The sequence below is a fragment of the Thamnophis sirtalis genome, unplaced genomic scaffold (assembly GCF_051295495.1).
Source record: "Thamnophis sirtalis isolate CommonGarterSnake01/CBP01778 unplaced genomic scaffold, rThaSir2_p1.2 scaffold_1, whole genome shotgun sequence".
In the NCBI taxonomy this organism is placed as follows: Eukaryota; Metazoa; Chordata; class Lepidosauria; order Squamata; family Natricidae; genus Thamnophis; species Thamnophis sirtalis.
This window is the reverse complement of record NW_028261381.1, coordinates 424,201-496,289: the sequence shown is the minus strand read 5'-3', so window position 1 is coordinate 496,289 and position 72,089 is coordinate 424,201. Positions and strand designations below refer to the sequence as shown.

The 72,089-nt window shown below is 42.8% G+C and overlaps 2 protein-coding genes and 1 pseudogene across 2 annotated transcripts in view; 1 reads left to right on the top strand and 2 right to left on the bottom strand.

Annotated features, from left to right (window-relative positions):
* ABCA12 (ATP binding cassette subfamily A member 12) overlaps window positions 1-11,184 on the bottom strand; it is a 121,897-nt gene extending 110,713 nt beyond the window's left edge. Inside the window, exons 1-2 of the mRNA XM_087706250.1 lie at window positions 10,796-11,184; window positions 9,129-9,222 (exon numbers count right to left, since the gene is read on the bottom strand). Coding sequence (XP_087562376.1) covers window positions 9,129-9,222; window positions 10,796-10,864 — 163 coding nt within the window. The 5' untranslated portion in view covers window positions 10,865-11,184. The remainder of the gene's footprint in view (window positions 1-9,128; window positions 9,223-10,795) is intronic.
* A 22,657-nt stretch (window positions 11,185-33,841) lies between these two features.
* LOC148049308 (trafficking protein particle complex subunit 4 pseudogene) lies at window positions 33,842-34,360 on the bottom strand (annotated as a pseudogene).
* An 8,653-nt stretch (window positions 34,361-43,013) lies between these two features.
* On the top strand, window positions 43,014-71,808 carry ATIC (5-aminoimidazole-4-carboxamide ribonucleotide formyltransferase/IMP cyclohydrolase). Its single transcript, XM_087706242.1, has 16 exons — window positions 43,014-43,157; window positions 44,984-45,110; window positions 47,170-47,246; window positions 50,890-50,956; window positions 52,356-52,444; window positions 54,091-54,242; window positions 54,344-54,500; window positions 56,124-56,249; window positions 56,503-56,610; window positions 56,996-57,081; window positions 58,417-58,506; window positions 60,854-60,982; window positions 61,873-61,965; window positions 64,784-64,966; window positions 68,303-68,458; window positions 71,533-71,808. The coding sequence occupies exons 1-16, from the start codon at window positions 43,118-43,120 to the stop codon at window positions 71,650-71,652; spliced, it is 1,800 nt and encodes a 599-aa protein (XP_087562368.1). The 5' UTR covers window positions 43,014-43,117; the 3' UTR covers window positions 71,653-71,808.
* The last annotated feature ends 281 nt before the right edge of the window (window positions 71,809-72,089 follow it).

The window sequence follows — 72,089 nt, the reverse complement described above, 5'->3', positions numbered from 1 at the left end:
GCTATCATGTCACTCCTTCAGAGGATCGGCAAAGGACGAGGCAGGAGCCAAGACTGCAGAATGAACAACTTCCTTTATTGACAGGTTAGAACTATAGACAAGCGATTCAGCACCTTTCCCTGCTTGACAGCTATTGATACGGAGCTGCCAAGCAGGGAAAACCAGTAAGCGCGCCCCTAGCCCGCGCTTAGCCAAGCCGCGCCTTAGCCAATCAGGGCACGGCTTGGCTTGTTGCTGGCCGCTAGGTCGTAAGTCGAGGACATTCTGAGTCCTCAACAAAAACAGGAATGGTTGCAGGAATTGGGTATGTCTAATTTAGTGAAAAGAAGGATGAGGATTGACATGATAGCAGTGTTCCAATATTTGAGGGGTTGCCACAAATAAGAGGGGGGGGGCATCGTCAACCTAGTTTTCAAAGCACTAGAAGGCAAGACAAGAAACAATCAATGGAAACTAACCAAGAGGAGAAACAACCTAGAACGAAGGAGAAATTTCCTGATAGTGAGAACAATTAACCAGTAGGATGGCCTATCTTCAGAGGTTCTGGGTGCTCCCTCACTGGAGGCTTTTTAAAAAAGAGACTGGGCAGCCACTTGTCTGGAATGGAATAGCAATAGCAATAGCAGTTAGACTTATATACCGCTTCATAGGGCTTTCAGCCCTCTCTAAGCGGTTTACAGAGTCAGCATATATTGCCCCCAACAACAATCCGGGTCCTCATTTTACCCACCTCGGAAGGATGGAAGGCTGAGTCAACCCTGAGCCGGTGAGATTTGAACCGCTGAACTGCAGAACTGCAGTCAGCTGAAGTAGCCTGCAGTGCTGCATTTAACCACTGCGCCACCTTGGCTCTCCTGCTTGAGTATGGGTTGGATTAGAAGACCCCCAAGGTCCCTTCCAACTCTATTATTTTGTTATTCTCTTATTTCTCATCCATGGGGTGTGATTAGTGGTGGGTTTCAAAAAATTTTGGAACCTCTTCTGTAGGTGTGGCCTGCTTTCCGGGTCCACTGGTGGAACCTCTTCTAACCTGTTTGGTAGATTTGACGCACCGGTTCTACCGAATAGGTGCGAACTGGTAGGAACCCACCTCTTGGTGTGATGCTAGTTTGCCTCCTCGTGGTGCACCCTGGATACACGGTAGTGTGAACCAAACAACTAACAGCAAGTGGCAGCCAGGCTGCATTGAAGAGTTGGCAGTTAATGACAGCTGGCAGCCAGGCATCTTTGCAGGACTCCTGGCCCTCTAAATAAATGGCAATGAATGGCATGGCAACTTTGACGTCAACACACAGTGGAAAGCCAGGTGGACCTCTGGATGCCCAGATACAGGCAGTTACGTAGATGACCCTACACAAAAGGTGACAGGTTTTGACCTTCCTTGCCATTAAAGTTTGTTTATAGTTATCTTCCTTTGCCACCTTGAGCTCTGCAGGGATAGGCCCAGCAAAAGAGGACCTGGACCTGTTCTCATGGAGGCAACCTTTAGGCCTTTAAGCCTAGATCTAGAAATGCATCTAAATCATAGTTACAAAGCCAGCTGGATGACTCATGGCAATAACTCTCTCTTGAATATTGGGAAAAGGGACTAGCAATCCACTCCAAAATACATTGCCAAGAAAACTGTGGGAACCTGTAATCTCTGTAATCCTCAGGAGTCTCGCTTGACTTGATGGACTAGAACAGCAGCAATAAATGGCAACAACTGCAGCTTCTTATTAGGGGCCACTTGCGAGTTCACACTAATGGCTGGGTCTACACAAAGTCCTGATCTCCCAAGCTTCGATTTTGGTTAGAAGCACTGCTCTCCATTATGGCCACAAAGGTCCTTACCATAATTTCCCAAGTATTCTTTTAATTTCTGTGATTTGTATTACTGGGTGAACAGCAAATGGCCTAACAAAATGGGCATTAATCAGGGAAGTCCAGCTCCACTGGTTCAGCACAGGATGTTGCATAAAGGTCAAGTGTGGAATAAAAGTCAAAGACTGGAACCAGATTCCAACTTCACTGGGCTCCAACAGAGGGAATTATGTCTCATTATAGCTATCAATATAAAAACAATCTGGTAGAGCACCTCTTAACTGGAAAAGGACTGAGGCTACCTTCAAGCTGCTAAAAGAGATCATTGCAGAATAACAGAATAACTGAGTTGGGAGGGACCTTGGAGGTCTTCTAGTCTAATCCCCTGCTCAAGCAGGGGAACATTGTCAGGGTTCCAAATAGCATCCAAAAGTAAATCAGAGTCCGAGGCAAAGGATTGCTCAAAGTTCCAATTGATGAAGAGAGCCATGTTGGCACATCTGGGAAAACCCGAATCTGAAAGCTTCCCAGTTTTCCCCACCCAGTTGAAAGTTCAAGATCTTCTCCCCCCCCCCACCCACAAGCCCATCCCATAGTCCAATCTCCCACTGCCATGCTGGCATCTTCCACCCATCCGATTCTGGTCAGGTGCAGAGGTGCAGAGACAAAGGATGACCTTGGCTTTCTAGAAAGAATGTTGTTATGGCTACATAGCATCTAACTCCATATCATCCCCGCTCCCATCTTCCCACCATAGAAAAGGCATAGCAGAGTAATAGAAAGTGTGGCAGGCCAAAGGTCCAAAAGAAAAGATGGCTGCAGGCCTGAGACCTCTTCCGTTTCAGGCAAATGGTTGACTAACTATTTGGAAACTGCCCTAAAATGCAAAGAAACGTCTCTCTGAAATGAAGTAATTCTTGTTATTTCTGCTGAGGCAACAGAAAGTAATACATTTTTCTTCACCCTGCACAGATTGCAAGAGCATTACAGCTGAAAAAGCAGCTGCGTATGAAATCTAGATTGCCAAAATTCTGGACCAGAAAGAAGTATGGAGATTGCCCACAGGGACTCCTTAGCAGTTGATGTTTGTGAGTAGATGGCAGAAACTGTCATCTGTCATTTTTCAGCTGTTTGTGATCAGCTATGAATTGTGGGTTCCAGTGTGCTCTGAGCCATAAAGGCAGCCTCCTCATGAACTCCATCTTTTTAAATACTTTGTACTGTCCATTTAAGATTGAAAAACTTTAAGAAATGCAAATTACACATTTCTGGGTGAATCCATTTTAAAAGATCCATTTAAAAAGAAAGGAAACATCTTTTCTGCTTTGTGTGAACTTTACTTTTTATTGTTGTTAGTAAATTTCTGCAATATGCAGCAAGGAATAACCTTAGAGTTGTTTTCAAAGAGTTTAAATGTTAAGGCTTTGTGAATCTGATTGAAAGAAAATCTCTAAAACTAATTGGAAAGATCCTCTCATGGAAAAATCTGTTTGCAAAACAAGATGTTTGAAGATTGATTACTAAAACACATAATGGCTACTTTAAAGGAAATGTTTGATCTTCAGATGTGCGAATGCTTAAGCTTTTTAACTCTTTATCGGAGCTAAAAGTTGCTACTGAAGGCAACATTACTCCTAAGACAACCAAAATGGACTTTAAGTTGGACGTAAATATTACAACTCACAATAAAGAGCTGGAAATGCTGGTTTTACAAGCGGAGTTGAACAATCATTTAAAAACACAGGTCTACCAAAAAAAAAATTTCGAGAGCTGTTTTGGTTATTCCATGTAATCTTTATGTTTTTTGGTGTGCTGAATCCAAAAATGACCTCCATTTTGTCATAGGACATCACGTTTCCTGACAATTTAGGTAACTATGCTAAATAAGGCAATACCTCAAAATAAATAGAAATAGACTTATAAAATTAAAGTTTTATTACAATATTTTCATGAAAATCCTTTTCTGAACTGAAATGAGCTCACCCACACACACTAAACTCGATTCTTCTTCCTTGTGAGGCTCCTCTTGGTGCATTTAGCAATAGCAATAGCAGTTAGACTTATATACCGCTTCATAGGGCTTTCAGCCCTCTCTAAGCGGTTTACAGAGTCAGCATATCGCCCCCAACAACAATCCGGGTCCTCATTTTACCCACCTCGGAAGGATGGAAGGCTGAGTCAACCTTGAGCCGGTGAGATTTGAACAGCCGAACTGCAGAACTAGCAGTCAGCTAAAGTGGCCTGCAGTACTGCACTCTAACCACTGTGCCACCTCGGCTCTTACACATTTACGCTTGTGAGTAGCATCTGGAATGTCTCTCTGAAGCATCCAACAGTAGTCTGCCATCATTGTAATGCTCCATTTTCCCTGGCATCTCCTTTCCGTCTCTTTAATGTCTTGGTGGAATTGTTCACTTTGTTCCTCACTCACAGTTCCCAAATTTTCAGGAAAGTAGTCAAGGTGGGACTGGAGGAAATGCACTTTCAAACTCATCAGGCAACCTAAAGCTTGAAATGCTTTCAGCATTCTTCCAATGATATTTTTGTAGTGAGGATCTTTGTTATTGCCTAAAAATTTCTGTACGACTTCTTTAAATGCAATCCACCCTTCTTTTTGAGGATCCCTCATGGTATTGATAAACTCTTGATCAACTATAAACCTTCTAATGTCTGGTCCGACGAACACACCTTCCTTCAATTTTGCCTCCGATAGGCATGGAAACTTGGTGACCAAGTATTTGAAGCATTCTCCATCTCTTGGAAGTGATTTTACGAATTGCTTCATCAATCCCAATTTTATGTGGAGAGGTGGTAGAAGAACTTTATGGGAAGGTACCAAAGTTTCTCGGAGGACATTTTTTTCACCGACTGTTAGCACCCTCGGCTGCCAACTCTTCTTGGTCCAGTGATTTTGTCGGTCTCGACTGTCCCATAGACACAGAAAACAAGGGTATTTGGTATACCCAGCTTGTTGCCCGAGCAGCATGCACAAGACCTTTGAGTCCCCACACACTTGCCAACCATGGTCTTCATATTTAAGTTTACGAAGAACCGATTCCAAGTTCTCATAGGTTTCCTTCAAGTGTACAGAATGACCTACAGGTATGGAAGCTTAAAAAACCGTTATGGAGTAAAACTGCTTTGAGACTTCTTTTTGAAGAATCTATAAAAAGACGCCATTGCTCTGAATCATATTGGATTTTAAATTGACCCATCAGACCTTCAACATCGATGCAATAAACCAACTTGTCTTCCTGGGCGAAGTAAGGAACGAACTCCTTTTCATGATGTCTTAACCATGAAGATGACACTCCTGGCAACAATAAATTCCTGCTTTTCAGCCTTGATCCGAGTAACTCAGCAGCATCTTTGGGAAGATTCAAGTCTCTTACCAAATCATTCATCTCCTCCTGAGAAAACAATTTTGGTCTTATATCATCTTCAAAGTCAGAACTTGATTCGTCATCTGGTTCAGGTATGACTTCACCTTCATCAGAGCTAGGTATCTCTTCCAAGGTAGCAGGGGGCTTGGGTACTGGTATATCTGTGCCATGGGGGATGGGACGAATTGCTGAGTGAAGATTGGGGTATGAAATGGAATGCTTCCATTTGGAATTAAACCATTTCACATTGCATGAACAAAAGTAACAGTCAGCACTATGGTTCTTTTGTTCTTGCCATACCATAGGAATCCCATAACGGAAATATTTTTTCTTACGCTTGAACCAGTTTCAGAGGTCCTCAACACACCATTTGCACATTTTATGAAGCACTCAAACTTTATCTTGATCTCCAATTTTTAGCCCAAAGTATGCAAAGTATACTTTTTTCACAAAGTCTGTAATATTCTGCTGTTGCTTCAACACTGTATATTCACTACAGATGAAACAGAAACTGTCTGGTGAATTAATACACTTTCGCAGAGCCATAACATAACGGTTGAAGAATGACGAGCTAACATGAATTGCAATGAAAAAGTGTGAACAGCCTAGAACCAATAACCTGATGATGATTCGTGCACAAGTGTGGCATGCAGGAGAGAGCAGCTCTGTGTCTGTACACAAGACATCACAGTGCTGGCCACGTTCCCTGCACTGACCGGAGATGCTGCTATCTGCCCTGTGTCTCCCTCCCACTGGATTCTTCAGGAAAGATTCACCCCTTCTACCATTAGAAGCACAGACTTAAAACTTGCTTAGCTTATGTATATATTGCTGACCATCAAATTTACAGTGCTATATTTTTTTTACTTAACTCGGTCAAAGCCTTTAAGGTTTTTTTTGGCATTTTATATCTTAAATGCACTTATGTGAATTAATTAATAGTAATTTGGACTTTAAATTTGGTTAAAAACCCATAATATAAAAAAATACCAAAAATTAAAAATAATTGATAAATTTGAAGACAATTTTGCATGTTGTGGCAAATCATGATGTCTAGGAGTTTTTTCAATATTTTATTTGTTTTCAGCACACCAAAATACATGGAAATTAGATGAAAATAATCAAAAAGCTTTTTTGTGTGAAATCAAAAATGACATGCAAATAATGAACCCGAACAGCAATGTTAACCTTTTTAAAAAAATGAAATAGAAGATATTTACTGGAGTTACTTCACAGAAATTATAAATGAATTTGGATAAGATGATAAGAATGTCTTGAAAGAGGCAAAGAAACTAGGAAAAAGCAATCGAGTTTGAGTTTATCCTTTGGATTTAAGAATGGCTGTGAGAAAGAAGGGGGAAACTACAAAACTGGTTCATTTGAGAATGGCCTTATGTCGGATGGCATTCATTTATAAGCTCCTGTGGGAGGTAGAGAACCAAAGTAAAGACAAGACATCTACCTGGTAGAATTTGGTGCACCAGAGGGTGGCCATCCATTCATATAAATAATGTAATTGAATGGAACAGATAGTACTTAATTTACTCAAGTAATTCAAATGGTGACCATTACAAAGCCGATCTTTCAAAAAGTGGAAAGTGCATGTGGTTATAGGCTCCAAAAGGTCTTAGACATGAGGCTCCATGTTGGAATTGGAGGAGTGGTATATCTGGATCAGTGCTTTCAATCTTTCAAAAAATGCCTCAGCAACAGGTCAGAAAAATAGGAATTGCTATTTTTATTCTTATCCTAACTTTTTTTCCATGTACAACTCAAGGAATATATAAACATAGATGCAAATATATCAATACACCTATTTTCTCCACAACAAGAATCCTATGAGGTGGGATGATCTGAGGGAGGGGAACTGGTCCAAAGTCACCCAGTGGTTTTTTTATAACTAAGGCAGGACTAGAACCAGTGGTGGGATTCAGCCAGTTTGCACCACTTCGCCAGAACTAGTTGTTAACTTTCTGAGCAGTTTGGTGAACTGGTTGTTGGAAGAAATCATTAGGGCAGAGAACCGGTTGTTATATTATTTGAATCCCACCACTGACTAGAACCCATCTTTTCCTGGTTTTATGTCTTTATACAAGTGGCTGCAATGATTTTGGCAAGAGTACTGGGGTGAATCTGGACCTTGATTGCTTTTTTCACAGATAAGGCCCCTATGAATTTATTATTCTTCCCGGACTGGGAGGTAGGGTTATTGGCAAGCACCGGAGAGAAGGTTTCTGCCACATGAAATAAACCAAATGGCCTTTGGAGCAGAGGTGGGTTTCAAATCCCGGTGCTACTGGTTCACTCATGCTTGTGCATGCGCGATGCTTCTGCGCATGCACAGAAGTCTCCGGGTGGGTGGGTGGAGCCTCCCGCCACTACCACTACCGGTCGGCTGATCTGGGCTGAACCAGGAGCAACCCACCTGCGCTTTGGAGTAAGAAAGCTTGTTTTCTGCAATGGGCCTAGAAGCAGGTGATCTTCATTTATTGGGATCTGCTTTCTGAGAAAAAAGATCAGGCTTAACAAGAAAGTAGCAAAAAAAACCTCAACAACTCGAAGAACACATTGTGTCACTAAAGGAAAATTGAAGAGATAATAGGATGCATGTCCAGGATATTCAGTGATGGAAAACAGTGAAAATTAAAGTTCTGGAGGCTGTAATGTTCCCATGCAGGACACCGGAAGTGCACCGCCCAGAACCCACCACTGGAGGGAGTGCTGAGAAGTTTATCATCTGCTTGGTTGGCTAATGCGACCTGTGATACAAAGGGGGTGGGGGGTGGGGGGGTGGACAGTATCTATTCTTTAAATATAGCAAAAATGTGGGAATTATTCAGTGTTGGTTTCAAATTTGACTGTGCCGACATGATGTACACAATAAACAGGAGTTTTGAGGAAGCCAAGGCCTTGGAGTCTTCAGTTAGGAGCATTGCGTGGAACCAGGACAACTGCATTCTGAGTGTCTCCCTTTCACCCAGGTTGCAAGCCCTTGCTGCCTCCTGTGTGCATGCCCAAGGGGCAGGGCCCAGGCAGTGGGGCAGCCCTCCACTGGCTCCAGGGTGGTCCTGCAGATCAGATCAACCAAGTTGCCTCTCCTTCCTTCCTTCCTCTTTCCCTCCCTCCTTCTCATTCCCATCTCCTTCTTGCCTTCCTTCCTCCCTCTTTCCTCTCTCCTTCCTTCCTTCCTTCTCATTCCCATCACCTTCCTTCCTCCGTGCTCAGGAAGGGACGAGGGGGGGGGGGACAGAGGCTGGCAGTGCTGCAGGGGTGGGTGGAAGAGAAGCCTCACTGGCTGCGATGCCTCTTGGGCCGTGGAGGAACTGGGGGCAGGTGCAGCACTGGTCTGCAACCACGGTAGCCGTCAAAGCTTTGTTCACAGTCCAAGTTAACATTGGTATTCCTGAACTGTGGGCTTTTCTTTGTGTGTGGCAAAGAACCATTTCCGGTGGGGAAAACAGGACAAAGCAGAGCGGAGGAAAATATTTTCCTTTGCTACGTTTCCAGTTGGGATGAGACGGTGGCCGGGTCCTTACAGGAGAGCCCTTTCAAGGGTTATGTATTAATAGAAAAGCAGCCAACTTACCTCTGTTCCTAAACACTAACGCTGTTGCACACAAGAAAGAGAGGAGCTCTGATCAACTATCACAACCACCATTTGAACAGTTTTGCTGTACTGTTGTGGCTGTGGCTGCCCACACTAAATGCAGGCGTGAGATAAACTGCCATAATGGAATTTCATATTACAACTAATCTCTTGCCATCATTACTTTGAAAATTTAAAGATGGATAATGATAAAGAAAAATGTGCATCACCTGAGGACTTCCTTTCCATGGCCTCATATTTTTGGCATTTACAAAACTAGAACAAATATTTCTTAAAATATGTAAGGAATAAAAAGAATAGGTTCATCATTATAATGCCTATCAACAATTACTTACAGTTTGTTTGGGGTTCTGGAGGAAATTGGATTCGAATGACAACCATAAGAATGAATGAAAATACAGGCAAAAAAATTAATGTGAAAGACCAAAGCTGTGAAAAAAAGAACAAACCATATTCAAGTTTGATATATTTGGAAAATTTTAACAATAGCAATCATACAAAAAGAACATCTACTTAACAAGAAGTATAAAGTAATAAAGGTAGGAAAAATTAACAAAAAGCCAGTTTTCATTTTAGCATAAAGAACAAACTTTGTTATGGAAGGTCCCAATGTTTGCTAATTAGGAAAAATTGGTCCTGAAAACCCTGCCAGAAAAGGCAGACTCATCGCATAACTTATTATGGGGCAATGATTTTACGACATAGTTAGAGAAGCAAGGGTGGACAGTGGCTTCCTTGTTTCCTTCCTTGGAAAAGGTAATGATCAGGTGATTGTTTGGAATGCAGGGGGGGGGGGGGGAAACCCTTCAAAACTTCATATATGGAAAATACCAAGAATCAGCCTTGATGGAATATAGAACAAAAATATTCTAGTTAAAAATGATAAATAAACGGCTCTTACATGAAGAATTGGCACCACAAAAGAGAGAGAATTCAACACAGAGAAGGTTAAAAAATAAATGACTGTAATCCATCAGGATCTTTGCTACAGTACATAAAATATAATGTATACAACTAAAGGCTGCTACCTTTAATAAGTTACTTGTTGCATAAATGCTTCCTTGTGCAGATTCTAATTTAATCTAAACCAGCCTTTCCCAATTTAGTGCCGGGACTAAAACTTCTAGAATTTCCAGCCAGTATAACATGTTTTAATAGTCATATTGACATATTTTCTTTGTTTTCTTTTTCCTTGTTTTATCGTTCTATTATTTTCACTTTGTTTAAAGTTCCTTTCTATTTCTTAATTTTTTTAATGACTGAGAACTGCCTACAATAGCCCATGGCAAGGCAGGCAGCAAATAAATGTAATAATAATAATATAATCCACATCTACCTATGCCAGGTCCTTGAAAGGATTCAATAGGTAGAAAAATGTCAAATCCAGCGTGAATATTTGGGTGACTATGCAATGAACCATCATGGATATAGATGAGCATCCTCTAATTAGTGAAATAGCAAAATACTCTTTGCTGTAAGTTGCCAACATTTGAGGTGTGTAATTAAAGATATAAGCAGCTCAGTAGAAATATTATATTGAAATAATAAGAGTACAAGGACACGTTTATTTACTATTCCATCAAAACAAAAATGGAAAAAAATTAGCAATGGAGAAAAAATTCTAACCCAAATGTTTCTTGCTGAGCTGACTTTCTGCTTGGTTAACATAACGTTTTAAAATACTCCCTCACTTCACCTGTGGCTGCCAGCCAATGTAGCACATTTGAACAAGATTTTTTTTTTAATATTTCCACAAATACAGCAGCAGTTTGGGTTGATCAAGTAAGAACTCATAAGATACATATATCTATAAAATATACAGTTATGACTCCTATTCATTGGTCAGACATGGAATAGCACCACATTTGCAATCAAATTTCACTAAAGAAAATATTTTTCACCCTCATCGTTTTCAAAAAGTGTATTTTCCTTAAATAATATTCTCCCCAGATTCCCTGGGACTTAACGTCCTCTTGTTTTTTTTTTAAATTTCTGTACTCACCGGTTGCCTTTTGACACTCAGCCAGTTCTTCCATAGCAACACCCACAGGTGTCGGAAGAGGGTAGCCATCCTCCCAGGAGCTTTGGCAAAAGAAGAAAGTTCTCGTCTCCTCTCTGATCCAGGATTAGGTTGCCAAAAACGTGATAAAGCTTTGTATTGCTTTGCCTATGCGCTTTGGCTATACCATCCAGATGGCCGGTTCAGCCCTTCGTCTCTGCTCTGTGCACATCATTGACTGTCCTATTGCACATGCAAGAGGTTGAGTCACCCAATGAGAACCAGAGAGTGCTTAATTATAATACTATCCTCCTCTCTCAGCTTTCTTCAGTCCTGGTGTGATAAGGCTGGTGTCATTCCAAGAAGATGCTTCTGCTGAAATTAAAGAAGCGCACCTTCTCTCCCACCAGGCACTCCCTACCACCTACATATGTAGCCTACAGAAGAATTGACAAAGAAGCTAGCAGCCAAGTGGCTTACCAAGCCAGTAGGACCTGTTTTATTTCTTTTTCCTGATTTAATTCACACAAATTGGCTGGGAGTAACAGAAAGTAGGTACATTGCAGGCATTCGTTGTACTCCATTTAAATAAAATTAATGTTAATGTTTGTCTAAAGCAAAAGACAGGACATTATTTTCCATGAGAGCATTAAAAAAAATTCTAGACCGTACATGAGCTCATGATAAATGGTTTAGATTGATGCATAATGCGCAAATTAACATTATGTCACACGTCGGGTCTTTTCTCGCTGTAAGTTTAAATATATTCCACCCTTGAGCTGGCATAAAATTATATCAGCCTGGAATTTACTCTGCCAATGGCTAATTTCTGTCCTGCCTCCCTTGTCTCTCTTTCAAGTCATTGAAAATACATCCCTTTATTCCAAATTGAAAGCCTGAGCAAGGTTGTATTACTACTATCCTTCTCTTCTTTCCTATTACCTATTCCTATATCACTTTGTTGGTTGTATCTGATGATTTAAGATTTATCACTTTGTTGCTTGTATACTGAGAGCTTAGGCACTGGAGACAAATTCCTTGTGTGTCCGATCACACTTGGCCAATAAGGAATATTCTGGAATCTGCCTTTGGATATTGTCAGAAAATATTGCACTAAGGAGAGACTTAATCCAGTTTCTTTCATTAGCTGGGGATGAGGTAAAGGCAGAAACAATATAGGGTTTTCTTCTGTTGTTAGATGTGACTAAGGAAAAGTGTTTGTCCATAACTTTATGCTGCTGTTAGATGTAATTGAGGAAAGGCCTAGAATTAGGTCTTAAATCAAATGAATTGTGATCCTGTTAGAAATCATAAATAAAGTTCTGGGGAGATAATTACCTCCCAATATAATAGAAAATTGAACATAACAAAAAATGAAACCTACCTTCAAAACTATACACATCAGCACACAATATTGTTATGAATTAGGAGAGTTACATGAGCGCCGTCCTTGTGAGAAAAAGCTAGTGGGAAACTACTCCAGTTTGGCAGAATCAAGATGGCCTATGAGTTATGGGGAAGTGAGGAATGGAAATATGTGCAAAAAAAGGTATAACACAAATGTGGGGCCAGCTGTCAGCTCGTAACGTTATGCGGACGGGCGGTCTGGGAAACAGAACTGATTTCCAGCTGTCCTGAAGCCAAAGTTGCCCTGGAGGGGATCCTTGCGAGGAAGGCAGCTGATTGACAGAGTTCGGGTGGCAGTACGGACCGGGAGGGGGGGGGCTGGGACTTTCAAGGAGAATGGACGGGGAAGAAGGCAGCCTCCAAGGGCCGAACCGCAGAGCAGACACTTGGACCAAGATAGCGGTGGGAAAAGCGGGACGTTGGTGAACCGGATTTGGTGGAAAAGATGCTTCTAAAGAGCGAGAAGAATGGGAGGAAAGTGAATTGATGTCCCTGGTTGGCTTTAGAGAAGAAACGACTCCTAACAGAAGCCGGGTGGAAAAGGGCAGAGAAATGGCAAAGAACATCATGGAGCTTTATTAAAACCTTAAGACCTAAGGCAGGAGAAGAGAGGCAGCAGAGGCTAAGCAGAAAGGGTGGGCTTGGAGCTGGAGGAGAGTTTTGTGGATTGCTAGTGAAACTGGAAAAGGTCGGAGAAACGTACAGGGGGAAATGTCTCTCCTCCTCCTCCTCCTCCTCCTCCTCCTCCTCCTCCTCCTCCTCCTCCTCTTCTTCTTCTTGGGACAAAGCATTTCCTGTGCTAGAATCCAGACAAGGCTTTAGGGCTCCAGAGAGACCCCTACTGGCCAAGGAAGGTATATACATGTAAGTTGGGCATTTTGAAGAAAGGAAGCCCTTTTAAGTGACATCATTTGTGCCTGTGGAATTGCAGATCTAGGAACTTTGGTGAAGTGAGAATTTTACAGAGCTCTGGTGGCGGACAAATAGTAATAATGAGACACATTGGTGGTATGAATACATTGAGCCGTATGTTGAACATTTGACCAAAACAGAAGGCAACGTTAGAAAATTATTGAACTGAACTTTAATAATTGCCTGTAAGTTACTGGAATCCAGAAGTTATCATCAATGCCACTGCCACTATCAGAGGTATCTGTCAGGCATGCCTCCTTCAATATCCAAGAAAGGAAAACCTCAACTCCATTTAAATAGAGATAGAGTATTTTTACTAGATATGAATTGAAAGCAGCAAAAAGGAAAGCAAGATCTGAGCCAGAAAGGCGGGAACATGTGCATAGCAAACGTTTCCCCAGCATCCTCCCCCCAATCCCCCAACCCAGCGTCCAATCTGCAGCTCCCTATCCTGTGTCATGTGGGGTGCATCTTCAAACAGCCTCATCAAGTTGGTATGTGAGACGGTTGGCCTTGACCAAGTCCAAACATCAGCCACCAGCAGGCGCAGAAGATGGTGAGAACAGGGCTCCTCCAGTACAATATCATTCCCTTCCCCAATACCATCCCACTCCCCGGTTCCTATGGCAGCCGGTAGCAAGCAAGCGTAGCAGAGGCTGACGGTATCTTTGAGATACCACTGTGACTTTTGTAACTATTGTAAACTTCATAGGATTGTATTTATTTGTAGTTACTAAGTTGAGCGGTATTATTCTCATGTATATTGACAACAGTATATATATGGTGCTAGGTAAATAAGTTAAATAATGTCAGGTTAGGTCTAAACAAACAGAACAATTTTTATATCTAATGACTAATATTAACAATTTAAGTAGTGAGTAGTGGATGGCTCTATTGGTAGGAAAAAGTGGGGGGAGGGTTGGTTGGAGTCCAAATTTGCAGAAAATTTTCTAAAGATGACAAGTACTATGAATTTAAATAAAGTAGGGATAAGGAGGAAGCAAATAGCCCAGATGTCATCAGCTTCTTCCAGCCCATCAATGCAGAGATCGATGAAGGAGAGAACACCCAAAACTTCTGGAGGCAAACCGTTCCTCTGATTAATTGTTCTTCACTGTCACAGAATTTCTCCTTAATTTTGGATTTGTTTAAGATTGTTTTATGTTTAAGATTGTCATAAAACAATCTTAAACAAAGAGGAAGACATTTATAAATGTGGTAAAGGTAAAATATTGTGACTAATATGGAACAATCAGAAGACTCCTTCTTTACGTGATCAAATGGCAATGGACTTATTATCCAGCAGGATAAATAGCTGACCTGCAACTTGACTGCCCATTTCTCTTTCTTCCTTGTCAAAATGACACTCTCACTTATTGTGTTTTGAGAGTTGTTCTTTTTCTGACTCAGTAAATCAGGAAGAGGAAGCTTGCATATATAAGTAGCAACTAAATATTAGTAATGGGACAAGAAATAGCAGACCAAAGAGAAAAAGTGTTTACATGGCATGACATGATATATGCTACTTTAATCCTACAACAGATGAGCTGGCCTTTCCCTAACTTGGGCATCTCCACCCGAGTGAACAAAGTCCCAGAATTCTCAGAAATGGCCCTCCTGGGGGATTCTGGGAATTGAAATCCACATATTGAAAAAGAGCCCAGCTTGGGTAATGTTGTATTAAGAAACACCAAAGTTAGATTAGCAGAATATTTGAGTCACTTATAGCACTAAGATTGTGGTTAAAAGAAAGTTGAATTGTGGTTAAGACAGTTTACATTAATTACAATTTAGAACTGTGTGTAAAATGTAAGCATTTCCTCGTGGCTTCCGATGCCTATCTGTAGTGGCAAATGAAGCTGGCTCCCCCCCCCCCCCTGCCATTGGCCCATCCAGTTGGCAAAAAGCTATGGGGCTTTTCAGTTTCCTTGCATTAATCCTCAACTTCCTTACCAGGGTTGGGCTGATCAAACAGCGGGTGCACCCCGAGTCCACTAAAGCAGAGATTTTCACCCCCCTCTCCCAGTTGGGGATAAACAGTCTTAGGGGAAGGATAAGCCGTTTAATTGGTTTGCTTACCAGTGGTTCATCCTCTGGATCGCTTCCAGATGAGTATGGTTCCTCCTGCTGCGAAGCCGGGGTTTCCTCCTCAAAGAGGGGAGGGGGTGGAGATTCCACGGTCTCCCTACTCCTCAGGGCCGTCTCCTTTCCACGCAGGCCAGGTTTCATAAGCTTTCCCCGTCCAATGGGCGGTCCGGCTTCTTAGCCAGTGCCTGAGAATGGCATTCTGCAGCTCGGTGCCCCTTTTTTCCACGCTTGAAACAGGCTAAGGATTTAGTGTGATTTTTCATCATTTTGTACTATGCCTAGTTACAGGAAAACCAAGGATATCAATGGCTTCTGGCCTCAATCACTGTCTCCTTTTGCATATGAGTCTGGTGGGGGAAAAAAGTCAGTTAATCAGCAGTGCAAGAATCAAAGAATTGAAGGATTGGAAGAATCCTGTAGATCATCTAGGGGTCAGGGGTCCTCTCTGGAGCCACACGTGGCTTTTTCATCCCTCTGCTCCCTGTCGCCGGTCAGTGCCACAATTGACAGGGCTTTCAGTTAGGACAGGTAGAGGAAAAGGGATGCCACACTAGGAGGAGATTTTATGATGGGGGGACTGGGCTTCCGGTCAGCTCCAGAATTGAATGGTGGGCTTCTGTTTAGAACCTTTGTGGCTCTTTCAGTGTTTAAGGTAGCTGACCCCTGGTCTAGTTTAACCCTTCCCCCCCCCCACCGGCTATAACAACATCTGACCATCCAGCCTCTGTTTAACATCTCCTGATCCCACCCTTTCGTGAAACATGTCTTGCTACGGTTAATTAGAAGCGGTAAGAATGGCTGGGATGCTGGCTGCAACAGGATAAGATGGGAATGAGATGGTACAATTCTGATATATACAAGAGGGATTTCATCACTTGGAAATGCAAGGGAGGATCACAGTTTGAATGCATTCCTGAATATGAAAAGTTATGCATAATTAGAAAATGGGAACAATAGTTTGTAGATTGGGCAAGAACAATTATCTCTGATGCCCTTATTTACTTATTAGAGGGATTTGTTTTGCAAGAGTGAATATTAAAACAATAGCCCTAATCACTCTGTCTAAATTTTTGTCTTCTTTCCCAAAAAACTAATGACTTTAGTGTTGACTAAATTATTGTATTTAAATTATATGGGTTCTTCTTTTTAAGCAACAGGAATTTGGGGGGAAACTACACAGGGTTCTCACAACTCTTCACCGTAGACTCTTGAATGCTATTCTGTGACTTCTCTGGCATTCATTGTGTTTTAGTGGCTACAGTGCGAATTTGTTATTGCCATAATCGAAGTTCTTCTGAACCTGCCCCCGTCTAGAAGGCCTCTTGAGAGTTCCCCAACGCGCTTCTATTTCAGCTGCTGAGAATGGGATCTTCAGAGCCACGTGAGACTTTGCTACCGATAATCCTGACGTTTGGTGGCAGCTCTGTGGCATTTTTTTACTTTGCAGGATAACTTTATATCATCAGATAGTTCAGGCATTGATGTAGTGTATAAAAACCTGATACTTATCAGCTCAGCGGTGGACTTTGAGGGATGTGGTGGCTCATGGCTAAGAGACTGAGCTTGTCAGAAAGGTTGGCAGTTTGGCGGTTCGAATCCCTAGTGCCGCGTAATGGAGTGACTCCCGTTACTTGTCCCAGCTTCTTCCAACCTAGCAATTCAACAGCATGTAAAAATGCAAACGCATGTAGTAAATTAGGGACCACCTTTGGTGGGAAGCATTTAGTCATGCTGGCCACAGGTCTTTGGACAGCGCTGGCTCTTTGGCTTTGAAACAGAGATGAGCACCACCCCCTAGAGTCGGGAACGACTAGCACATCCGTGTGAGGGGAATCTTTACCTTTTAGTGGACTTTCTTTGATCCCAAGAAAGCTTGATTAGTAATGAGGGTGCTTCATTCATGCCAAGAATCTAGTTAGCATTTGCTTGACCCACAGGAGCATCCATAGACTCCTTTGATTTAATGCTTTGCTGTTTCTTCTGCTGGAAGGAGAAGGAGGAGAATATGACATTCCTCTGTACAAGTGAATAATGTGTTGCTGTTGGGGAGGGAAAGAAAATCATTTTATTATGCCACATCTTCATGATTACCATCAGTCAGGCAGCCTTACCATTGCTTGCCTATAATATTACAGCACAGAACAAAATAAATAATATAAGAAAATATTTTTCTATAAGTGTTGATCCTGTTCATCCCCATTTCCCTTGTCTCATTAATATAACTTCAATAATCTTCTTTGTAGACTAGGGAATTTTGCAACTACGCGGCAGTTAGGCGGTTGGTATGATTTGCTGCTAGCTGGATTCCAGGCGTGTTGAGATTTGTCTTCAGAAGAGTCTGGATGACAGCTTCTTTTTTTTTTGCTCTTTTAGATTTGATTTCAAAAGAGGTTTTTCTGCATTTTCATTCATCAGTGAACACACTCTGCATGGAAAATTAATTTTAGGGTGTTTACTAAGCGATGCCAAAAATAGCTTCTATGTTGGGGAATGGTGATTTATAAATTTTCCTAATATTGATTAAAAGGGCAATAGAAGTCATCTATAGTATGTTCATGCCAGGGGTGGGTTCCTGCCAGTTCTAATCTACAGCGCCGTTTAGAACCGGTTCCAGTTCCCTTCCCCCGCCCGTTCACACATCATCAAGATGAAGAGTGAGAGGAGGAATTCTGGGAGTTAAAGTCCACAAGTCTTAAAGCTGTCAAGTTTGAAAACCCCTGGGGTTTTTTCTAAAGGGTTAGGGGTGCAAGGGTCTTGTAACTTGACAGCTTTAAGACTTGCTTCAAATGCCAGAGTTTCTGAGCCAACATATTCTATGTTCTATATTCCATTCCAATAATAATAATTTTTCAAGCGCATTTATATAAAAATAAATACAAAAATCAAATATCAACAATTTTGTTCATTCAACAACAAAAAAAGAAAGTCAATGGGCAGTCCAAAATGACCGTTGGCTTACCTGAATGGTCATTCTGTAGGTGCTGCGGGAGTCTCCAAGCATGGGTTAACTTCAGCTGCCCAAGGACTGAGTTCAAAGTTTGGGTAGCCAAACCTCTTGCTCCCCTCAGAGGCTCAGTTTAAAAAACAAAGAATAAGTCCCAAAAGGAGGAAATCCATGAAGGTTTCATGTCCTCAAAGTTGGTAACACAGGCACCCATGGGTGACCCCAGGGTGGGGTTGGACACTCCCACAGCACCTAGAGAACAACCATTCAGGTAAGCCAACGGTCATTCTCCTAGGTGCTGCTGGGAGTGTCAAAGCATGGGACATACCCAAGCTATGTCGTCCCAGGGTGGGAAGAAGAGTCCAGACCCACGGGAGTCACAATGACCTGTTGTAAGACTCTTCTTGCGAAGGAAGCCTCCGCAGATGCAAAGGCATCCAGTCTGTAGTTTCTCACGAAAGAAGATGGTGACGACCACGTCGCAGCCCTCCATATCTCCTCAATGGGCGCTTGCGTGGCCCACGTGGCCAAGGTCGTGGCATTTCTAGTTGAGTGTGCTGTAATGCGAGGAAGTCTAGCCTGCTAATCATAGGCTAGTTTGATACATGCCCGTATCCAGAGTCCTATGGCAGAAGATGAGACTTTCCAACCTGTGAAAAGAGGCAGTTCTTTTCTTGTATATGCGCACAGCATGGCGAACATCAAGCTTATGCCACACGTGCTCCCTTGGATGCCTGGGTCGCAGACAAAAATCAGGGAGAATCACCTCTTGTGTCCTGTGGAAGAAACTGTTGACTTTCGGCACAAATGCCGAGTCCAGTCTGAGAACGACACTGTCCAGATGCAAAGGTCCTCTCTGACTGCGGATAGCTTGGAAATCCTCCGGGCCGAGGTGACCACTATGAGAAAGGCGGTTTTGAGAGATAGGTGACACAAACCGATGGATCAAAGCGGTTCGAATGGAGCTGCAGTCAGAGTCCGTAGGATGACGGACAAATCCCAGGTCGAGTATTGTAGGAGGGCTGAGATTGGCAGCCCACTTGAGGAAACTACGAACCTGAGGATGTCTACTAAGAGGCAGAGATGAGTCCATGGACAGAATGGTGGCCAAGGCTGCCATCTGCCAACGGAGAGTGTTGGGCGTGAGACCCTTGTCCAAGCCCTTCTGGAGAAAATCCAGAAGTTGCAGAATAGTTGCGGAAGTGGCGACAATGTGATGAGACTGGCACCAAGTCGAAAAGGCAGACCAAGTTGCCTCATAAGTTCTGATTGTGGCGGGTCACATGGGGTATGGGGTATGGGGTATGGGGCAAACTTTGAACTCAGTCCTTGGGCAGCAAGCTGAAGTTAACCCATGCTTGGACGCTCCAAGCAGCATCTAGGACAGAAATGGCGGACCTTTTTTGCCGTAATGGGGAGCGCAGGGGGGGTCGTGCATGGGTGTGCCACTCCCATAATGCAATGTGTGATACCCCCCACCCCCAGTACACATGCATGCATAAGAGGCATGACCCCCCATTTTTCCATGCTTTTTTCACCCTCCCCCGCCCCGGGAGGCCCTCTGGAGGCTTCAGGGACCTTCAGGAGGCTTCCCTGAAGCCTCCAGAGGACTAAAAAGGACCCTCGGAGTAAACTGGAAGTGACTTCCAGTTTGCTCATAGAGTGGTTTTTAGTGCTCTGGAGCTTCAGGGAAGCCTCCTGAAGGTCCCTGAAGCCTCCGGAGGGCTTAAACCGACCCTACGAGCAAACTGGAAGTTCGTTCCCAAACTTCTGGTTTGCCCATAGGCCTTTTTTTTTTTTTTTTGCTACAGAGGCTTCAGGGAAGCTTCTGAAGCCTCCAGGGGAACAGGGGCTCTTTTTGCCCTCCCCAGGCTCCTATAAAGGCCCTGGAGCCTGGGGAGGGTGAAAAATGTCTTTAAAAAAGGCTGAACTCAGCTGGCCAGCTGACAGGGCAACGCCTCGTGTATCCTGACAAATGGCTCTGCGTGCCACCTGTGGCATGAGTGCCACGGGTTCGCCATCCTGGACCTAGGAGAATCCCTGGTTCTAAACACAGAGAATGGATTCAAAAAGGAGCAATCAGGATATAAGAAGTCTGGAAATTAAGTCCTACAAGCAACAATTAAAAGATGTAGGCAAAAGATGTAACTTGTAAAAGAGAATAATGAGGGGGCTATGATTGCTGTCTACAAATACTCAGAAAGTTGTCATGTGCAAGTGAGAAACCTGTTCCGCACTAAAACTGAAGACAACAAAGAGACAAACATTTTGAAATAAAAAAAAGATTCAGAAAATTCAATTACTCCGGACAGTAAGATCTGTTGGATCTGGTGGATAGTTTTCTATTTTAGAATTGGATAGATTCCCTCTTGCTGGTGAAGTCCAAACAGGTTTAGATCTTCCCTTCCAATTCTTACATTATATGGATTTCTAAATAATTTTTATTGCATAATCTCAGTAGGCATATCCCCAAGAAGATATTGTATTTCTATAGATATTGCCTTAGAACAGGACTCAATTATGTAAACCTTGCTACAGAACCAGTTGTCTAAGTAATTGTACACTGTATACATGTCCCCTAAATCTCTAATGCCCCCAAGTCTTTTTTTATTACTTTCTTGTTAAACTAACAAGAGGATATGAAAAAGTGACAGAATTTCATGAGGACCACACATCTAGATGTGTCATACATGTAAGATGCTTTTGTCTGACTGCATTACTCACTTGAAATAAGACACACCCGAGTTCCCTTTGTAAGTGTATTAGTGGTAGTTTTAGTGGTGTTTTGTGCCACCAAAAGTAACCAAGCTTCCAACTGAATTTGTCTGTATGAAAGCAGTTGGAAATCTCTCAGCTTTGTCCAGCAGAGTTAATACAATTAGACAAAAATATATTAATAACAGAAAAACAGAGTTGGAAGGAGACTTGAAGGTCTTCTAGAAGCCCGACCCCCTGCTCAAGCAGGAAACCCATTCCAGACAAGTGGTTATCCAATCACTTCTTAAAAACCTCCAGTGTTGGAGTACCCACAACTTCCGTTGTATTCGTTCATTGTTCTCACTGTCATGAAATTTCTCCTATAGTTCTAGATCTTTTTTATTTGTTGCACTAATTTTGTATAATTATTTTCTTTTATAGTTGAGCACTTTGCATATTCCAAGATATTTAACTTTCTTTGTCACTTGCAGTCATATTATTCTTTCTAATTCTTTATTTTGTTCTTCCTTCAAATTTTAGTTATCATTTTAGTCTTTTCTCTATTAATCTTTAACCCTGCTACATCTCCATATTTTCCTAGTTCTCGCATCAAGCTGTTTCCTGTTTCTAGTGGGTCTTCTATAATGAATACCAAATCGTCTGCAAGGGCCTGGATTTTATATTCCTCTTTTTTTAATTTTAGTTCCTCTTATCTCCGAATTTTGTCTAATTCTTATTAAAAGACTTTCAAGCGCCAGGATGAAGAGCAGAGGTGATAGTGGGCATCCCTGCCTTACTCCTTTCATTATTTTAAAGGTCTCTGTACTTTCCCCATTTAATAATATATTTGCCTTTTGGGTGAAGTATATTGTTTCTATTAATCTTTTAAATTGGTCCCCTAAGTTCATTATTAGGGAAAATAGCAGCGATAAAAATGAATGTACTACCCAGACTATTATACCTATTTCAAACAATCCCCATAAAATTAGGAAAATGTTTCTTTTTACTGAATTGAATAAGATTATATTAAAATTTATATGGCAAGGGAAGAAAGCCAGGATAAAGTTGAAAGCTCTACAGGATGACAGAAGCAGAAGTGGGATGGGACTCCCGGACTGGGAGCTTTATTACAAAACAGCAGCACTAACATCGATCAGGGACTAGATAAATTTAAAAAATAAAAGAATACTAACATTAAAGGGCCATGATTTGCAAATGGGATGGCATTTTTTCCTATGGGAAGAGGGTAAAAAGAAACAAAAATACTTCCACAGACACTATATTAGAGATGCACTGATACAGGTCTGGAATAAAATTAGAGAAAAACATTACATGAAAATACCGACATGGCTTTCCACTATGGAAGCCATCACACATCCCAATACACGAGATCTATCGAAAATGGTTAGATGTAGTGAAATTTTAGGCAGCCAAGGGAATTTGAAAACATATCCAGAATTAAAGGAGCAAAATATAAATATAGATTGGTGGCCATATCTCCAACTACAATCGAGATACAAAAAAGACGTAAAAGAATATGGAATATACACAGAATTACAACACATAGATAAAATTTTAATTGGCCCAGAAAATAAATTCATAACGAAAATTTACAAATATTTATTAGAAGTAACATTAGAAGAAGAAAAAGTTAAAGGTTGCATGATAGCGTGGGCCAAAAACTTTGGTTACAATATAGATCTAATGGATTGGGAAAGAATTTGGAACACAAATTATAAACTAACACGATCAGCAGCACTTAAAGAAAATATATACAAAATGTTTTATCGTTGGCATTTATCATCAACAAGATTGGCTAAAATGTGCCCAAACATGAAGCCGACCTGCTGGAAGTGTAAAAAAGTACAAGGGACCTATTATCACATATGGCGGACCTGCCCAGAAACACAAAAATATTGGAGAAAAATTTGGAAATGGGTGCAATAAATTACAGAACAGATAAAATACAAACCCAAAAATCTTTCTACTGGGAATAATCAAAGGGAAATATACAAAGAAAATTAAGTATATAGTAGCACATCTGCTAACTACAGCTAGAATAGCATTTGCCCAATGCTGGAAACAAAATAATACCCCCTCGGACGAATTAGTGATAAAAAAAACTTTGGATTGTGCAGAGATGGACAAATTAACACTGAAATTTATCTTTTAATTTCAGGGTTAATTTGTCCCGAAGAGTCGGAATATTATGAAATTTGGAACAATTGGTACAAATGACTGCGAAACAGGAATAAAATTAATTAAGCCAAAAAACAATATATATAAATATATATAGAACTGTGTATATAGAAGCGAAATATTCTATACATGTACAGGTATGATGACATAACAATGTTGATGTAATGACTCTAAGGTGTTGTAGAAGGGAAAAAATAATTTAAAAAATCTGCTAAAAAAAGAAGAAGAAATTTCTCCTCAGTTCTAGATTGGTTCTCTCCTTGATTAGTTTCCATCCATTGCTTCTTGTCCTGCCTTCGGGTGCTTTGGAAAGTGTGTTGACCTCCTTTTTTGTGGCAGCCCCTCAAATATGAAACACTGCCATCGTATCATAAATTCAGAAAAAGTCTTAGGAAACAAATCAAAGCATTAGAAGCACGAAGGAGCAGGGGAAATTTACAAGTAGTTGTGAAAAAACATTGTCCATCATCTTGCGTATATGGTGGGAAGCAGTGACGTGCGGTGAGGTTTATGGCTGGTGAGGCAAGTGGGCAAAAGCCGCCCTGCCGCCCTGACCTAGAGGCGGGACATAGCGCCGGGGCGGCAGGGCGGCTTTTGCCTGCTTTCAAGAGGGCCTGTTGTATGAACACAGCAATTGTGATCTATAAATCCATAGTTTAGAACTGATCATGATGTGTAAACTCCAAGTGATCTTTTGCATATTGGGGAGGTAAGTAGGCTAAAAACAATTCAGCCTTTTATTTCCTATCAATTCTGGCGCAAGATGATAGTTTAACCCCCCCCCCCCCCACACACACACACCAATAGCGCAGAGGCTGAGGAAAATGAGAGTGGAGAACTGAGCTGCTCAATTGAGAATTGAGCTGGCGGGGCAGAGGAAACGAGGCGAGGTGGCCTCAGGTGACAGCCCTTTGGAGGCGTCGCTTCTCGGGCCGAGCCCAGGTGCCTATGTAACAAAGCCCATGGTAACGTGGTTGCCACCACAGCGCTGGCTGCCTGGTACCCGGGTCCTGCCCCTTTGAGCCGCCAGAGGGTGGGATGGAGGCAAAGAAATCCTTTCCACCCCAACCTCCAGCCAGTTCCTCCGGCGCTCTCGCGGGTCGCTGGGTCCTGGAGTCGTCGGCCTTTCCTTTTCCTCCTTTCACGTGCTCACTCCCCATCCCATGCGGGTGGCGGAGGGGAAGGAGTCTCTGGTGGCTGCAGCAGCAGCAGCTGGAGCGCAAATCCGGGCAGCTGGCTCTGGCTCTCCCTTCCCCGAACATGTCCCGTTGCTGCTGGTGCTGCTTTTTGGTGAATCCGGCTGGAGGGCGGGGCTCTTGCCATCACTGCTGCTGCTGCTGCCGTCGCTGGCACCACCACCACCAGAGAGCTCACCATTCCAAGCTGCACTCGTGAGTATGGCCAGGCCCGGGGCGGCGGCATGCACTTTAAAATGTCAGCGCGCCTCCCGGCCATAAAACAGGACATGTTTCGCTCTATGGCGGAGTGGCATGCACTTTAAAGTGCCAGCGTGCCTTCCAGCCATTCAGCGGGACCCGCTGTATGGCCAGAAACTGGTGTGTCCTGCTCTATGGAGAGGCGCAGCGGCATGGCTTTAAAAAATAAAAAAGTGCCAGCCCGTGTGCCAGCAGAGGCAGGTAAAACACACACACAGACACACACACAAATTACTTATAATAAAACAAATTACAATTCCTTACACATAATTTTGAATTCCTCCCCCCTTCCCCCTCCCTCCGACCCACATACCTTTTCCAGCTGTGTCAGTCAGAGGATTTCAACTCTCCTCTTGTCCGCCACGATGAAAATGTGAAAAGAAAAAAGGCAAGAGCTGCTCCAGCCAGGCTGGGATAGTTGCTGCCAGAGTCTCCACGTGGATGGCTCTGCTTACCTGCTTAAAGAAAGCCTCTAAAACAAAGCGTCCCCTGCAGGAGGAGGCGAGAGAACCAGGTGCCTCCTTTGCATAAGGAATTTTTCCCCTTTTAACCCTTGCTTAACTCTGCTCAGGTAATCATAAAGCTAGAGTAAAGGAGGCCCGTGATTCTCTCGCCTCCCACGGTGACTCTGGCAGCAACTACCTCTGCCTTTTTCCTTTTAATTTCGCTTTTCTTTCCATCATGACGGTGGTGCCTCCCCTGCCTGCACGTCACTGGTGGGAAGGGGGGGGGGCGTTGTGAGGTATAATCCTTGTCTCCTGCTGGCTTTTTGGATATGTTTTGGTTGTTTTCTTGGCCAAAAGCAGAAGTAGCTTGCCAGTTTTTCCCAAATGCTTTTAACTTTACATATTTGTCCAATTCTCTGATGTGACGCCACTTAGTTTCCTGAGGTTGGCAAAGGTCAGTTCGAGGCTGCACCTGCGATAGGCTCACTCAGCCCTGTCCATGCACCACCAGGGAATTATCCAGATCCTGTACATGGCATTATTTATTGATTTGATTTTTATTCCCCCTCAATCTTGGGGAGTTGCATCACAATAAAAACCTCCGTGGAATTAAGACAACATACGACCCAAATTCTAGACAGAAGCGAAGTTGGAGGGAAAAATGACAATAAAGAGAGCAGAAGATGCGCCTGGAAGTCCTCATTATTACTGAATTTAGTTTATTGAGAATATTTTATATTCTAAATTAACTAAACTTTAATTTTCATATTTTATTAAAATAAAAATATATATTTTAATATTTTAATAATTTAGAATATTGCCTGCCTCATCCCTGCTGATTGCCCAAATCGGCTGTACAGTCATCCCGGCTGAGGATTGTCAGCTGCTCCTGCAATCTGGCTGGGTGGGAGAGCTTCCCTGACAGGTTTCTTGGTGCTGTTTCCCTGCCAGCTTATTTTGTTGCAAAACAAGCATGTTTGTTGCGTAACAGGAGGCAGGAAATGCAATCTTCCTGTCAAAGCAAAGGGAGAGAGTTGGAAGCATTGTATAATTGAGGGTGCATCCAATTTACATTCTTAAACATTGTATTCCAAGCTTCCCCGTGTGGAGTTTTAATAGTGGGAATGAAACATATTGCACTGTAAGAGGAGATCCATATTGGTCCACGTCCGGGTAAAAAATTAGGAGTCCAGCAACAGCCTTTCCAACGAACACATTTAATTAACACTAATATACTTTCATGAACTGAAGTAAGCTGCAGCTCAGAAAGGTTTATATCTTTTAATAAAATAAGGTAATTGGAAACTCCTTTGAGATTCCTGATTTTTTTTATTATTATTAATGAACAAAATTAACATTTCATAGCATCTACACCTTTCAAGTGTGTCTCAAACGGCTCAACTAGGCAAATTTCAAACAGAATGTAAAAAATGTGAAAGACTCTTGTTAAGCAGCAATTGTGTCAGTAATGAGATCTGAATGAATCCTTGAAGATTTGCTATTGGGAATGCACAAGGATCGCCTAACCTGCTCGGTGGCTGAATTCTGGCTCTGAAAGGAGCTAAACTGGCTCTTTGTCAATCTGAGGAGCAGATTGCCCAGCCCAGCTCCAAATTCTAGAAAATGAATGGGAAGAAAAAGCACCTGCCTGCTTATGATCAAGCCTGGGAAACTGTAATGTTACGGAATAAAATTGTAATAATAGAGAAATGTAACAAGGCTGGTTGAATTTTTTTAAGTTAACGCACTGCAATATACTTAGATTTTAGTAAGGCATTGAGAAAGCAGACAACAATGAACTTCATAGTTTCATAGTTTCATAGTTTATTGACATTTATAGGCCGCCCTTTTCCCTGAGGGGACTCAGGGCGGCTTACAATTAATAGGGAGGGAGTGCAAGACAAAACACAAGAAAAAAAGAAACATGTGAATAAAAAAATAAACCGATAAAACACAACATTCATTCAGCATTCGGGTGGGGCGAGGTTAGGGTCTTATCCCCCAGGCCTGACGGGATAGCCAGATCTTGAGGGCCGTGCGGAAGGTCTGGACTGTGGTGAGGGTGCGGATCTCCACGGGGAGATCGTTCCAAAGCTGCGGAGCTGCAACTGAGAAGGCTCTCCTCCGCGTAGTCGCCAGTCGGCACTGACTGGCGGATGGAATTCGGAGGAGGCCTACTCCTCTCGGAATAGGCAACATCACCAGGTGAGGCACGGTGGTTCAGTGGTTAGAGTGCAATACTGCAGGCTTCTTCTGCTGCTGCCTGCTGCCTGCCTGTAATTTGGCAGTTCAAACCTCACCAGGCTCAAGGTTGATTCCGTCTTCTATCCTTTCCAGGTGAATATAATGAGGACACAAATTGTTGGGGACAATATGCTGACTCTGTAAACCGCTTAGAGGGGGCTGTAAAGAACTGTAAAGTGGCATATAAGTCTAAGTGCTCTTGCTATCACTACCAGATGAATGTGTAGCTGGCTGACAAACCGTACTCGATGAATAATTCTTAATGATACTACGTCCCATGGAGAGAAGTAAGTGGTGGGGAACCACAAGCCTTCATCTTAGACCCAGCAGTCTTCAGTATCTTCATAAATAACTGTGGGGGACTCTCAGAGGGGAACTCGTCAAATTTGCAGATGGCACTAAGCTAGCAAGAATAGCCAACCCTCCAGAAGATCCAAAGCTCAGGATCCAAAAAGATCTTGACAAACGTAAACAATGCGCCCGATCCAGCAAAATGAATTTCAATGTGAAAGAAAGCGAAGCTTTGCATTTAGGCAGGAGAAATCGAAGGTGTAAGTGTAGATTAGGCAACACCTGGCTCAGAAACAGTGAGGGGCCTTGGGGTCTTAGTAGATGATCCCTTGAATATGCAGCAGCAACCAAAAAAGCGAATACAATCCTGGGTTGTATAAACAGAGGCATAGAATCAAAATCATGTGAGATATTAGTAACCCTTTATAAAACCCTAGTAAGGCCACAACTGGAATATTTTGGTCACTAGTTCAAAAAAATTGTTGAGACTTTGGAAAAAGCTCTTAGAAGAGCAGCTAAGATGATCAAAGGCCTGGAACGGGTGCAGGGTTTGGGTTTGGCTAGTCTAAAGAAAAGAAGAATAAGAGATGAAATGATAGCAGTATTCCAGTATTAGAGGGGGTCAAATTATTCTCCAAAGCACCAGACAAAAAACAATGGTTGGAAACTAATCAAAGAGAGAAGCAACATGGAATTAAGGAGAAACTTCCTAACAGTGAGGACAAGTAAGCAGTGGAACAGAAGTTGCCTCTGGAAATCATGGGCCTTCCATCACCGGAGGTTTTTAAAAAGAGCCAAGGTGGCGCAGTGGTTAAATGCAGCACTGCAGGCTACTGCTAGATCAGCAGTTCAGCGGTTCAAATCTCACCGGCTCAGGGTTGACTCAGCCTTCCATCCTTCCGAGGTGGGTAAAATGAGGACCCAGATTGTTGGGGGCAATATGCTGACTCTCTGTAAACCGCTTAGAGAGGGCTGAAAGGCCTATGAAGCGGTATATAAGTCTACTGCTATTAAAAAGAGTCTAGACAGTCACTTATCTGAAATGGTATAGGTTCTTCTGCTTGAGCAGGGGGCTGGACTAGAAGACCTCCAAGATCCCTTCCAGCTCATTTTATTCTACATTCTACATTTTTCCACACTTGAAACCATTGCAGTATCCCCATGGTCACATGACCAACATGTGGACGCTTGACTGACTCAATATTTATGACTTTTGCAGTATCCTAGAGTTATGTGATCACACAACCTTCTGACAAGCAAAGTCAATGGGAAAGCCAGATTCATTTAACAACCTTGTGACTAACAATTGCAGTGATTCATTTAACAACTGCAATGTTGTGTGTGGGGAACAGATGAGGAACCAGATTTAACACCCCTTCCCGCCCACAGAATGATCCATTAACTATGTTCTACACAACATAATCGTCCAGCTACATTGGTCCCTGGTGGTTTCATGTGGACTTGCAGCTCTCCTGTATTTCTATTGGGCCCCCAACCATTGACCGCATCCTTGACGCTTCTTCAACTACATCAGATGGATTACAATTACTATCTGGGGCCTCCAACTGGGCATATCCCTCAGCCGGAGACAAAGAAGAGCGAGATGGACTCCGCAGCCGTGAACCCTCAATAACAGATGTTTCATTCTGCACTGGACTCGGCCCTTTCACTGCGTTGTCTTACCTCTCGCTCTTCTGGATCCCCACCCGGTTTGCTTTTTCCAGCTGTCCCCATCACACAGCTCCAAAGCTGGTCAATACGTCGGCGCCACAGTTGTCCATCCTCAAGCTCCACCCGATACAAACAGGGACCCGTAACTTCTGTGATATGTGCTGGCACCCATAGGGCTTGTAGACCAGTATAATTCTGGCCATGTACTCGGTCATCTTGCTCAAATGTTCTGACTGTAGTTTCCTAATCTGAAAGGATTTCTGTTGAATAATCCGGATGACTGTTCTCTTTCCAACAGCTACATTATTCAACTCAAATACTCAACTGAGTAAACTTTACATCCAAGTAAAACTTTATTTTCCACAAAGTCTTCTCCTCTCTCCAAGTCCAGCCTTTTCTCCATTCACTCATTTTCCCCGAGGTTGCAATTCTATGCTTGTTTATGGGTTTTTTTAAGGCTTTTGGAGAGTTTACTTTTTGGTGAGGAGGTTGTTACACCTCTTCCCCACGCTTTCAGGAAGATCCCCTGATAATTTAATATTTTGCAACCTGAAAGTTCCACAACTGTTAATACACGCAGTTCATAATTCTGAATTTAGAAAACTCAACAATGTAGCATTAGCTAATTGATCTGATTTAAGAAGAGATTGGGCAACCATTGGTCTGAAATCATGTAGGGTTTCCTGCCTGAGCAGGGGATTGGACTAGAAGACGTCCAAAGATCCCTTCTAATTCTGATATTCTATTCATCTATTTAGCATTAGCATCAGTGATGGGATTCAGTGTTTTTTATTACTTATTATTGTTCTGTGGACATGGCGTGGCTCGGTGGGAGTGGCTTGCTGAGAGCGATAGGGGAAGGATACTGCAAAATCCCCATTCCCTCCCCACCCCACTAACCTGCTTTCTAGCTCCGTTCTCCTGTGCGGGGGTCAACGGAAGAAGACCCAGCCGACCAGCTGGGACTCAGGAGGCAGCGAATAGATGGGAGCGGAGCCAGCCAGTTCTCTGAACTACTCAAAATTTCCAGTACCGGTTCACTAGAACTGGTGAGAACTGGCTGAAGACCACCTCCGATGAGCATCCTGAAAAGCTGGATCTCTGTTTGAAGGTATGAAATGCAAGGTTAACAATGAATAGAAGTATACTTTCTGGGGGGAAATAATGCTAATGTTAACTGAATATATATTGTAGAATGAAAATGAGGCCTTTAGTTATATTAGATGGAATATCTGAGACGGTAAATATTATTTGAAGATGCAGATGTTAAAACAACTGTAACCAAACAACATGCTGCATGTGATGATGGTTTTTTTTCCCCTCCCCCTTCTTTTTTGGACCTTTTTGTCTTTTTTGTCCTTTTTTACTTCCCCCTCCTTCCCCCCCCCCCTTTTTTTTTAAACCCTAGCTTATTGTGGTGTTTATTAAATATACAACAGAGAGATACGGGATGTATAAACTTAATAGGGATGCACCTGTGATCAAACGACATATTGTATGTGATGATGGGGTTTTTTCCCCCTTTTTTTTCTTCTTCTCTTTTTCCCATTGTTGTCTATGTAATAAAAAAATAAAAGAATTGTCAAAAAAATAAAAAATAAATAAAAGCTGGACGTCTGCTGTGTACTGTGAAAGAGACGGTGCCCTTTGCCTATCAGCAGCCTTCCTATTGGTAGCTGTCCTCCTACTGCCACCTTCAGGTGACAGGAAGAATCAGAAACTCCAGTGACCATCGAGCAACACTCCCAGGAGATTTGAAATGGTAACAGCAAAGCTGTGACTAATTTAGAGTGAGGAGTTGGGCCAGCTGGGACCGTGTAGGCAAGGAGGACAACAATCCCCCTAGAGAAAGCGATGGCTGAATTAAAACCACAGGGAAATAATTGCCAACTACTTCTGTATTATTGCCAAGGAAACTCATGCATATGGATGAGAGAACTTTGGGCGCAGATGAAAGAGGCGTGATTTACATATGGTAATTTACCAGGAAGCACATTGAACTTCAACTAAGTACGTTGGAAGATGATGATTTGGCCAGACAAAACCAGCAAGGAATTTCAGTCATCAAAGGTACCAATATTAACAGAGAGATTCCATGTTTTAAAAGGAAACACTCTAAATTTAGTATCTGAAAAGCATGAAAAGGGAGAACAAATAGTTAAAGCAGAAATAAAAATATGCCAAATTAAATGTCCTAGGACTAAGTGAATGTAAGTGAGCCTAAATGGGCACTTCAGATGAGATGACTCCATGTTGTTATTTAGACCATAACAAAAAGAGTAACAATGAGTAAAAATAATGTGATATTAAAAAAGAACCTTACTACATACAGTATGTATTCAGCTATAATCCAATAAGCAGAAATTATACCTATTAGAATTAAATGGATATCTAGTAAACCTCTGTATTATGTAAGTACAATACAGATACACACTGTTGCAAGACACCATGGAGGAAGATGCTAAGAATTTTTATGACAAATTACAAGTTGTGTTAGTTGCATCATAGACGTAATAGTATTCATTGGTGATTGGGGTGCAAACCATTAGAGAAATTTAAGCACCTAGAACACGGGTGCCAAACTCACATCGTCACGGTGGCATCACATGAAGTTATCAGGACTTCCCCCCCCCTTTGCTAAACTGGGCATGGGCAGCACGTGAGACATTCGCCCCACGGGCCAAGAGTGCCAGGGTTCCACATAACAGATCCATTGCAAGCAAGAACTCTAAGGCAGGCAGATTCCTCAAAGAATATCTTTACTGGAAATATCAAATTAGCACATATCTGGTGAAAACCAACTCGGGGGGGGGGGGCTTGGTTTTCACCTAATTAAAAGTTTTCCCCTCCAACCCAAACTCTCAGTCACGTGGCCCAATCATGGCAGCGACCGCAGGTCTGGTGACATCACTCCTCCTTCCTCCAGCCAGGAGTGAGAATGTCCTTGGTTCCCAGGGGAAAGTATTTTATTTTGACTACGCAGCCCCATCTATCTCCAAGAGACGCCCCTCTCTACATCTCTCTCCAGTGTGGCAACACTGGAGCTCCAAGATGGCTTCGACCAGGTCAGCTTCAGGGTTGACAGGGAGTTTGACAGCTCTAGAATTACGGAAAGATCTAGATTTACTAGGTTCAAGGTTGCAGTTGATACATGAATACAGCTTGTGAATAGAATTCTTTGTCCAATGCCAACAACTGGTTTAAGAAACAGCACATTTTTTTCTACAAGGATGCTACCAATTGGTTATCTAAATTAAATATATAATAAGGCAAAGATGTGTAATCAAATCAACTAGAATGCAGACTATGAAAAGATCATGAATTATTAGAATAACTTTGATTTAGAGAATATAGAATTGTAAAATATGACAACATAGATGTATTCAGTATGTCTTAACTTTTATAAAAGTGAACCTGAAGAGGAATAGACACTATGAAAACTGAAGTTTAAAAAACCCTCAAATTTCAAAACACAGAAGGTCCAAATAGAATTGGGTTCATAAAGCTCCAAAATCATGAAAAGCAGAGAGAAAATGGTTGGGCCACTGCACAGATCTACAACGTCTGAACAGACTTCCAAGGAAGAAAAGATAGTTGGACAAAACATGTCAACAAATAACAAAGGAAAGAAAAATGAGAAATATTTTAAGATCAAACAGATCATGGGAGGATTTCTAGCTAGGGCAGAATGACTCAACAATTATCACAGAAGAGATCTGATTAGAGACACGTGGAAGATGGAAATGCTATGCCAAAAGCCTTTAAAATGGCCTTATAGAATGAAAGAAGCGTTTGTTCAGAACTAATATATTCAGGAACTAATGCCATTAGAAAAATAAGATATGTCAGGCAACAGACAATCAAATAAGAAAATACACAGAGATGAAAGGACCACAGAATTATTTAAAGCTGAAGATGAACAGTTCAACTTCTAAGAGCTTTATGTGAACAGTTATGCAAAGGGACACTGGGCTAAAAAAGTTGGAAGGGAGATATAAAAGAATACGCAAGTTACTGAATCATTGCACTAATTCTCCATACAATCTAAATTTTGCTAAAAAAGAATAAACTCAAACTTGGAGAGCAATTCCTCATGGCTGCTTTAATGTCTATTCCTTTCCCTCCCACCCAGAGGCAAAGGAAAACAACAACCGGTAGTTCTCTAGCGCTTCATCAAAGCCTCAGCCATTCAGTTGTCTCCCCGCATTCCCGGCATGGAACCGTAACTCCACCTGCTTCCTTCGACTACCACCTCCTCGTTTATATCCACCCGCGACGAGTAGGCTTTCTCTCTCGATGCGTGTTTTCTCCGGGACTGTCTTCCTTCTTTCCATGGCTTCCAGGCAGCAGCAGCAGCTGGGTGAGTCCCGATCGCCGCGCCTGCCGTCTGGACCCCGCCGGTTCCCTGCACTGCAAAGTTTTGCTCTTCTACTTTCTCAGCAGCGAAGGCGCCCCTCTCTTAACGGAGAAGAAGGGAGCCCCGACTGGCTCGGGGTTTACTGGAGGGCCCCGCCCGGTTTATTGCTAGCAATAAACAAAGTGCCAATCATAAATTAAACACCTACATGTAGCCAACAAGGTTTCCTTCTAACCTCCAGCAGCAGAGGTTGTCCAACAAGGCCGGGTAGAGGGACGACTCTGGAATTGCTGGGAAGCCTTTCGGGTCCCAAGACCCAAACAGTCCGTTGGGCAACTGAAGTGGAAGGACTTCATCCTATGACCCTGGGACAAAGGGCCCGGCCTTCTCTGCCGCCTCCAGGGCAGGTTTCAAGTGTTGATCAAAGAGCTCACATCTGATGGGCATCTCCGGAGAGCAGAAGGGGTTTTTCAGGGCGAAGTCCAAGCAGATCTCGTAAATCTTGTGCAGGGGGGCCTCGATGCCGGACTGCCGCGGGTCAGCCAGCACCACGAACTTCATCCCTGTCAGCGTCTGGAAGCAGTGCAGCTTGAAGGTGTCCGTCTCTAGCACCTCGATGCCGGAGCTGCCCTGCTCGGGGGAGAGCTGCGACCCGATGGCAAAGAGAGAGTGGAACATGGAGGCCATCATCAGCTTCTTGTTGGAGGAGAGCCGCAGGCGGCTGAAGCGGATGGCCACCGGGGAGTTGGCCGGGTTGCCCAGGAACTCCTGCATGTCTTTCCTGTCGGCGGTCGGGCGCCTGTTCACATCAGCGCCGTTGATGGCCAGGACGGCGTGGCCCACGCAGATGCCGTTGCTCTGCCCGAAGGCCAGGAGAATTTAGAGAAGGCTAATTCTGTATGTGATGACACCTCAATCCATTGCAACAACCCAACAATTTCTCTTTGTATAAATCAAGTTTCCTGATGAGCTGCAAAAGATGAGCCCCCTTCCCTTATAGCCTGGAATATATTCTGTTCCATCAAAAGACCGACTCTTTTTTGACTATATATCACAATTTGGCATCCTCTTCTTACAGGAAACCTGGGCCTCCGCAGAGATACAGTTAGGTGGCTATTGGGTTAACTCAATCCCGGCTGTCCCAAGCAAGACGGGGGGGGGGGGAGCTAAAGGGGGTATTGTGACATTAGTTAATACATCCTTGCAATTTAAATGTTTATCACTGCCACCTTTCCAGCCATGGGCTGTGACTACCTTACTTTTATTTAAACAGGTGGAGATTTTGCTTTTTAATATCTATATTCCTCCACTTAATAAGAAGAATTTGTTCAACACGATTTGGGACAGCATAGAAGATTTTATTCTTGCCTGCTCAGAGAAATACCCCACAGCAGCAATAATTATAGGGGGGATTAAATGCTAGGGTGGGACCAAATAATCAAGCATTATTTAATCAATTTAAGATCCACTATGATGAGAATGTAACAGGAGAACCCCTGCGTTCCAGACAATTTAAAGACCCTAAAGCAAATCGGGCAGGTTTGTGTGTAAGACAGATGACTGTATATTTGGACCTTTCCATCCTTCTTGCTTAAAAGCTTGTGCTGACCAACTGGCCCCCATCTTCACCCGCATCTTTAATAAATCACTAGAGATGAGCTATTTTCCTTTTTGCTTCAAATGTTCTACTTTCATCCCAATACCAAAGAAGCCCTCCATCAAGGAACTGAATGATTTCAGACCGGTAGCTCTAACATCTGTAGTTATGAAAACCTTTGAAAGGCTAGTGATGTCCCACTTGAAAACCATTCATGGATCCGCTGTTAGACCCCCTGCAATTTGCATACCGAGCAAATAGATTGACAGATGATGCTATTAATATGGCTCTGCACTATATCCTACAACATCTTGAATCTCCAAAGACCTACGCAAGGGTCTTCTTTGTAGACTTTAGTTCAGCATTCAATACCATCAGACCGGACATTCTTCTAACTAAACTAAATCAGCTAGCGGTACCTGAACACACTTGTCAGTGGATCACAAGCTTCCTAACAGACAGGAAGCAGCAGGTGAAGCTAAGCAAAATCACATCAGATACCTGTGCAATTAGCACAGGAGCCCCCCAGGGCTGTGTGCTCTCTCCACTTCTCTCTCTATACCAATGACTGCATCTCAAACGATTCATCTACTAAACTACTGAAGTTTGCAGATGACACAACAGTGATTGGTCTCATTCGAGACAATGATGAAACCACATACAAATGGGAGGTTGAACAACTAGCCCTGTGGTGCAACCAGAACAATCTTGAACTAAATATACTAAAAACTGTAGAAATGGTGGTAGATTTTAGGAGAAAACCTCTTATACTATTACCTTTTACAATAATAGACAATAGAGTATCAATAGTAGAGGCCTTCAAATTTCTAGCTTCTATCATATCTCAAGACTTAAAATGGAACATCAAAAATCATCAAAAAACCACAACAAAGAATGTTCTTCCTGCGCCAACTCAGAAAGCTCAAACTGCCCAAAGAGCTGATGATTCTATTCTACAGAGGAATTATTAAGTCATCTGCACCTCTATAACTGTCTGGTTTGGCTCTGCAACCCAACAAGACAGACACGGACTTCAACAGATAATCAGAACTGCAGAAAAAACAACGGCTACCAACCTGCCTTCCACGGAGGACCTGCACACTGCACGACTCAAAAATAGGGCTGGGAAAATATCTACAAACTCCTCACATCCTGGACATAAATTGGTTCAACTTCTACCCTCAAAACGACGCTATAGGGCACTGCACACCAGAACAACTGGACACAAGGACAGTTTTCTCCCGAATGCCATTACTCTGCTAAACAACTAATTCCCATAACACTGTCAAATTATTTATTAAGACTGTATTACTATTATTCTTCCCATCTTTCCTAGTAGCTATCTCTTCCCATGTATGACTATAACCATGTTGCTTGTATCTTTACAATTTATATTGTTTTATTTGTTTCCTAGTATGATTTGATTGCTTATCAGTAACCTACGTATGAAGTTTCCAAAAGATGACCTAATTAATTTATGAGCCTCGAGACAAAGTTCAAAAGAAATTCAGTAATTTATTAGGAGCAACATTTTGGCATGTTCTTCTGCAGAGCCGAAACTAAATTTCTGGTTAATGGTCTTTGCACTTTACCCCTATCTCCCCTCTCCCCAGTCTGTGTCATAAATCATAACCACCAACGAGGTGCTGTGAACTTTGCACCCCATACACCGGCTGTAGAAATATGAGATCCGACTCTGGCTGAAGGTATGCATGGAATTCTCCCTCCAATGTCAACTTGATAATAGTCATTGTAACACTTTACAAGTTGACACTATGACTATCACTAAATGTTGTATCTTATGATTCTTGATGAATATATTCCATTTTATTTTTCTTTATGTACACTAAGAGCATATGCACCAAAGACAAATTCCTTGTGTGTCCAATCACTCTTGGCCAATAAAGAATTATATGCTATGCTATGCTGTGGTAAACAGGAGGCGAGGATAACTTCTGAGAGAAATGCCAAATCTAACAGACAGATTTTAGAAATAACAAAGCTCATAACTATACTGAAGAGACCAAGAAGATACAAGAAAGAGGTTTGTCTTGTTGACCACAAGGCTTTTGATTAGCTCACACCAAAATGTAAGGTCAATGAATGTGCCAACCCATTTGTTTATTGTAAAAATTCCTCAAAATAAGAAGCAAGCTTCTGTTGGAACTGAATTGAGAGAAACGGTAGTTCTAAACGTGAAGGGAAACAAATGAGCGATAGATAGACAGACAGACAGACAGACATGTGTGTGTGTGTTATCTATCAATTAATCTAATCTATCTATATGAAACTACCTACATTGAGGGCACCATGCTTATGTGGCTTATTTACAAAATACACAGCTCTTTGGTCAGGCCAATTCAGGCGTGGAATGTCGGGGCATCTTGGGCAAATGTGCATATAGATTGCAGTTATTGCACTGATGGCTCTAGATTTGTACCACTCATGCTTGTTGTGCCTTATTTTGTAAGCCTGACAACCCTTGCCAGGTACGGTGATTTCGTGCCAGCGTTTCCTAGGTGGTGAGGTCTATGCAAAGTGACTTAACAAAAGCCTTTGATGCAATATTTGTTTTGCCCCCCGTGGAAATGTTTCCCAACAGAGTCCCTGAAAAGGAACTGCTTGAGTATGCATTTGTCAACCTCTGGATGAATGACCCTTGGCTCTGTGCTCTCTTCAACATGCATTGTCTGACAGTAGTCTTGCTCTGGAGAGAACTTTAGTGTCTAGGAGTTAATCTAGTCCTTGCTCCTGGGTGAACTTGGTTGTCAGCGAGTGTCTAGGATGTCCTCTACTTCAAAGTGATGTCTGACTTCCATGAGTTCAGAAGGAGAAGGAGCTTCAGCTGGTGGCTGTAATGGAGAGCTTTTGGCTGGTTTAAGCAGACCACAGTGGAACACAAGGTGCTACCTTTCTAAGGTCCTTTTCTAGCTTAAGCTCAACAGTTACTGGGTAAATAACTCTTCCTAATGGGAAAGGCCTAATATTTCACACACACACACACACACCGTTTCTCTGAAGGTTGCCTAGAGTGTAGGTACTAGGTGGAAAGGTACACTTCCTGTCCAATGTTGTAGTTGTTCTGTGGAGACCTCTTTTTGTCAGCATTCTTAACACTTTCCATACTGCAAGACAAGTAGTTTGCAATTGTTTTACCTACTCAGCCAGAGATGCACACTGCAGTGACCATTGCGGGAGTTCCAATATAGCAACAAAATCCTGGCTGGTGGCAACATGAAAAGGAGCGAAATCAGTAATGCTGTGTATAGAATTGTTGCAAGCTACTTTTGTTAGTTTGTTTGTTTGTTTATTGGATTTATATGCCGCCCTTCTCCCAAAGGATTCAGGGCAGCGTACAACATTAAAAAAAACCCCACATATTTCAAAAGTTAAAAGGAAATTAGATAGAGTATCCAAAAACAAACCCAATTAATATTAACAAAACATTTTAAAAATTTGATTAAAATTAACAATTTAATCAATCATTTATTTTATTCTATTCAGGCCAGGCTGGCTTGCTGGAAAAGCCAACTTTTTAGGGCACGTCAGAAGGACCGGAGGTCGGGGATTATGCGAAGCTCCAGGGGGGGCAGCTCATTCCAGAGGGAAGGCGCTCCCACAGAGAAGGCTCTCCCCCTGGGGGGTCGCTAGACGACGCTGTCTGGCCGAGGGCACCCTGAGGAGGCCAACTCTGTGGGATCGCACTGGACGGTGGGAGGCTACCGGTGGCAGTAGGTGGTCTCGCAGGTACCCTGGGCCTAAGCCATGGAGCGCATTAAAGGTCATAATTAGTACCTTGAATCGCACCCGGAAGACAACCGGCAACCAGTGCAGGCCGCCTAAAAGGGGCGTAACATGGGAGCACCTGGGTGCCCCCCATGATAACCTGCACGGCCGCATTCTGGACCAGCTGAAGCCTCCGGGTGCTCTTCAAGGGCAGCCCCATGTAGAGAGCTTTGCAGTAGTCCAGGCGAGAAAGGACGAGGGCGTGAGTGACTCTGCACAGGGCATCCCGATCCAGGAAGGGGCGCAACTGACATACCAGGCAAACCTGGTAAAAGGCCCCCCTGGTCACGGCCGTCAGGTGTTTTTCTAAACTAAGGCGCGTATCCAGGAGGAGGCCCAGATTGCGGGCCCTCTCTGAGGGGGCTAGAATTTCTCCCCCTATCATCAAGGATGGAACAAGATGCACAAATCGGGATGACGGAAACCACAGCCACTCAGTCTTGGAGGGATTGAGCTTGAGCCTGTTCCTCCCCATCCAGATCCGCACAGCCTCCAGGCATCGGGACACCACGTCGAGGGCATCGTTTGGGTGGTTTGCGGCAGAGATGAAAAGTTGGGTATCATCAGCATATTGATGTTACCGTACCCCAAAACCACGGATGATCTCGCCCAGCGGTTTCATATGTATGTTGAACAGGAGGGGTGAGAGAACCGACCTCTGGGGCACCCCACAAGTGACGTGCCTCGGGGTCGATCCCTGCCTTCCAGTCAATATGAACTGCGACCGATCAGACAGGTAGGAGGAGAACCCCCACTTTTGAAAAGGGATGAAGGAAATAAATAAATAATAAGTTACTCTTTCATATAAAGTGTAAAATGTAACACAAAGGTGTGAGACTCTTGGAGCTGTTTTTCTTGATTGTAAGTTTAAGCACAAATACAAGCATTAAAGTCAATACAGGATGTCTTTCTAAAATTCCTTTGACATTGAAATACAGACAAGCTCACCAATTGGAGAGATGGTAACACATCCGCCGCCTAAATGGAAATAACAAAAGAAGCACGGATAAGGGGGGGAAAGGGGGGGGCTGCAGGAAAAGTCACGCTGTCCTCTTGTGAATTAGCCTCAAAGAATGATTTTGGAAATGGGGCGGGGCTCTTCTTAGGCGTCTCGCGTAATGATTTAGAAGGGTATAAATTGTATTACCTGAAGTCCGTCTTTGCGCTCCAAGTATTCAAGCCATGGGGAGGAATTCTGGGAGGCGGCGCTTGCAACCGCTTCTTCAATTTCTTTGCAATAGAAACTTTTGAATTGTGAGCATAAAAATTGGGTTTTAATATCTCACAGGAAGGATTATCCTATTGGTAATGAGTATAACATCTGACACATTCTTCCAAGATATTCTTCGTACACTCACAGGCACCAAGTCCTTGGGTGGTTCCTAGTAGCTTTAGGAACTCCTGCCAGAACCAGGAAGTGAACTGCACCTCTGGGTCCAAGATAATTCATTGAGGGACTCCGTGGAGGTGATAGGTGTGCTACAAAAGAGTTTTGCAAGTGTTTATGCAAAGGGGATCTTGGGACATGCCACAAAGTGAAGGAAGCCAGAATACTTTCTGAATGCACTGTACGTGTGTGTGTGTGTGTGTGTGTGTGTGTGTGTGTGTGTTGTATTTGTGCTGATAAATAAATAAAGGGAGACTAGTATAGATCTATTTCAAGCTATTTAGCTCTCATCAGCTAGCCATACCCTTACTGGGATTTGAATCTGTGATGTATTACATATTAAGCAGTTGTGTTAACCACTAAGCCACAAGGTTCTCCTCCTTATCAGCTGAGCCAGGGAAGTAGGTATGTATTTAGTGTCATAACCCCTGGTATGCCCAAATATGGGAGGAAGCAGACTGCTTCCATTCTCTGTCTATCGGCTCAGCTGATAATAACTCAGCTGAGAATAACTTGAAATAGATCTATACTAGTCTCCCTTTATTTATTTGTCAGCACAAATACAACACAAATGTAACAAAGGCAACAGTAAAAATATTGGGTTTCTGTCGTGATGGTCTCTTGTGATCAGCCGATAGACAGAGAATGGAAGCAGTGAACTTCCTCCCGTATTTGGGCATACCAGGGGTTGTGACACTAAATACATACATACATACATACATACATACATACATACATCTATCAATCAAACATATGGAAATGTATGTGCGTGCATGCATGCATGTGTATATGTGTAGATAGATAGATAGATAGATAGATAGATGGATGGATGGATGGATGGATGGATGGATGGATGGATGGATGGATGGATGGAGGGAGGGAGGGAGGGAGGGAGGGGAGGGGAGGGAGGGAGGGAGGGCATCAGAATTTCATTTTTTAATGTTTGCCAGTGTGTTTACAAGAGTAACTGTAAAGTGTTTCTGCAATCCTGAGTGATTAGGATAAGCTGGGGTAATGCAACAGTTTCCTAGCTAGAGGTGTTGGTTGTAACAGTACTAATAACCATACCTCCTTTTTTCATCTGATAACTTTCCTAATAGGTTTCATAATAAAATGCCATCAATGGTTTTTTTTGTCAAACTGGAGAGAGATATTGGATGCAAAAGGTACAGCATTGCCCTCTCTGTTCCTCAATTTTATTAATGATTTCAATGAAGCAGGTGGAGCAAAACCTTAACACAAAACCCAAATTCCTGATATGCTAGAAGACAGAAATAATATTCAAAATAACCTTGGTAAGTTTGAAAACTGAACTGAAATTTAGTAGGAACAAAGGTACAAGAAATCAAATGCCCAGTTAATTGCAAATCATATTTATGTAAGGTGATTTCCAAATTGCATTAGCAATAGCAATATCAGTTAGACTTATATACCGCTTCATAGGGCTTTCAGCCCTCTCTAAGCGGTTTACAGAGTCAGCAACTTGCCCCCACAATCTGGGTCCTCATTTCACCCACCTCGGAAGGATGGAAGGCTGAGTCAACCTTGAGCCGGTGAGATTAGAACCGCTGAACTGCCGAACTAGCTGTCATCTGAAGTGGCCTGCAGTACTGCACCCTAACCACTGCGTCACCTACGCCAAGTGATGGATCCACTATTTTGCTTCAGTGAGAATGGCCTCTATATTGTATCTAGTTCTGGGCACCCCCCTTGATGGGAAGAGTTTCAAAAAGCAAAGAAGAGTAATTAGGTTTCAAGGCTAAATCCCATAAAGAAAGACTGAAGGTGCTGGCCATGTTTTATCTTGAGAAGATTAGATTTACTTGGTACTTAAAAAAGAATTTCACAGCAAGGGAGCATAAAGATCTCTTCTGTGGTTTTTTTACAACAGCAACTCCCAATTGTTTCCAGGGAGAGAGATTTCTCCATGGACCCCGGGGGGGGGGTAGGGGGGGTAGGGGGGGCGTTTATGTATTGCCCGGATGCCACGGGATGGGGCTCTGCTTGTTTGCAAGGCCCGGGTGCTGGCATGTGGTAAACCAGAGCCATTCCATGGATCGGGGATGGGATTCCTGTTTTGCTCTAATATAAATCTGGATTTAAATTAAAGGTATTTAATTTTATTCCATTTTTCTAGACATATTCTATTTATGCAAGACACAGACAGTCCTCGACTTGCAACAGTTCATTTAGTAACCAGTTACTGCCGCACTGAAAAAAGTGGCATGGCTGTCTCTCTCTCTCTCAAGGCTGCAGCGTCTCCGTGGTCCCATGATCCCCACTTTGACCTGACAAGCAAAGTCAGCAGGGAAACCAGATTCATTTAACGACCGTGTGACTTAAGTTCACTGCATTGGTTCACTTAACGATGGTAGCAAGAACGGTCATAAAATGGAGCGAAACTCAATTCAACAAATGTTTTGCTTAGCAACCTAAATTCTGGGGGTCAATTGTGGTCCTAAGTTGAGGACTCCCTGTACAAACAATATTCCTTTTATGTTTGAAGTTTATACATTTGTATCAATGTATACAAACACACACACACACACATCTATGTATACCTATGCTGGTCTTCTTGTATTCGGGTCTTTTCCCACGTCAGAGGGTGAGAGATATACATATCTATATCTATCTATAATTGCGCTGCCCCTTAACTAGAACGCGGCGGGTCCGATTCAGGGAAGTTCCCCGCTCTTCCCTCCGGCGCTTCATCAAAGGCTCCGCGCACTCCCGGCATGCAACCGTAACTCCACCCGCTTCCTCCGACCACCACCTCCCCGTTTATATCCACCCGCCACGGGCAGGCTTCCCTTCTGGACGCGCGTTTCCTCCGGGGCTCTTTCCTCGCCAAGGCTCTGCAAAGATGGCTTCGAGGCAGCAGCAGCAGCAGCCGCAGCAGCTGGGTGAGTCCCGATCGCCGCGCCCGCCGCCTGGAGCCCGCCGGTTCCCCGCACGGCAAAGTTTCGCCCTTCTACTTTCTCAGCCGCGAAGGCGCCCCTCGCTCTTCACGGAGAGGAAGGGAGCCCCGAGTGGCTTGGGGGGTTTCCTGGGGGGCTCCGCCCGCTCTGGTGATCTGAGCCTCCGGGGGGAGGGAGGGCGGCTCCTCAGCTGCTGGGCTGAAGTTCTGCCCGATCTTAACTCGTGTTCTTCCGAAACCAGCCTCGTGACCCGCATTTTCCCCGCAGGACTGAAATTGAAGGGAAACCCTTACCCCAAAACTACGAAGCTGGAAAACAGAACCTGCGGGGACTCTCAGGTGGCTGCGGGTTAAAAATCCGTGTGGATCAGAGTCCATCGGTGCCCTGAGAGGCGAAAAGTTTTAACCTCCCCCCCCCCGTCCAAGTTGCAGCTTGAGTCCCACGGAAATCAGCGGGAGGGAGGGGAATTTCATTCTTGGGTGGAATCCCTTCCAACTGTTGGCAGAGGGTTCACTTTTCCTGCAGCTTCCTCGGCTCCCGGTGAATGAAATCCGCAACTTTTCTCCCTGCTTTGCTGGTTCCCTTTGTGCGTCTTTTTTCAAGAACCGCTTGCAAATACGCAGGAAGAGTTTACGGTGTAAAACGTCAAGTGCGACTATTTGATTCTCAGGATTGTGGTGCAAATCCGCAAACTCTGAATGAAACAGAACCCTTCAAATCCTATTGAAGGATAAAAAAACCATATTTTAAAAAAATAGAGGAACTCTTATCCCATTGAAAGGCATCTAGAATAACTGCTTAGAATGGATGAAAGTGGGAAATAAAGGCAACAATGTTGGTTTGATTGGAAAGGTCTTCTTCCTGAAGTGGAATTGATTCAGGGTAGTAGAAGTATGAATATACTGATTTATTTTCGTAGACACACTTTAAATCAAGGAAAAAAGATGGAAAGAGTTGGCCTTTATCCTAAGAGAATAATCTAAAAGCCCCAAGTTGCACTTAAATTTACATTTTTCATCCTGACTGTTTCATTCACAGTACACTACATTCACCCTCTGTATTTGTGGCCAATACATTTTTCTCTTGTGAAATTCCTGGGAAACATATATGAAATAATTTGAGTCGGAATAAATTAACAAAAGGAGCAGCTATAGCAGCTGCCCCATTATTATTCTCAGTTATCCTGGCTCTTCCGGCAGGCCTGGGGCTGTTGATCAGCATCCAGCCCCATTTTAAGTGGTATGTATGTTGTGTAATTTTAAATAACTGTATTTCTATTTTTTAATTTTTATATTCCCTTGTTGTCTGTAAGCCACCCAGAGTCTCCCCGGGAATGGGCGGCATACAAATGCTAATAAACTTCCAAACTTCCAAACTATCCCAAGTGTTACATTAGTTGGAAAGCAGAAGAACATTCCAAAATGTTTTGCAAAGGACATTTTGTAAAAGCTGCAAGGTTGTTACACAAGTCCTCCTCTTCATTCTGATAAAGTTTATTCCTCCACTCGTAGTGCCTTCCTGATGTGCAGTGCCAGCAACACTGAAGACGATTGACACTGTAATTCCGCATATATTCGAAACCCTGAATTATAGACGGTTAGAACCGGCAGCGTCTCCCTGTAGGGGTAGCAGGAAAGGCAACCTGTGACTGAAACCTACTTGGTAGATCAGTTTGTAGAAACAATCTCCTCTGTTCACTGGTGATTAACTAGCCCTTAAAATAGAACTATGGGGAATTCAGCTGGTCCTGTATGAATGTGGGGCTTTGCTGCATGTCTATATTCTTATTAAAGAATTTCTTTCTCTTCCAGCTTTATTCAGTGTCTCAGATAAAACCGGCCTGGTGGAATTTGCAAAATGTTTGACTTCTTCGGGTTTGGCTTTGGTTGCCTCAGGAGGGACAGCAAAAGCTCTTCGGGGTGCAGGTTTGAATGTCAGGTAAAGTAAAAGATGGGACTTGGTTGGCTCTCACGGTGTCATCTTTAGGCTCGGCCTGGCAACTGGGGTGACAAGGCCTCGTCTGCTCCTTCCATCCCATCGCAAAGAGATCTTTCTGGCATCAGTTGTGGGAAATGTTATTGTATAACTCAGGATTCTGCTGTGTTAAAATTTGCAAAGTGTTCTGATAAACAATTACTCATTGCTAATTGTTTAATGTTCATCCAGGGGAATATTTACTTTGAAAGGTAATGAAGTCCTAGTAGTGGCAGGTTCCCAGCTGTCCAAGGTTTGGACGAAGCAGATTTTCCAGACCCTTTTCAGTCGGGCCAGGCTACATTATACTGAGACAACCATAATGCTGCTCATGGACCTTTGGGGGCCTCAGGAGGAGGATGTCTAGCCCTTTCTGACTCTCCTAGATCTCTTAGTGGCTTTTGACACTATTGCTTGGTATTTTGCTGGACCATCTCCAGGGATTGAGAGTGGGAGATGCCATTTTGCAATAGTTTTCCCCCCCCTGCCCCCCCGGCCCCTGTGGCTGATGCCAGTAAGCGATGGTAGAGGAGAAGTCCATCCCTAGGGCCCTGTTGGGTTACTCAGCTTCTGTCTTTCTCTCCTCCTCTTTAATATCTGTATCACGTTTCTGAGAGAGTCCATCATCATCATCATCGGTATCCCATTATACTTATCCCATTATACATCTCTCCGATGGTGGACAAATTATGCTATTCAGGTACTTGCTCACTGCCTGGAGACTGAAAGGGCCTAGAGAGAGAGAAACTCAACCTTAGCAAGATGGTTATGGATCTTGGATGCAGTCATTACGGGACGAGCAAGATACCGTCACTATGTTGATGCGGTTGAATATTAATATTGATACAGATTGATAACTATCTATTATATGTGCTAAAAATTACATCAGTGACATAAAGAGATACCCTTTCCCTCCAAAGTGGTCCATTAAATCAACATTTTACTGTAAGGTACTCCTCGACTTATAACAGTTCATTTAGTGACCATTCCAAGTTTCACTGGCACTGGAAAATGTGGCTTATGACCATTTTTCACAGTTAATGACCGTTGCAGCATCCCCATGTTTATGTGATCAAAATTCAGATACTTGGCAACAGATTCATATTTACGCCTATTACTGTGTCCCAAGGTCACGTGTTCTCAAGCAAAGTCAATGTTAGATATTACTCTTAGAGTAAGCATTATATATATATCTCCCTTGGGTAGTTATTTCCTTCAAAGTTTGGGTTTGCTACACAACTCAAGATTCTAATTCTGTGCCCTGGTAATATGTAATGTATACACCATCTTAAAAAGTGGCAAAAATATCAGAAAAGGGGAAAAAAGAAAAATTACAATGTTCTGGAAAGTGCAAAAGAAGTGTAGGTATCAATAATGGCATCCCCTTTGGTATATGTATTAGGAGCAAGTTTAGTTCTAGCAATAATTCTGTCAATAATTGCTTAGTAAAGGAAGGAATCTTTCACGCTTAAGGCATTTCCAAATGGTTAAAAAAAATTGAGGTAATCTTGGAGAAAGAGAAGAAACTCTAAGAAAAATGGCAGAATTTGAAATATTAATACATAATCAAAAGAATTTATTAGGCTGCATTTATAAATTGTTATTTAAATACAACATGGAGGCAAGAAATAAAAATTGATAAAATAGATGCAGAATTTCAAAGGGAAAAACCAGTAGAACAACCTATGGAGCAAATCGATAAAATTTACACCAAGCTACAGTCTGAAGGGAAACTTGTACGAAATGTCCCATCGGTGGTACCAACGTGGTCCAAAGTATTGACCCCTCCACTTTTCCCCAAGAATCCCAAATTGACATGAAATAAGATCACACAAGTACATGGGGTCCACCATTCTTTATCCCACAGAGGAGACACTTTGCTTTTGATGCATGGCTTAATATATTCTCGTAAGTAAGAAAACAGTCCAGAGGCAGCAAAATGGGAGCCTAGATGCTGACCCTTGTGTTACATGAATGCTGTAGGTGCTACTTAATGCTTTTGACTCCTTCCCTTTTGGAACAGAGATGTTTCCGATCTTACCGGCTTTCCAGAAATGCTTGGAGGACGTGTGAAAACTCTTCATCCTGCAGTGCACGCAGGTATGTTATTCCGTTGGGAATGAATTAATACTTTATTAATACTATATTAATCCAGAAGAGCTAATTTAGAACAGCTGATAATAAAAACAGATTCTCTTACATAAAACTGTAAATTGCATGGCATCTGCAAAAAGATGGATTGATTGGAGTTTCAGTCACCGTATTTTTTGGAGTATAAGACGCACCGTTTTTCCTCAAAAAGAGGCTGAAAATCTGGGTGCATCTTATACACTGATTACAGCATTTTTTGCCTCCCGAAGCCCCGCCCCCTTCACCCAAACGGCCGTGCCTATCCTTATGGAGGCTTTCAGAGAGCTCCTGGGGGCTGGGGAGGGCAGAAATAAGCAAAAACCAGCCCATTTTTGCCCCCCCCCCCCAGCAGCATTCTATAAGCCTCCATAAGGCTATGCATGCATATTTTTTTTGACAAAAAACGGGCCCGTTTTTGCAAAAAAGCAGCTGCAGTTACCCTCACACCCCCAACTATGTTCCAGGTGGTGCCCAGACTACCCTTACTCACAGACAACACTAATCAAGAGGCAATGCAGCCAGGGCCCTCTAGCAGCAGGAGCCTCACCAGACAGGCTAGCAAAGCGGCCTCAGAGGCCCTCAGCAGGCAGAGCCAGGCTGTGGGGAAGAACACTTCATTCGCTGCCCCACTCCCTCCTCCCCAGCCAAGCGGTCCCTAAAGGAGCAAGAGATCCAGCACCTTCGGGAGATCAGGGCAATAGAACCAGTACCAGCAGGTCAAGAGGGGTCAGGTTTTTACTCGATCCTGTTCCTTCTCCCAAAGAACTCCGGAGGGTGGCGGGGGACATTAGACTTCAAAAGACTAAATTACCATCTAGTGTAACACTTCAAACGCAGTCTCTCCAGTCGATCTTGAGCTGCATCAGGCCAGGGGATCTACTAACATCAATAGATCTCTGAGAAGCGTACCTTCACATCCCTGTCCACAAGGCCCACCGCAGATTCCTGAGATTTCACTATGCAGGGACGCATTATCAATACCGAGCGCTACCATTCGGCCTCTCATCGGCTTCCAGGACAGTAACAAAAATTCTGTCAGCTGTGGTAGCGTCCCTGAGGTCACGTCTAGTGAGACTACAAGCATACCTGGACGACATCATCATACAATCACCGTCCCGCCAGCAAGCGGTCCGAGACCTCCAGGTGACCATGAGAGCCCTGCAAGACCACGGGTTCTCCGTCAACACGGACAAAAGCCATCTCACTCCCACCACCAGGTTGCTGCCTCTCGGTGCCATAATAAGACACTGTAAGTTGCCAAGTCTGTCGCAGGAGCGGATCTCCAGCCTCAGATGAAACTGATCCTTCAGATGAGAACCTCGTGGACCCCGCCCATCATCCTGCTGTCAAAACTGCTGGGCAAGATGATCTCTTGCCTATCGATAGTGCCCTGGGCGAGACTACATTCACGACAATTGCAATGGTGCCTTCTACCCCACCCAAGGGCCAAGAAGAGCAACTCCCCTTCCCTGATCCCCCTTCCCCTCAAGGTCCAGCAGTCCCTGAGGTGGTGAGATTCCCCTGCTCTGACCAAGGGCAGGAGCTCTTCCGTGAGCCGGATTGCCTAACCATCACCATGGATACCAGCCTTTTCGGATGGGGGGCACATCTGGACAATCGGGTCGCCCAAGGTAGGTGGTCCGACAGCGATCTCAAGCACAGCATAAATTGGCTAGAGTGAAATGTGGCGAAACTAGCTCTCTTTCAGACGACCATCCAAGGCCAGCACATGATGCTGTAAATGGACAAGGCACATGTCAATCACCAGGGGGGAACTCACTCCAAGTCCCTGATGGCGGAGGCAGAGCGCCTGGGGAAGTGGGCGGAGAAGCATCTATCGTCTCTTCGAGCAGAGCACATCTCCAGGGTGAGCAATATCCAGGCGGATTGCTTGATCAAGGCCACAATCATTCCAAGGTTCGCAGCTTCCTGAAGGGAGCCTCCAACTTGTGGCCCCCGGTCGTTCATCGATATCCGACTTCGGAGTTGAATGTGGTACTACAGGCTCTGGTTGAGTCTCCGTTTGAGCCCATTCGAACCTGTGACCTGAAGCACCTAACTTTCAAGACAGTATTCCTGACCGCGATCACCTTGGCGTATAGGATTTCGGAGATGGTGGCCTTGTCAGTCAGAGAGGACTTGTGTCCCCAGACAGGGTCATTCTCCACTTAGATACTTCATTTCTCCCGAAGGTCAACTCTTGGTTTTTTCGGAGCCAGGAAGTCATTCTTCCAGACTTCTGTCCTCACCCAAGACATCCTATGGAGCGCAGATGGCACAAACTGGATGTGCATCAAACCATTCGCAAATACATCAAGCGCACTGCGGCGCTCAGGCGATCGGAATCACTTTTCTTTTCAACCTGCTACCATGGGGTGTAAAGTCACCTCCGCCACCATCGGCTGATGGTTGCATGCTCGCATCGCCCTTGCCTATCAGCTCCAGCCTAAGCAAGTACCACACTGAATCACAGCCCTCTCTACAAGAAGTGCCACATCCACAGCAGCCTGGGCAACCCAAGCGCCCATAGAAGAGATCTGCAGAGCAGCTACATGGGCCTCACCATCCCAATTTGTTAGAGTTTACAAATTGGACGAGTTGGGACCTTCAGGGTATCCATGCCTCTGGAGAGACCACCGAATCACGTTCCTCCCGCCCTAGTGACATTTAGCTTGGGTATATCCCATGCTTGGACTCTCCAAGCAGCGTACAGGAGAACGACCATTGGCTTACCTGAAGGGTCCTTTTCTGTATGCTGTGAGGAGAGTCCAACCCCATCCTATGGTCTCCCTCACAGCTTCCATTTGTGTCTGATCTGGACTGACTTGAGGTGGATTTGTGACTTTCATTTCCGAATTTGACTTATGCAATCTATTTGACTGGATCTAATAACAGACTCCATGGAACCACCTTCGAACAGCGTTACAGGTCCATGCCTCCATCGAAAAGAATCTGAGGAGCCGGAAGAGGAGACACGGCTAAAGTTCTTTCAATTCAGTCCAGGGCAGTCAGGCAGAATTTAACCCATGCTTGGACTCTCCTCGCAGCGTATACAGAAAAGGACCCTCCAGGTCAGCCAATGGTCATTTCAGGAATAGTCAGCTGGAGAAGGCTGGCCTAAAACTGCTGTTCTTCACGTAGCTAACTTGGGTCCCAGCTGCATCCATTCAGACTGGAAAGTTGTCATCAAGGATTCCTCCATGCGAATGCATTTTTCAGCAGGATCGATGTGCGTGACAGGAAAAGGCATTTTATTTTTGATACCTTGTTTCACACATCAAAGGCTGAAAGTAATCTTCTATAGAATAACTTAAAATAGTGTGCTTTGCAGATATTGTTTCTCCAGTAACATTTTTAATATACAATTTCTTGGTCTGTTTCAAGCAATATTGGGATGGCTAGGATTAAAGGAGAAGAAGCTATCTTGCTTTCAGGAGTAAAACCTTTACAAGGGAATGTGATGGCACTTTTTTTTTCTTCATACGCCAACTGTTTTAAATCATTTCCTTGTTCCACTGCCATCCCCCGTTGGCCATCTTTAGCAAGGGCTTGAAGGGACCGGACTGTCTGACATTTTCTGAGCCTCTCCTTCTTTTCCTCCCACCCAATCTAGGCATCCTGGCTCGTGACATTCCACAAGATAATGCTGACATGGAAAGACTGGATTTCAGCCTTGTAAGGTAAAAGGGGTAGTTGGGGGTTAATAAATAATTATAAAGTCAACCTTTGATATCAATTGATGGAAGTTAACTTGCATAGAGATGAAAGGTTTTTCATTATAAAGCACCTCTCTTCTCTCTTTGTGAATGGACAGAATTGATGGGATGTTTTTTTTGTGAAAGTAGGGAGGGATTTGTAATTGTGCAAGAGATTGTCAAATCTTGACTTCTCATCATTTGCTTTAAAGCATTGGCAAATATGCCCTTTGGAGGTTTACCTGGCTTTATTTGAATTTCAACATCTAAGTCAACTTCAGACGTAAGAAGAGGACAAAGTGTCAGGGCCAGGCTTCGATGCAGAGATTTTGGCCTCTTACTTTCCTTAGTCTGCCACCGCATAACTTTTATCCTTTTCTTTAATCCAATATTGAAAGAAAAGATTATACTTGGTGGATTCAGTGTTGGAATCACAAGTATTCCAAGAAAGATATAGAAATAAAATGTATATCGGTTTTATTTATTTATTAAATGTTTATGTGCCCATCTCACTAATACAGCAACCCTGACTGGTTTTTGGTATAATAAAAAGTAAAAAAGTAAAGAATGAAATTAAAGTTAGGAGAGTTTCAGGGGAAAAGGGCGGCATATAAATTTAATAAACTGAACTGAACTGAACTGAGTTAATTAGAAAAACTAAGAAACAAAGATGATGGGTAGCTTCAGGCTGGGGATTTTCTCTACCTTGTTAGCTACTCCCAACATACTACACAGAGCTTTCAGGCCCTTCCAGGAGGCCAGGAGTTTGGAAACTTATAACTCAAGGCAGTCATGGTGAAAGTAAAAGTTAAGAGTATGACTTTTCTAACCTTTCAATATTTTCAATATTCTGAAAAAAGATTTTTTCAATATTCAAAGTCAAATCCATTTGCAGCTAAAAGGATCAAAAGACTTTTCAATAGGATTAAGCCCCTTAATGCTGGTCGATGAATAGGATCCTATTTGGAACTGCACTGTATCTGAGAAATTATCATTACGGAGACTATTCCCTCTATATTTATTTTCCCTCGTTCACAAACATTCTAGAAGCAGCATATAATGTGGGCAGTCTGTGAGTTAGGATCACAGAATTTTGCTCTTACCTTGGTTTATTGTAGTGCTCTTACTTTAGCCATACTTGGCACAAATATAAGAAGATCCCCCTCACCAGAGCACCAGTGTCTTGAACTGCCTTAAAATAATTCTCATCTGATGATTCAGGATAAGACTAGCATAAGACTTCATCGGCCACAGCAGGGATAAAATAACAGTTGCGTTACATTGAGACATGATAAAAAAAATTCTTGTGTTGGCAGAGGGCCATGCAAATGGCACTTCTGTGTTTTGAATATAATTTAAAGTTACTCCATGCTTATTTTTCTAGAATTGTAGTTTGCAATCTCTACCCATTTGTCAAAACGGTGGCCTCCCCAAATGTCACTATACAAGAAGCTGTTGAACAGATTGATATTGGTAAGTCAGCATGGACTATATGTTGCAGACACTTTGCTTTGAGTCAGTGCTTTGTGGATACCATCACATTTTAAGTGAAAGCACTCTTTACATATTGTGTTCATATATACTTCCTTCCATTAACCTTCCCGTTTTGTTGTGTGATACTCTGCTAAGGAAAGATTTAGAACTAAGTTGGAAGGAGGGGCCATGTAGGTCATTGAGTCCAGCCTCTGCTCATGGATGTTTTGCTCAAATCAGGGCACCCCCAATGCATGGCTTCATGAAGGTAAAATGGTTCTGCTATGGAACTACTTATGCTGTGAGAATTGTTTTCTAGCATTTAATTGGAATCTGTCTTCTTGGAATTTAAATCCATAATTTTGCATCCTGCGCTGTGGAGCAGAATTTTGGTCTTTCCCTGGTATTTGAAGAGCACCGTCGTGTCCCTCCTCCTCCTCGGCCTTCTCTTCTCAAGGCTAAACATTCCTGGCTCCTCCAGTCTGTCCTCATTAGCTCTCTTGAGTCTCTTTTTCTTGATTTGATGATAGGAGATTTAACTCATCCAGAGCCAAGAGATAGTCAGTGGTCATATTTCAATCCTACTATTGTTGCACTTTTCTCTTTTCCTGATGAAATGGGTAGAAGTGAACAAAAATAAAGTTAAAAAGTGCTAACTTTTCTTCATTTCCTGAAACAATTTGCCATATTCAGCTCCTTTCATTAACTTCTGTCTACATATTATTTTTGAAATTCACTTTGTTAATATCCAAGATTCCTGTTTACATTCAGTTTTGCTTGAAATCCAAATGAAGATTTCTCTAAGGACTCCTCTACTAAATTAAGAAAGTGAAAGCTCTTGAAACAGAGTATTTCAAAAGGAACCTTTTATTAAGAAGAATGGAAGCCATTAAATTCAAAGCAACAACTGAATCCCCTTAGGCAATGCAAGTAGAATTAAAGCAGTAGAGACCCCTCCCATTTGTTAAAATGCAAATTCTAACCAATACACAAGTGTGAAGATGTTTCCTTTATCAACTGCCCTGAGAACCGAATAAACATACATTCCATGGCTATCTTCCGTTAGGCATTAAAGTGAAACGTCCCACATGGGCATCCTAAATATCAGTTGTCACAGGGACTGCTAATGAATGGACTCCAAGGCCCTCCTCCTCCTCCCAGTGGAATGGCAGTATCACTTTTAGGGCTCTGACAATTTCATTCAAGAACTAAGCATTACATGATAGCTCTCTCCAATATTCTTCTTCCTGGTACTTTCCTAATGGTCAGTAAGAACTGAAAGGTAGCTAAACCTCTTGTGCCTCCTTACATCTTATGAAAGAGAACGTTATCGGCAGCTTTCTTGAAAGAAACTCATTGCAGGTTGTCTTCCAAAATAAGTTGTGGAAATGAAAATCGTTACTACTTTGAACCTTTTTCAAATATATGCTGATAGTAAAGTATTGCAATAACAGTATGAACTCCAGTGGTGCAAAATACTTTTTGTTTTTAATCCTTTGCTTGGGTATCATAGAGGGTGGTTTTCTTCTTTCTTTGATCTGATAAATCCTCTCTTCTCATTAGCTGAAGTCTGACCATTCCTTTGACCTTTTTCAATAACTTCTGTGCCGAATATGATATTTTCTATGCTTCCATTTTTATCACAGGAGGCGTTGCTTTACTGAGAGCTGCAGCAAAGAACCACGCCCGGGTGACAGTTGTTTGTGATCCTGGGGATTACACTAATATAGCAAAAGAAATGAAAAACTCCTCTGATAAGGATACCAGTTTGGAAATTCGGCGCCAGTTGGCTTTAAAGGTAAAGTGTTATGGCAACCTATGCAATGTGCCTATTGCACAGATAATTTTCATATTTTCATTACTTTGATGACAGCTGCATCTCCCTCCCGCTTCTTATAGGCCTTTACTCACACTGCTCAATACGACACAGCAATTTCCGACTACTTTAGGAAAGAGTACAGCAAAGGAGTATCTCAACTTCCACTGAGATACGGCATGAATCCCCATCAAACTCCTGCTCAACTCTATACTTCAGGGCCTCGACTCCCTCTCTCAGGTAGGAGGCCTTCAGAATCCCCACTTTGAAGGCACTTCAGCAGGATCATTAATAAACAGCAGTATTGTTCAAAAGACTTTGCTATGTAGTAACAGTAATTCTATCTGGTAGGTCACACCCATTGTTTTCATTTCCCTAATAGCTTAAGCTTAAAACCGCCTATGTTTTTGAGTTTAAATCTTCAGCCCTTGATGAGTAAGTGCTACAGCACATTGATGGTCTGGCTAAAGCTTTGTCATGTGAAGAACAGAACAAGTGCCCCGAGGACCCCCAGTCTCCTAGGGGACCCTGTGGGAGGAGTCATCGATGGGATGTTCTCAGACCCCATTTGCCTTGAGACTGAGGTTAAATTGAGGCCATTCCCCTCTGCCTCACTTCCTGGCTCCCAGTTTAATCTAAGTCTATCGGCCTCATAGGAGACTTATTTCTTGGCTCCTGATTTTCTTAAAATCGGTGTGAGAATTTTCCATCCTTGCCTTCCCCACCTCCTCCCTTGTCTTCCCTGTGTGCTTATGACTGCGCTGGCCAATAGCCGTGCTTTGCAGGGGCGCCTTAACGCCCCAAGACTGCTGGCAGTCATTGGGGAGCCTCCGAAGCCAGGCGCCAGGAGGTCCGAAGAGGTGCTGCGTCCCCAGTCCATCGGTCAAATTCCTTGCTAGGCATTCTTAATGTTATGTATTTGGTAGACACAAAAACTTTGTCCCCCACACGGAAGGGGGATTGGAGCGAGCGGTGTTTATCAGCTTGCTTCTTGAAGGCTTCTGCTGCATCTGCTAGAGCCTTCTTCGTGTTCTCCCATCCTTTCTTTAGAGTGTCCATCCATTCATTCAGAGACATGGAGGAGGGAGGTTCTCTAGGCAGCTCAGGCATGGGAAGAAATCCCATGCCACTGGTAATCTGGGAAGGAGTAAATCCCCTGCTGCTGTGGAGCGCATTGTTGTACGCCACTTCGGCAAAGGGTAGCAAGTCTGACCAGTTGCCTTGGTGATAGTCCACGTAACACCGGATGTATTGTTCCACCACCGCATTGGCCCTCTCTGCTGCGCAGTTCATGCTGGGATGAATCAGTTCTTGTGTGGATCCAATGGATCTCAGGACCTCTCTCCAGAGCGTGGCTGTGAACTGGACTCCAAGGTGTGAAATGATCCTCTTGGGCAATCCGTGCAGGCGATAAGTGTGTTTCACAAGCATTTTCACTAATTTCTTTGCAGACGGCAACCCTGAGCAAGCGATAAAGTGCGCCTGCTTGGAACCCAAATCAGTAACTGTCCAGATTACTCTGTTCCAATATATGGCTGTCTATTAATCCTAAAAAGAATATTTCTGGTTTCAGTATTAATTTTTAAAATTCTCTGTGTCAAAGCATGTATTTGGATCTAATGTTTTTTAGCTTTTTTACACTAGGAGTGATAAAATGTCCCTTCATGTTGTTCCCATTTCAAAATACATTTGAAGTGCTGTATTTTTTGGATACAAGGTGCGTCCCGTAGTCCAAAAATACGGTATCTTTATACATTCTAGGAAATGTCTCTGACATCATGTGCCAATGTACATAACTTTGTGAAATATATAATATTATAATGTATATACTATAGCTGAGTGAGCCTTTTCGTCTCTTCGCAGTTCTGAATGGTTCCCCGGGGTTTATAAATCTGTGTGATGCTCTGAACGCCTGGCAGCTGGTCAGGGAGCTGAAGGGGGCGTTGGGCGTTTCCGCTGCCTCTTCCTTCAAGCACGTCAGCCCAGCAGGTAGCAGCGAACCTCCAAGTCCTTACACTTACCTGAGATTCTGAGATGGCCTTGTAAAAAAAAACATGTCAGGGTTTTGGCGAAAGAAATTGACTTTCTAATAAAGTTGTGTACAATATAATGAAAAGTAATGATGTGCATTTATTAAGTGGGTCTCAGGGCAACATGTGAGGAATATTGTTAGACTTTTGTAACTTGAGAAGTCGCCTTCAGACCTTCTGGCAAGCGGCTCTCGCTCTCTTTCTCTTGCCAGGTGCCGCGGTTGGTGTGCCCCTCAGCGAGGAAGAAGCCCGGGTCTGCATGGTGCATGACTTGTACCCTACTCTGACGCCCTTGGCCGCCGCATATGCCAGAGCAAGAGGTGAGCGGGGGGGTCTCAAAAGAAGACCACACTTTCATTTAACGTTCCGGTTGGAATTGCTGCTCTCCTTGTCCTGTGTGATGGTGCATAACGGGGGACCATGGCACTGGCCAAACTGTTTAAGGCATTCTCTCACATCTCTTTCAGAAATGACTGACAACCTCATGCTGTTCAGTTCCTTTATAAATGCCAGTTGCTATGAAGTAGTAGTTGAAAAAATACCTGATTTGTCCAAATAAAGAAATAGCTTCTACACCTTTTAAAGCTCTAGAGCTGGATCCAGCCTGGGGCAGGTTCCATCCAGCTGCTGTCTTCTTTCTTCTGTACATAACACGAGTCTCACCCAGTGAGAGTTTCTTAGTTTGGAAACATTAATTTTTCCCAGGTGCTGATAGGATGTCGTCCTTTGGGGATTTCATTGCTTTATCTGATATCTGTGATGTTCCTACAGCAAAGATCATTTCAAGGGAGGTCAGTAACTGGCATTTTCTTCTACAGTCATAATTGCAGTTGAAAATAACTATATCGAGGTATGATTGCCCAGAGTCACCTTGTAAATTATTAATAAAGTAAATAAATAAATAATAATGATTTATTCGGGAATAGTTGGGGGACTTCATGGGTCAAAAGGGTATCTTGAGCTTTGTGAAGCATTAATAGGTTGATTTTGTCGTCCTCAATCTCTCAAATAAGGCTAGTTTTTGTCCATACCCCCAACAACCAAAACACAAGCTGTAAACGTACAGGAGATCAGAAGATCCTGATTTACATACCCTGTGGTTCTAAAAGTGACCCTTGCCATAGTAATTATGTGCTCCTACATTAGAGAATTAGTCTTATCCTGCCTGGTATTTATAACAGAGTGGGAATTGGGAAAGTAGTACTTTCAAATATGGAATTGTAAAAGGACTTTATGAAAGGGAAAAGGATGCGGAGAAGAGTTTAATTCTGCAGTGCTGGTTAAGGGCTCCCACAATAGGAAACTCAGCTACGAGTTGAGGGAGCATTTAAGCTCTTTCTGGACGGATGACTCCAGCAAACTGCAGGAAATTGAACAGCACACTTAAACAGATTAATAGAAGGGACCTTGTAGGTCATCTAGTCCAACCCCTGCCCAATCAGGAGACCTTACACCATTTCTGACAGATGGCAGTCCAGTCTCTTCTTGAAAGCTTCCAGTGATGAAGCTCCCACAATTTCCGAAGGCAACTTCTGTTTCATTGGTTGATTGCTCTCTCTGTCAGAAAATTTCTTAGAAGACCAGAAATCTCTAGCCAGTGTGCAGAGAACTTCTAGGCTTAACAGCTCCAGTGCAAGTTGTGAGGAACCCCACAAGTGTATTCCAAGAGAGGACTTTGGACCCACAGCCAACAACAAAGGCCTGACTTTGCATGGAATTCAGCTACTGAGCCACAGAACATCCCCCCCCCCCCACACACACGGACATTTGATGAAGCAAATTGGGTAACCTCTCTCTTTTGCAAATCTAGTTGCCTCCACTGTTCAACTATACTGTGATGAAGTGAATCTGTGCCATACATTTAAGCAAAATGACAAGATCTTCAGAGTACCAGTCAGTCAAACCCCCAAATTCTTCATTCCATTTCCTGTCCTCTGATTTTTTCTCTCCTTCACTTTCCATACTCGATCATTACTGGTTCTTTTGAGTTCCTCCTTATTACCCGTAGCATAATTCTGGCTCTTCCTTTGTACCGTACATAAATTTTTCTGTTTCTGCTATGTAAAAATCAGTACTCAAACGTTGTTGCCTTATTCCATTTGATGGTTTAACCTTTATTTTTGTAGGTGTCTGATGGGATTGTGGCTCCAGGCTTTGATGAAGAAGCCCTCAAAATTCTATCCAAAAAGAAAAATGGCAGCTACTGTGTACTCCAGGTCAGTGTTTTATTCTTGAGGATAATTAATTTAAATACCTGTCTTAATTCCATTGTGCCCCTCAGTCTAAAATCTGATTTTTTGATTTGCCATTTCCAAATGTGTTCATACAAATGAAGCTAAAAAATATGAACTCTCATTCTTAAACCTCTTTAAACTGCTTGCAAGGGTGTTTTTTTTTACTAGAGCATCAAATCTTTTTCTACAGTTAATGTAGTACATTTGAATGTCTGATCAGTCCTGGTTGATCATCTCATGGCTGCATCTTCCATCCCCCAGTACATAAGCTCCCTGAAACTCCACCTCTCTAGCCTCCTCCCCATCCACATAGTTTCATCCTAGGTATCAACCAAGTACCTTCTTAAGATGTACAATGTTCTGAGTAGCACAGTTTTTGTAGTTCTGCTGGTGTTATTGCAGGAAGCTGCAATTCATTGATGTGTTTTGTAAAATTCTTGGACATGGTACCAAGTGCCCCGATGACAATGGGTACCACTGTTACATGCTTCATCCATAGCCGTGTAGTTTCGATGGCCAGGTCACGATATTTCGTGATTTTTTTCTAGTTCTTTTTCTTTGACTCTGGCATCTCCAGGCACTGCCACATCCACTATCCGAAGACTTTTTTTGTCTTTCTTATCGACAACTGTTAAGCCTGGGGTGTTATGTGGCAGGTGCCTGTCTGTCTGGATTCTGAAGTCCAAGAGCAATTTAACTCCTTCATTTTCCATGGCTTTCTCTATTCTCCGTAGGGAATGGGGAAGCCTCCACAACCAATCTGCCCTTAGATTGGGTAGATTTTGAAGCCACGCCTCTCTGCTTCCTCTGCCTGACTCCTCTTTCAACTCAGTCTTACCCGGTGAGAAGACCTTTTTTAGTTAGCTCCTGAATTGGAACTGAGAATATTTTTTCCTGGATACTTTCCTCTCCCCCACATCCTCTCCTCTCCTGGTCTCTGTCTCTTTAAGTGGAGGGAGTCTCCATTTCGATGGGTGGAGCCGAGCGCACTGGCAGGTGCTTGGATCGGCTCATGGAGGCCACGTGCAGCCTGTATGGAGTTGCTGGACTCAGCACCCGGGTTTGAGGCCACCAGGATGCCAGGCTTCGCTCTGTGGTGAGGCTTGAGTCCCCATGTGATGGGGGAAGGCCTCAGGAGGAGGGCAGGGTGATTGGAACTATCGTGGCCTCGTGGAGACAGTCGACTACATGCATATACAATGCCACGTGGGCCTCGTTTGTGTCCTGGTGTGGTCGGACGCATGTGTGTCCCACCGAGGCCTCGATCCCTCAGGTTTTAGAGTTCCTGCAGGATGGGTTGGAGAAAGGCCTTTCTCACAACACCATTCATAGGCAGGTGGCGGCACTATCCACTGTGCTTGTGGGGGAATCACTTGCCCGACACTTGGTGATCAAGCGGTCCTTAGAGGGACTGTTAATCTCTGGCCACCGGTTGTCCACATGCGGCCTACCACTGATGCTCCAGGTGTTAACGGAGGGTCCCTTCGAACCTCTGAGAACGGTCAGCACTCAGTATCTCACCCTCAAGGTGGTATTCCTGATGGCGGTCACCTCCGCCAGGCATATATCCAAATTAAGTGCCTTATCATCTAGGGAGTATGTTTGCGTGCTCCACACAGACCGTGAGGTGCTCAGATTGGACCCTTCCTTCCTACCAAAGGTTAACATGCCCTTTCACAGGGCCTAGGAGGTGGTCCTGCTGGATTTCTGCCTGGCCTCATCCAGGGACAGGGAGTGGGCATGGCATTGACTAGACGTCCAAAGGGTGCTGCTCATTTACCTTTGGCGGACCATGTCTTTCCGACGCATGGAGGCACTGTTTGTATCCTTCCAGCCTTCCTCCTTAGGGTCCAGGGTTACGCCTTCCACCACCGGGAGCTGGATTAGGGCAGCTATCTCCACTGCTTATTAGGCAAGGGGCGTGCAGATGCCAGCTGGCATCACCGCTCACTCCACGAGGAGTGTGGCACCTTCGTTGGCTTGGTCCATGCAGGCTCTGTTCGAAGACATCTGTCGAGCGGCTGCCTGGGCGTCGCCCACGCCATTCATCAAGTCTTGATGCCTATGCTTCCTCTGAAGCTTCATTTGGTCACGGGATTTTGCTTCCTTAGCTATCAAATCATAACATCCATCCCATTACAATTCTATGGCTCCATATTATGGTGATTTTATTATGGTTTTACCTTTATTTTATCTCCTATGTTGTATTTTCAATATGTGTCTGTCTGTCTGTCTATGCTGACACTTTATTTTGCCATATACTAAATAAATAATAAATAATTAGTACCAAATAATGAGTCAAGGATGTGCAATCTTTTTCTGATTTTAGATGGATCCAACTTTTGAGCCAGAGGAAAATGAAATCCGTACACTCTTTGGATTGCATCTAATGCAGAAAAGGAATGATGGTGTGATTGATCAATCACTATTCAAAAACATTGTTACTAAAAATAAAAATGTAAGTGAGTTATCTTGAATGAAAATGGGATTAGTTCCAATAGGAATGCTTAATCTGCTGCTAAAAGGATATCTTATCAACAGGGATGTTAACAATCACTTTTAAAAACTCTGGGTAAGATTGCTAATAAACCAGATGGTGAAAATATTTATGCTCTGTTTGTGCAAGTTCTGTATAGACAGAAACTGCGGAGGAGAACGGAAAATTGGAAATATTAGATGCTAAATTCACTTTGTGTTTGAACTAGACTGCAATTACAAGCGGGGAAGTGAAGTTCTTCCTTTAAAGAACAAGCCCCAAAAGAGTTAGCAGACTTTGCTCTAATGTCTCTCTCTAGAACAGACCCTGACAAATCGATTGCTACTACAGATAGGCCAGGTTCAAGAACAATTAGTTACCGTAATTTTTGGAGTATAAAATGTACTGGAGACACACCAAGATTTTGAAGTAATTTTTTTACCCAATCAGTAATTTTTTTACTGTTGCCCTCCTGACCGAGGTCCAGCCCCGATTAGACTGGGTGCATGTTGTGTTTCTTTTAATCCGCTTTCTTCTGTTTGTTTTTAACCCTTCTCTTAAAACATATTTTCTGTAAGCCGCCCGGAGTCCTTCGGGATTGGGCGGCCTATAAATTTAATAAATCCAAATCCAAATCTGCCCGGATCTATCAGTGGGGGGGGGGGGGCCTGGGCCGCACTCTCAATCCCCTCATATGCACCAAACAGCCGTAGTAACATATACACCCCACTATAACAATAAAAACAGGGAATAAAAGTTAAAATTAATAAAAAGTGGGCTCATTCATTAACATACATACTCACACACTCCACACACCAAGACAATTTGTAAAGACCCCGCGGTGCCTTTGTAATCGTCTTCCTTTGTTTCAGCTGCCTGATTCGGCCATCAGAGATCTCATTGTTGCCACCATCGCTGTTAAATATACTCAGTCTAATTCCGTTTGTTATGCCAAGAATGGACAGGTAGGTACATGGGGACATTTGGAGGAGTGTCTTATTGTTCTTCCTGATTTAATATCCAATTTTAAAAGCGATTGCTCTCAAAACAGATCTTACTGTTACAAAATTGTTCCTAACATTTCAAACATAAATTTTTATCTTGGACAACAACAGTTTTCATCTTGTGTGAGATGGTCTTCAAGAACATGAGGAGTGCTAGGATATCAAGCGCTGATAAGAGCATTTACGGATTCTATAAAAGCTCATAATTTAAGCCAGTGATGGGCAACCTTTTTGGCATGGTGTGTCAAAAATCGGCAAAAAATCGAGCATAACTCGCGTTGTGTGTCACTTCGACAAAAACATAATTTTGCGCAATTTATAGTTTAAACTACAAAAATGTATAATGGCGCTCACAGTTCCCGTTGGCACTCCGCTGTTCCCTGCTGTGGTGCGGTCGTAACCGACAGTCCCAGGAGTAGACTCTCTGTGCCGGCCTGACTGGAGAGAGGCGCGCACTGTTCCCGCGCTCCTCTCCTGCGGGTCCTCCCTCGCCGCGCTGATGACAGGTGTGCGCACGGCACGCACGCCTTACCAGCAGCCCCTGCGCTCAGAAAGGGGCGGCGGCGATACAGTAAGTGAGTGTGGGCGGGGGAGATCACACGTCCCGCCCGCCCCCGTTCCTCCAGCACAGATTCTTTCATCCTCGGCGGCCGTGCAGGAGCCGAGGATGAATCGCATGAAATCCTGTGCGTGTCACCCCAAATGGCTACGCGTGTCAGCACTGACACGCGTGTCATAGGTTCGCCATCACTGATTTAAGCAAATGTCATCCACGCAGGTTCTAACTAGCATGATCCGTATTCATTTGTTCAGGGTTCAACAACATCTCACCAACATCAGATTCTCAGATCTGAATTAAACATTTTTACAGACATTGTTAAATGCTGTGCAAAAGTACGGTGCCGTCTTTCTCTAACAAGGCTTCCTCCGTATTTTGAACCACTGGATCATCCGACCCCACCCAGTCTGTGCATTCTGAAGCTGTGGACTTCCGAGCTTCCTTCCAGTAGCTCAAATCTAACTGCACTCATCAATCTTAGCCTTCTCACCATCTTTATATCGTGATCCTGGGACCTTTAACTAGGTGAAAGACAGTTTAGTTTTACCTGTTTACATCATGGAAGATGATGTGAAGTTAAGCCATTCTTGGTTTAAAGAGTAATTTCTTGAATGTATCCAAAGGGTTGGGTTGATAATTGGCTGGCCTCATTTATTGAAATGAAAATAAAATTATTCTTAAGAAAGGCTGAAGTGCCAAATTGCAAAGCAGGGAAACGGAGGACCTGAGGAACTACAGATTTCTGGTTTTATCTAGGAAGATTCTGTGTCAGATCATGTCGGGGTTAATGATGCTCAAGGCCCTGGAATACAGTCGTTACTAGACAGCAAAGGTGGGTCAGGAATAAGGTTTAGATTAGAATTGTATCTATTTTTTTTTTAAATAAGAAAACTTATTTAATAAACAGTGGGTGTACACTATCTTGATGTCAGCAAAAACGATTGATGAACCCCCAGATCTTTAATTGGCAAGCTAATTGGGCCCTGAATTGAATGGATGTCAGTCAAAAAGATACATAATTGGCTTGAAAATAACATACGTAAAAAGGATGCCTTTCAAATTAGAGAAAAATATTAAGTGTGTGACAGTAGGTTCAAAAATAAAGTATATAATGTGGAATATTGTGCTTGACAATCATATTTACGAAAAAGATCTTAAAATACTAGCTGATTGCATATTGAATTATAATATATATTATAATTGATTTTTTAAATTCTTTTTTTCTGGCTCTTTTTGTAATTCCATCTCTAACTTCTTATATTCCTCTTCTAGTTTCTTTCAAGCTTGTCTCTTTTTTTATTCCTCTTCCCCACATACGTTATAGTGAGTCCGCTAATATATGCCTTTGCTGCGTCCCATACATTCCGTAATGTAGTTTTTTCTTCTCTATTCTCTTTAAAGAAAAAGTCCAATTTCCTTTCCATGTATTGTATAAATTCTTTGTTTTAAAATTGTTTGATTCATTGTCCACCTTACTTTCTTCTTTTGTCTCTTCCATATAACTTCTATCAGATTATGATCTGTCCAAGTATTTATTTCAATATTTATCTCTCGTATATTACATATTAATTCAACTAATATCCACATCATGTCTATTCTGGACAAAGACATATATATCTATCTGAGTAAAATATATATTGACTTTTCTCAGGGTGCTTTGCTCGGCAAGCATCTTGAATACCTAATTCTTTCACCATTTTACAAAAGGTTTTTGGAAGTGTTTTTCTATATTTTTTTGTAGAAATCTTCTTGATTGTAATTCACTGCATATATTAACAAAAGAGGAGTTAAAGCACAAATGAAAGACGAAGCCAAGTTATTTTTAGTTTATTTTAGAATATGATTGTTAAAGATTTATACCCTGTATTTGCTCTGGGAAGTCGGGGGGGGGAGGTTGGGGGGGATGGGCTCGGGTGGGGAGGGTGGAGGAGGGTGGTAAACATTTGTAAAATCTTTTTAAAAAATTTTCAATAAAAAAAAAGATGCTGGACAGCCATTTGTCTGAAACGGTATAGGGTTTCCTGCCTAGGCAGGGGGGTTGGACTAGAAGACCTCCAAGGCCCCTTCCAACTCTGCTATTGTAAAATTGTAATCAATATGTATAGGAAGGAAAAATAAATGAATATGACTCTACTGTCATGGCGTTTATTGATGCATAATGAATAAGCATATAGAAAGTTTTTCATGTGCCTTTTAATTATTTCGTTCCGTGCGTTTTAGGTGATTGGAATCGGGGCAGGGCAGCAATCCCGTATCCACTGTACCCGCCTGGCTGGAGACAAGGCCAATGTCTGGTGGCTCAGACATCACCCACGAGTGCTTTCCATGAAGTTCAAAACTGGAGTAAAAAGAGCAGAGATTTCCAATGCTATTGATCAATATGTCACCGGGACCATTGGTGAGGTAAGGCAATCAATAGAAGCAACTCTCAAATCGTACGTGGACTTCGACTCCCAGAATTCTCCAGCCAGAATCGTGAGAAGCTCAGCTTCAATTCTGGGAATTGAAGGCTACTCATCAAAGTTGCCAAATCTAAAAAACATTGATGCATATCGTTACCATTTGTTCCTAATTATCGTTACCATTTGTTCCTAACAAGAGTTTTGACTATTGAAATTTGTTATTTATTTTTTTCAAAAATACGTTATCCATATCCAAAACAAGCTTAGGGATCCATCATCCCTAATGGTTGTGCGAGATTAGGATCAAATGGGAATGAGTACTTTCAAAGTTAGTCTGTTCTTTCAAAGGTTTGGAAGACTATTGGATATGACTTTTTCCTACACTGGGGGAGAGTCTAGAAGGCCTCCCTCAAGGCCGTTGTTTTCTGCTGGTCCTCCATAGCAGCTAAATTCTAGAAGGGATGGGTAACTGGCAACTTTTCTCATATCTTCCTGAAAACTTTATTGATGTTTCTGTTTATTTAACATACCTCTGGAAGGATTACTATAAGAGAATAATATTGGGAGTACCAGTTTCATAGCTTTTCCATATCAGCCCATAAAGGCTGCTGATGTTGCTAATCCCTGAGATTTTATCTGGACTGCAAAAAAAATGTGTCTGCCTTTTAAAAACGATGATTGAGAACATGCTAAATATGGGTAATCCTCGAGGTACAATCGTAATGAAGCCTACCCATTACGGTCATAATGTTAACTGAACCACATTAAATAAACAAACCCCAGCCCTCCCCAATTCATATGTTATATTGAATGATGGGTACTTACCGTATTTTGTGGAGTATAAGACGCACCTTTTTCCTTCAGAAAAGAGGGTGAAAATCTGAGCGTGTCTTATACACTGAATACAGCATTTTTGGCCTCCTGAAACCCCACCCCCAGGAGCACTCTATAAGCGTCCTAAAAGCTATGCATGCCCCCCCTTTTTTTTAACAGAAAATGGGCCTGTTTTTGTGAAAAAGGGCCTGGTTTTTGCTCGTTTCCCCCCCCCCTCCCAGACCCCAGTAGCACTTTACAAGCCGCCTAAAGGCTATGCATGCCCCTTTTTTTTTGACAAAAAACAGGCCTTTTTTTTTCCAGAAAATCAGGCCATTTTGGGGAGGTCTGCAGAGTGCAAAAACTTTTTTTTTTTAATTTGCCTCTTCAAAATCTTGGTGCGTTTTATACTCCAAAAAAAAACGGTAAGTGCACATGGGGTTCCTCGGGTAGCGAAGACTCCAGCATCACACGGTCGCTTCCCACCCCATGGGGGTCTCCACAGCCGCTTGTGCCTTCTCCACACCAACCCCCTATTTAGCAATCCCTTGCCTTTTGAAGTTCTCCAGAGCTCAAGCAGATGTGGGCCATGCAGATGTGGGCAAAGCTGTTTTCCCCCCTCACATCTTGGGTTCTTACACTCACTCATTTTTGCACACAGATGGAATAGTAGGTAAGAAGATCCATCACATCTAAGCCACCTTTGGTTGCAGCCTGGACAGGGCCACAGGCACCTTCTGTGTCCTGCTGGGTAACTGATTTAAATGAGTCACTTTGGGATTGGCCCACAACACACCTGTCATAACCATAGATGAGAAGAAAAAAGTAGGGTTCATTGACATTGCAATACCTGGGGATGCACGAATTGAAGATAAACAGCAAGAAAAAATCACAAAATACCAGGACTTGCAAATTGAAGTTGAGCAACTGGGGGAAAAAATTGTGTGTTGTCCCGATTGTAATTGGAGCCCTTGGAGCAATACCTAAAGGGCTACCTCGCTATTTGGAAATTTTAAATTTATCAGACTTGAACATTCTGATTCTACAAAAAACCACCCTACTTGGAACAGCTTATATCCTCCGTTATCTTAACAGTTCCTTGGTCCTTGGTTAGGACTCGAGCTGTTGAGCTACCAACCAGCCCCAAAGGCTGTGAATCTCACCAAAGATTAACCACAAATAATAATACTAATGATAATAATAATGATAATTATTATTATTATTATTAATAAGATCTTGTGGGATTTCGGTATACAAACGGATAAAATACTGGTGCATAATACACCAGACATCACACTGGTTGAGAAAAACAAGGTCACAATCATAGACATCGCAATACCAGGTGATAGCAGGGTCGCCGAGAAGGAACATGAAAAAATCGCAAGATACCAGGACTTAAAAATCGAAATTCAACGACTATGGCACAAACCAGCAGTGGTAATTCCAGTGGTAATTGGCACACTGGGTGCTATTCCAAAAGCACTGGAATTACATTTAAAACAGTTAAAAATTGACAAAATCCCCATCAGTCAAATGCAAAAAGCCGCACTGCTTGGATCTGCATGCATATTATGAAAATATGTTACAACGTCCTAGGCCCCTGGGTGGGGCCCGACTAGTAACCAATGCCAAATCCGGCGAAACAACTGGCCGCTGTGATACAATTGTGTAATAATAATAACAATAATAATAATAATGTTTACTTATCCATTTTAACATACCTCCCATATATCATTGATCCTTTCCTTATATTTCCCTGCTTTTAACTCCTGTTTTTATCAGCTAACCATTGATAAAATAAATCCCAGGTAAAAAAGTATTCAGTTTCTTTCTTTTCCTTAATTGTAAGTGTTAGCCTGTCCATTTCTGAATATTCTGATCTTTTTAAATCATATTTTATATCTGTAGGGATCTCTTTACTTTTCCTTTGTTGTGCAAATGCAATTCTAGCTGCAGTCAATTCATTCTTAAGGACTCAACAGATGCTCCCCCAGAAAGAGCCACGACTTCCTTTTTAGGAATACCGTAAGGCGGTGGCACTTCTGATCACCAAATCTGACAGCTTGGCTCCCTACTTCATATGCTTCATTGTAGAACCGATAGTAACAGGACTGCTCCATCTCTCTGAGCATTCTTTACCAGAAAAGTTTATGTTGACAGAGGGAGCACTGAAGCACAGGAAATGCTGTTGTTTTCTGCAGAAATGATTATAAGACAACCAAATGTTCTTTATCTGAAAAATAAGTCACATTAAATGAAATTGATAAAACAAGTCAACCAATGTTGTTGATTTCTTGAGGCAGTTGGGAGCTCATGAAAGTTTAAAAAAAACAACTTATGACATTTGGCTTAAAATAATCATACATTCCAGCCATAAAAACTGATGCTGCAGCTCTTAGAACAGCCCTGTTTCAAATTATGGGGCTAGGAAAAAGGGGGATAAAACCAATCACACTGTATTTGCCATGTTTATATGAATGAGATTTCCTCCATTTAGCAGCTGATTAAAAATGCATTTTTACAGGGTGAAGATTTTGCAAAGTGGAAGGCACAATTTGAGGAAGTCCCCAGTTTGCTTACTGAAGGAGAGAAAAAAGCCTGGATTGGAAAATTAAATGGTGTCTCACTAAGCTCTGATGCATTTTTCCCTTTTAGGGATAATGTAGACAGAGCAAATCAGGTAAGATCTTTTGATAAAATCACATAATAAAAGATATTCTTGTTTAATCAGCTACCCAGACTCTAAAGAAAATGTTTGGCTCTTTGAAACCTACTTAAAACAGCAAGAAAGATAGATTACCACACTGGGGTGATTGTGGACTAGTGTTAATTAGAGAATGATCAGTAACATGTGTCTCCGGCTGATATCTACATCACTTTCTGCAATTCCAAACCAGGCTCCCTTAGTAGTCTCTCTTTTGACAATTTAGCACAAATAGCATAATACAAAATGCAAGTTTCATTTCATCTTCTGAATTTCCAAATTCACAGTTCCTTAGTTAACTAACTTAAGACATCCGTGAATTTAAAAAAAAAAAAAAACATGTTACCAACTTGGACTACACCTTTCAAAGGAGATGAAAGAAAAATCTTGTTAGTCATTGCCAGTTCAATAAATCAGTTCTCCCTCCAAAAGAAGTTTCTTCTCCTACCACGAATTATCAAAGAAGAACTTGAGAGTCCTCTGACCTTTTAATCATATGCTGAGTCTGCTCTAGAAAGCCAGAAGTTATTCCCATCTTCTCCAGAGGCCTCCTGAGAAGAATAAAGGTGATGAAGGCGGGAATGGCGTGCAACTTTCCATTACAAATACATCCTATGCTTACTTCCCCTTTATTCATTGACTGCTGAGTTTTTCTAATTAGTCTGAGCTCAGCAATCTGTAGCCACTTTTGACACTTGGTTCTTATTCTTGGCAAGACAGCCCACAGAAGCAAAACACACCGTTCCTTCCGCATACCTCTCTACAACCTCCTGACTCCAGATTATAATCAAGACCAGTGGGAGTTACCTTTAAAGTAAAACTAATAGAAGCGTATCACAGATACACCCTTAATTTAGATTTTGCCTGAGGTGTTGGGATAGGCAGTCTGGATGTAATTAGGATTGAAATCACTCATTTATAATGTTCCTACCATTTTGGGGTGAAATATGCAGGACTAGGAAACACATTAAAATAGTCTTTCCTCTGAAATTATGGAATGTAGTGGTAAGAGCCGAGGTGGCGCAGTGGTTAGAGTGCAGCACTGCAGGCCACTTCAGCTGACTGCTATCTGCAGTTCGGCGGTTGAAATCTCACCGGCTCAGGGTTGACTCAGCCTTCCATCCTTCCGAGGTGGGTGAAATGAGGACCCAGATTGTTGTTTGGGGCAATATGCTGACTCTGTAAACCGCTTAGAGGGGGCAGAAAGCAGTATACAAGTCTAACTGCTATTGCTAACTGCTATATGATGGGCAATTGACATGACAATGCTGAGATTTTTGCTAATACTGCAATCAGGAAAGCAAACAGGTTAATGTCCAGAATGCGATTGAGATTGAATGAAGCATCTGGGCACCTGCTCTCTTACAATAAGGGTGGTGGAAAGGACTTTCTTGAGGCTTCACTGCATTCTCAAGTAACAAGTCTACGGAGCTTTTAAAAATTATATGCAGATTAGTATTATGCCCATCAAAGGCCCGCTGTGTTATGTGATAGGCAGAGATTTGCAAGACATTTCAAAGTCAAAAAATCCATAATTAGTTAAGTGCTGCCATTCTTTCAGATCCATCCGGAGTCTTTGCGTAGTCTGTAGGAACAGTCTAAATTTTGTAAGCTGTGGATCCAGGCTGCCATGATGCCCAATAATACAGTTATCTTGGCCAATTAAGCTATCTAGAAGAGGGGGTTGAATGCTTCATTGCACTAGCCATAGCAATCCCCACACAGGGATATAAGATGTACCATGATTTTGAAGAGGTAATTAAAAAAAGGTTTTGCACTCTGCAGACTTCCCAAACCCTCTGCAACCACAACAAAAAAAAAGGATTATGCACGGGTGGGGTTTCGGTCGGCCAAAAATGCTGTATTCAGTCTGTAAGACACACCCAGATTTTCACCCTCTTTTTTGGGGGGGAAAGGTGTGTCTTATATTTTGAAAAATACGGTATATACCGCTTCACAGTGTTTTACAGCCCCCTCTGACTGGTTTTACAGAATCAGCATATTGTCCCCAGCAATCTAGGTCCTCATTTTACCCACCTGGAAAGGGTAGAAGGCTGAGTCAACTTTGAGCCTGGTGAGATTTGAACTGCCAAATTGGCAGAAGTAGCCAGTACTGTATTCTAACCACTATGCCACCACAGCTCTTAAGAGCTGGTTTTCCTTCCCAAAAAGAGGCCGTGTTTTGACTGCTCTTCTCAGGAGGCTCCTTGTCCTGGGCCAAAAGGCAAAAATATCTTTTTCTGGGTAAGGGGGAATCCAGAGGAGGGTGGTGGTGATCCAACTGAAAGCATTCTTAGAGACAAGCAATCCTGTAAGGCCAAGACTTGTGCTTCATCTGGGTTATGTGAAAAAATTGGCCTTGATTTGGTTGACTTTTACAGGAGAGAAACAATTTGTGTCTTTCTCACTTGATTTTCCTCTGGCTTTTGGGTCAATTTGCAGAAGTATCCCCCTTGATCAGCTCTATGAATTGGGTGGGACTTTTATGTAATACTTACGCTTTTAATAGTATGTTCCCAAGTTTTGTACTAGGAGACTGTGGGTTGAAGCCTGGAGTCTTACAACGTCCTGCCCCAAGATGCTGTCTTTGATAGTGTTCCATGTTTATAAGAAACTACTGGGTGAAGTCATTGGGGAATATTGGTTGAAATGTAATTGGTATACTGGTGTTACGTGCCTGTTTCTTTGTATTGTCTGAACGGGGAGAGAAGTGTATCCCCTAACTGGGCCCTTGAGTTGAGTACAGGTAGTCCTTGACTTATAACAGTTTGGTTAGTGACTGTTTGAAGTTATAATGGCACTGAGAAAAATGACTTACGACCCTTTTTTACACTTCCAACTGTTCTATCATCCCCATGGTCACTTGATCAAAATCCAGACACTTGGCAACTGATTCATTTAGGTTGGTTGCAGTGACTCAGTGTTATGTGATCCCCTTTTGAGATCTTCTGACAAGCAAAGTCATTGGGAAAGCCAGATTCACTTAATAACCATGTTACTAACGTAGCAATTGAAGTGATTCATTTAATAAATGTGTTTTCCTTTCTCAGAGTGGAGTCCAGTTCATTGTTTCCCCGTCCGGTTCTGCTGCTGACCAAGTGGTGATTGAAGCCTGTGATGAATTGGGAATAACTCTTATTCATACCAACCTTCGCCTATTTCACCACTGATATTATAAAATCAGTATTTTTGAAGCATATTCTTTACACAGTCTGCTAAAAGCTACATATGTTCAGAGTTAAAAGAGATAAAAATTATGAAAATTTCTTGAAAAATAAAAGTGCAAAAACTATCAATAGTGAAATAAAATAGTGACATAAAATCAATCATTTACTGTTTTTTATCATTCTCAGCTAAGGATTGTACATATTGGAAATTTGTTTTTAAATTAGTGAACCTGAGATGTTCATTAACGGGAGAATGGAAGTTTCTCCTGAAATTGATTCCATGTGGATAGAAATAGGATTATTTCTGGAAGGAACATCTGTCATTTGAAAGCAGCGTAAGAAATGGGGAAGGAGAATATTGGAATCACTTTGGTATTATTTGTAGATGTTTCCATCTCATCTGAAATTGGTGCCCGAAAACTCCCGGTCAACCCTGACCC

Bases quoted from the DNA above. Each gene is read 5' to 3' on its own strand.
- ATIC (XM_087706242.1), top strand. From the start codon at position 43,118: ATGGCTTCGAGGCAGCAGCAGCAGCAGCCGCAGCAGCTGG. The intron at 57,082-58,416 runs GTCAGTAACTGG...TTATTTTTGTAG, and splicing joins CAAAGATCATTTCAAGGGAG to GTGTCTGATGGGATTGTGGC. The intron at 68,459-71,532 runs GTAAGATCTTTT...TTCCTTTCTCAG, and splicing joins ATGTAGACAGAGCAAATCAG to AGTGGAGTCCAGTTCATTGT.